Raw genomic sequence first — 72,089 nt, 5'->3', positions numbered from 1 at the left:
AGTCGGCGACGCTGCGGCTGTGGCACGGCATTCCCCCCAACAGTTCTCTCCGGCACCTTGAGCAAGACGCAAGTGAGCTGAGGGAGGAAGATGAGCAGAGCTGCCTCGTCGCTGCAGGCTGGATGGCCACGCCAACAACTCCGGTTGCGTCGACAGAGAGCAAGCTGCCAAACCTGAAGAGCGTCCCGTCCTCGAGCACATGGATGACGCCGAAGAAAGGGCGGCTGAAACTCAACTTCGACGGGTCGTCCAAGTCCAACGGATCGAGCATAGGTGGAGTCTACCGCGATCACAAGGGCAAGTTCATCCTAGGCTACGCGCAAGGGATCAGAAGGGTTACAAGCTCAGTCGCAGAGCTCGTGGCGCTCAAGCGAGGACTCCAGCTCGCGGTGAAGAAAGGGTGGACCGACATCTCCATCGAGGGTGATTTCAAGCCTGGCATCGACGCCATCGCGAGCCGTGCGCCGTTCCGGATGAAGAAGGACCTGGGGCACTATATGGAGATCGCCGCGATGCTCCCACTGCTTGGCAAGACGACCATGTCGCACGTGCTCCGGAAAGGGAACAGGGTGGCCCACTACTTCGCGGAGCTCGGGCACGAGGCAGCGCCGCTGCGGCTATGGCACCACATTCCGCCTGACAAGGTTCTTCAGCAACTTGAGGAAGACGCCCCAAAAGTATATTACCCCCGTAGGCGGACTTCTTGGCACTGTCTACGCCGCTCTTTTCCTTTGAAACTTATGCTATTGTTATTCCGAAATCGTCATGCCCCTCGGCGCCGCGCTGCCTCCACGGCTCGGAAAGGTGGATGTGTCGCACCTAGGGCAAAAAGGGAACAAGGTGGTGCATGCCTTCGCGAAGCTCAAGCACAACACGGCTCGGTGGCAGATGTGGCGTGACATACTGGTGTAATGGTTGGGTCGTTCTTTTTGACATACCATATGTATGTGATATCTAGTTCGACCAATTCATTGTCATGACTGTTATTAGGTTTGCCAAAAAAAATTGACTGCTGAACTCGCACGGGTTAGACTGGGAGCATATGTTTCAAGTTCCAAATCGTGAATACTATTTTCAAAAAATTAACCATGGAGCTAAAAATGAAGCTTCTATGGGGATACTTGATCAAGGAATTCGATTCTCTGAGGCAATGAGTCTATAGTGTCTAGACCTAGTGCGATAATGGCCTCAGCTAGCCGAGTTCATTGAAGATGAGCCCAAATCCACGAAGACAATGCTTCCATTGTTGATGTTATAGGTTATTATTTTATACTGAATAAGGCTTTTCAATTTGCTGCAAGCTCGTGTGCCCTATGCTACAAGATGAGAGATATTGACATATAATTCCAGATGTCTTCCCGAGCTGTCTTCATGCTACAAAGTTGATTTTGTGTTGTTGCATTCCTTTGTTTTCATAATTTTTAGAGGTTTTATCACTTAGCACCACTAGTTGAGGAAATTTTATCGCAAAACCACAACTCTATAAACTTTTTTCACAGAATACCAATATTTGGGGTAATTGTATCACAAAACACATAAATCTCTACTGATCCGGCTTGATAAGTAATTAGTTGACTCTAGTTATCTAGAGTGGCACCCAATTATCTGTACTCTCTCTCTCTCCTGAGCACGTTTGTGTGACAATATGATAATATTTGTTACACAATAATATTTGCTACACACCTGTTGTTGTCCGAGCCACCTCCTCATCTTCCCCTCACCTCGCCGCTGCCAGAGAGAGAGCCGCCGAGAAAGCTTGCGCGGTTCCCAAGGACGACGGTGGTGGGGATCTCTCCAGTGCTGCTCGTTTGGCGGACGGGTGGCACACCCATGTCCGAGATCTGGAGCTGCAGTCCCCAATATGGCTCCGGCTGCGGTGCTAGTCCGGTGGACCCCGGCAGTGGAGGCACCCATGGGCTTCAGCGGAAGGGATCGGGCCAGGTCTGTTGCGGCAGGAGCCTGCCAATCCAACCGACCGAACTCCCCCGCACCAACGAAACAAAGTAAAGCAGAAGCCTTTCATGGCAAGGAGGACGAAGTTGACCGAAGGACCACCAAACATGCTCAGGAGAGAGAGTACAGATAATTGGGTGTCACTCAAGATAACTACTGCCAACTAATTACTTGTCAAGCCGAACTAGTAGAGATTTATGTGTTTTGTGATATAATTACCCCAAATGTTGGTGTTTTGTGAAAAAAAATTATAGAGTTGTGGTTTTGCGATAAAATTTCCTCAACTAGTGGTGCTAAGTGATAAAACCTCTAATTTTCATCAAAGTTTTTTCTGCACTAAATTGGACATGTTGCTTTTTGCACACTTCTTATAAATATTGCAGAAACAAAGTTGCAAACTTATGTTGCATTGATTGGGGATGGTGGAGAGGAAGACTGATCGACTGAGGACAAAAACTGACTAACCCCAACATGGGCCTTTAGCCAAAAAATAGTGCAACATATCAATAGAAAAAAAAAACTTGAAGAGCAATACACGTATTTAGCTATTTCCTAAACCCTGGGTTCCATTCAGATCTCTTCCCTGGATGCTCCGCCAAGATCCAACTAAGGCCCTGCCTAAATGTTTCCTTACTCAGCCTCCATTAGCTGAACAAACTTGTTGTTTCTCGCATGGCTATGAATTTCATTAAGAAACTGGAGTACATGGTAAACAAGAAAACAGAACCTCATATCGTTGCTTCTCCCTATGGAAGATGCAACTCCAAAATACACCAGCAGACTGCTACTCAAACTACTGACAGAAAGAAAAAAAAAACTACTCCAGGTTCAGAGAGCAACTTATTAGAAGAACAACTAGACAGTATGTTGCATCTCCCAACAGAAGATACAAACTCTCGAGAAAACCAGCAGAGAGCAGATCGCTATCCAAACTACTAGAACGAGCAAAAAAAACTCCTCCCAATCATTTCTCATGGACACTTCAGAAATCGAGAGGGCCTTGGTGAAGATCTCCTTTGCCACGGTGACATCGCACCTGACGGTGAATACGTCGTCCTTCAGGTAAACCGATCCCTCCAGGTCGCTCCTCTTGATGAGTTCATAGCCCTTAGTACATTGGAAGCTGGAGAAGCGGCACAGCGGGCTGGACTTGCTGAAGGAAGGCACACAGTTCCCATGTTTGTCGAGCAAACTAATCTCGAAGGCAGCTTTGACTTCATCGACAGTAGTATCATCAAGATGCAGGAAGACGGATATCCAATCGGAAACCTCCGAGCCGTGACTGCTCGGGCGTACTCAGACACCACCTGTGACCACCGACAGAGAACATCTCAGACGGATATCCAATCCAATTGTTGATATTACATTTTTTTAAAGTTTAATAAGGTATTTCAATTTGTTCCAAACTCATGTGCCCTCTGCTACAAGATGGGACATGTCGACACATAATTCCAGCCGTCTTCCTGAAATGTTGTCTTCATCCTGCAAAGTTGATTTTGTGTTTTTGCATTCCTTGGTTTTCATATTAAATGTTGTGACCAATTTTCCTCAAACATTTTGCTGCACTAAATTGGACATGTTGCATACATTCTTTTTTTGCTACATATGAAGTTAACTTATGATGCACACGTACATATACAATGGTGTGGGGTATTGTTTGATGTTGCATTGTTTGGACGGCGGTACATATTGAATTCGTAGTAACTTTAGTTGTACCGGTAAAGAATTGTACTACTACGTGGTACGTGCTAGCCGTCACTTGCATGACAACTCCAAACAGGCCCGTCCCATCATCGGCCAAGAGGAGCCCTTTCATTCATCCCTTTAGATTATTATTATTTTTTGGACAAAGGAGCCACATGGCTCTGAATTTCATTAAGAAATTGGAGTATGTCTTACATGGTAAGAACCTCATATCATTACTTCTCCCTACAGAAGATGCAACTCCAGAAAACACCAGCAGACTGCTCCTCAAACTACAGCAAAAACTAATCCTGGTTCAGCAAGCAACTTATTAGAACCACAACTAGACAAGTACGTTGCTTCTCCGAACAGAAGATACAAACTCTAGAGAAAACCAACAGAGAGCAGACCGCTATCCAGACTACAGACAACCACCAAAAAACATCATCCCAGATATGTAGCAAGTAAACCCAAGCATTTCACTTGAACACATCAGAAATCGGTAGGGCCTTGGTGAAAATCTCCTTTGCCACCGTTACATCGCACCTGACGCTGAGTATGTCTTACATGGTAAGAACCTCATATCATTACTTCTCCCTACAGAAGATGCAACTCCAGAAAACACCAGCAGACTGCTCCTCAAACTACAGCAAAAACTAATCCTGGTTCAGCAAGCAACTTATTAGAACCACAACTAGACAGTACGTTGCTTCTCCGAACAGAAGATACAAACTCTAGAGAAAACCAACAGAGAGCAGACCGCTATCCAGCACTACAGCAACCACCAAAAAACATCATCCCAGATATGTAGCAAGTAAACCCAAGCATTTCACTTGAACACATCAGAAATCGGTAGGGCCTTGGTGAAAATCTCCTTTGCCACCGTTACATCGCACCTGACGCTGAATATGTCGTCCTTCAGGTAAACCGATTCCTCCAGGTCGCTCCTCTTGATGAGCTCATAGCCCATCGAATGTTGGCTGCGGGAGAAGCTGCACAGCGTGCTCAGCTTTCTGAATGAAGGCAAAGGGTTCCCATCTTGGTCTAGCAAACTAATCTTGAAGATGGCTTTGACTTCATGAACAGTATTGTTAGCAAGATGCAGGAAGATGGATATGCAATCGGAATCCTTGAGGCAGTGACTGTCGGGGTAGTACTTTAGACACCAAGAATGATCACCGACAGAGAACTTCTCGGATGCGATGAACTTGCCGTTGCCGAGCCCCTTGGTGCGGGAGTAGCCGTGGATGCGGAGGATGTGCGATCCAGACACGGCTGGGGCGACGATGGCTGACGCCGTCAGCTCGTCGCTTGTGGCACCCATGGAAGATGCAAACGCGTGTTGGAATCCGCCAACGGATCTATCACATCAAATTAGACAAATACACGCACACAAAGCCCTCCCCTTTCTCTTTATTTCTGAACTTGTTTTCTCGCGGTTACAACTTACGTCGCTGTGCATCTATATATCACGGACAACCCAACCTGAGAAAGACCTAGTCGTACATGACAACGAAACCAGGTCAGACTCTAACTCTAAACCTATCCTAAACAGACTAGTACTACACGGCTGATCAATTGCTACCTAGCTAGCTCATGAATCCCAACCGGACTAGTACTAGAACTCTATACATCTAGACCAATCCTTGGCCTTAGGCGAGTACAGTATAAGCTGGAGCTCGGAATAATCCAATCCTTCCAAGGAAAGTTTGCATGTAAAGTTTCTTAGAGCAAATATAATAAGTCCTAGTCAGCTAGCTGGCTATAAGTATTAAAATAATATATTCATGTTTAGTTGAAGGAGAGAGAGGAGGAGAGAGAAGAGGAGTGGGCTCTCATAGAAGAGACAGCTATAGCACGTGCTCCTAGGCACTTTGTGAGAGTGAAATGTGGGCCATTCATTGATAAAATAGTACATGATTATAGCTCACTATTATACATATTGGCTCTACGCTAGCTACAAATGACATGGCACATGGCTTATAGCCAGCAACTGGCTATACTATTAAACTTGCTCTTAATCTAGTGTCTTGTCCGTATGTTAATACTAAATAGGACGTTGGGACCTGTCCGTCTCCTAGTCCCACCAGGTTGATGTAAGCCACTAGCCAGGTCGTGTAACACGCAAATACTCGATCTTTAGAAAGAGAGAAAGTAGCCAGTGGCGGAGCCACGCCTTAGCTGTGTAGTCAATTGACTACACAGTCTTTTGGCAATATAAGCTGAAAATTGCAAAAATTAATTAAAAAATTATACAAATATGTGTATTTGACTACATAGTTTCAAGCTGACTACACATAGTTGATATGCTGGCTCCGCCAAGTAGCGTTGTACAGATCGTGAATTCATGACGGGTTGCAAACGCAAATTCGAAGCGGCCTGCCTCGTCGGTGCAGGCCCCAAGGCCATGCTGCCGGCGTCACCGGAGGCGGCGACAAAGAGCAAGCAGGGAAGCCTGAAGACCAGCTCGTCGTCCAGCATATGGACGGCCCCCAAGAAGGGGCAGCTCAAGCTCAACTTCAACGGGTTGTGCAAGTACAAATCCAAAATATCGAGCATAGGTGGAGTTTATCGTGATGACAGGGGCAAGTTCATACTAGGCGTCTAGGCTACGCGAAGGGGATCGGCCAGGCGACGAGCTACAAGGGCACAAGGCCGAGCTGATGGCGCTCAAGCACGGATTCAAGCTCGCAGTGGCGAACGGGTGGCGTGACATCTCTATCTCGGGCGACCTCAAGGGTGTCATCGACGCCATCGCTGGCCGTGTGCCATTCCGGATGAAGGAGGACAAGGATCAGTACATGGAGATCACGGCGATGCTCCCGCAGCTCGGCAAGACGACCATGGTGCACGTGCGCAGGAAAGGGAACAAGGCGGCCCGTGGCTTCGCGAAGCTCGGTCATGAGGCGGCTACGCTGCGGCTGTGGCACGGCATTCCGCCTGACAGTTCTCTCCGGCACCTTGAACAGGACGCAAGTGAGCTGAGGGAGGAAGATGAACAGAGCTGCCTCGTCGCTGCAGACTTGAATGTCACGCCCCAGAAGTATATTACCCCTGTAGAAAGAGATGCAACTTACAATGTATTTATTGGGTGCATATGGCGTTACATATATAGGCCACGTCCTCGACTATACAAGGAAGGAGGCGGGCCCAATAATCAATACAAAGATATGTATCGCTATACATAACTATAGAAGATACACATCCGGATATACAAGGGTATGTATCTCAACACCCCTCGCAGTCGAAGCGTCGCCTGGTCGAACGCATAGACTGGACTGGAACTCCTCAAATGATGCCGTAGGGAGACCCTTGATCATGATATCCGCAAATTGTTGGGAGGTGGGCACATGAAGTACTCGAATGTGTGGGCCACCTGTTCCCGAAAAAAGTGGATGTCCAGCTCAATATGCTTGGTGCGGCGATGGTAGACCGGGTTGGCGGAGAGGTAGACGGCGGAGACATTGTCGCAATAGACCACGGTGGCTTTGGCAACAGGACATGAGAGCTCAACGAGGAGTTGCCGCAGCCAAGAGACCTCGGCAACCGCTTTAGCAACAGCCCGGTACTCCGCTTCGGCGCTGGAGCGAGAGACCGTGGGTTGTCGCTTAGACAACCAGGAGATGAGCGAAGGTCCGAAGTAGACGCAGTAGCCAGATGTGGAGCGACGCGTGTCGGGGCAACCTGCCCAATCGGCATCCGAGTAGGCGACGATGTCCGTGGCGGTGGAGGCGTGGAGGGAGAGGCCGAAATCCATGGTGCCACGAATGTAGCGGAGGATCCGCTTGACCGCAGCCTGATACGTCCCAAACGTATCTATAATTTCTTATGTTCCATGCTACTTTTATGATGATACTCACATGTTTTATACACATTATATGTCATATTTATGCATTTTCCGGCACTAACCTATTGACGAGATGCCGAAGAACCAGTTGCTGTTTTCTGCTGTTTTTGGTTTCAGAAATCCTACAAAGGAAATATTCTCGGAATTGGATGAAATCAACGCCCAGGGTCTTATTTTTCCACGAAGCTTCCAGAATACCGAAATGATTACGAAGTGGGGCGACGAGGCGCCGCCACGCCAGGGCCGCGCGGCCAGGGCTGGGCCAGCACCGCCCTATTGTGTGGGGCCCTCGTGTCGCCCCTAAACCTACCCTTCCGCCTACTTAAAGCCTTCGTCGCGAAAACCCCTGTACCGAGAGCCACGATACGGAAAACCTTCCAGAGACGCCGCCGCCAATCCCATCTCGGGGGATTCAGGAGATCGCCTCCGGCACCCTGCCGGAGAGGGGAATCATCTCCCGGAGGTCTCTTCATCGCCATGATCTCCTCCGGATCGATGTGTGAGTAGTTCACCCCTGGACTACGGGTCCATAGCAGTAGCTAGATGGTCGTCTTCTCCTCATTGTGCTATCATGTTAGATCTTGTGAGCTGCCTATCATGATTAAGATCATCTATTTGTAATCCTTCATGTTGTGTTTGTTGGGATCCGATGAATATTGAATACTATGTCAAGTTGATTATCAATCTATCATATATGTTATTTATGTTCTTGCATGCTCTCCGTTGCTAGTAGAGGCTCTGGCCAAGTTGATACTTGTGACTCCAAGAGGGGGTATTTATGCTCGATAGTGGGTTCATGCCTCCATTAAATGCGGGACAGAGTGATGGAAAGTTCTAAGGTTGTGGATGTGTTGTTGCCACTAGGGATAAAACATCGATGCTTTGTCTAAGGATATTTGTGTTGATTACATTACGCACCATACTTAATGCAATTGTCTGTTGTTTACAACTTAATACTGGAGGGGGTTCGGATGATAACCTAAAGGTGGACTTTTTAGGCATAGATGCATGGATAGCGGTATATGTACTTTGTCGTAATGCCCTGATTAAATCTCATAGTACGCATCATGATATATGTATGTGCATTGTTATGCCTTCTTTATTTGTCAATTGCCCAACTGTAATTTGTTCACCCAACATCTGCTATCTTATGGGAGAGACACCACTAGTGATCTGTGGACCCCGGTCCTATTCTTTACATCTGAAATACAATCTGCTGCAATTGTTCTTTACTGTTCTTCGCAAACAACCATCATCTTCCACACTATACATCTAATCCTTTGTTTACAGCAAGCCGGTGAGATTGACAACCTCACTGTTACGTTGGGGAAAATTTCTGTGATTGTGTTGTGCAGGTTTCACGTTGGCGCCGGAATCCCTGGTGTTGCGCCGCACTACACTCCTCCGCCATCAACCTTCAACGTGCTTCTTGGCTCCTCCTGGTTCGATAATCCTTGGTTTCTTTCTGAGGAAAAACTTGCTACTGTGCGCATCACACCTTCCTCTTGGGGTTTGATACGTCCCAAACGTATCTATAATTTCTTATGTTCCATGCTACTTTTATGATGATACTTACATGTTTTATACACACTTTACATCGTTTTGATGCATTTTCCGGAACTAACCTATTGACGAGATGCCGAAGGGCCAGTTGCTGTTTTATGCTGTTTTTGGTTTCAGAAATCCTAGTAAGGAAATATTCTCGGAATTGGACGAAATCAACGCCCAGAGTCTTATAATTGTACGAAGCTTCCAGAACACCCGAGAGCCGCCAGAGGGGAGCCCTGGGGGCCCCACACGCCACCCTGGCGCGGCCAGAGGGGGGGGGGCCGCGCCCCCCTGTTGTGTCGTCGCCTCGTCAGTCCTCCGACTCCGCCTCTTCACCTATTTAAAGGTCCCTGACCTAAAACCTCGATACGAAAAAGCCACGGTACGAGAAACCTTCCAGAGCCGCCGCCATCGCGAAGCCAAGATCTGGGGGACAGGAGTCTCTGTTCCGGCACGCCGCCGGGACGGGGAAGTGCCCTCGGAAGGCTCCTCCATCGACACCACCGCCATCTTCATCAACGCTGCTGTCTCCCATGAGGAGGGAGTAGTTCTCCATCGAGGCTCGGGGCTGTACCGGTAGCTATGTGGTTAATCTCTCTCCTATGTACTTCAATACAATGATCTCATGAGCTGCCTTACATGATTGAGATTCATATGAGTTTTGTATCACTATTAGTCTATGTGCTACTCTTGTGATGTTATTAAAGTAGTCTATTCCTCCTCCACGGTGTAATGGTGACAGTGTGTGCATCGTGTAGTACTTGGCGTAGGTTATGATCATGATCTCTTGTAGGTTATGGAATTAATTATTACTATGATAGTATTGATGTGATTTATTCCCCCTTCGTAGTGTGATGGTGACAGTGTGCATGCTATGTTAGTACTCGGTTTAAATTGCAAAGATCTATTATGCTCTAAAGGTTACTTAAATATGAATATCGAATGTTGTGGAGCTTGTTAACTCCGGCATTGAGGTGCTCTCGTAGCCCTACACAACGAATGGTGTTCATTATCAAACAAGAGTATATGTAGCACAAAGGAAGAGAACTTATTTATTTATGTGATCAATGTTGAGAGTGTCCACTAGTGAAAGTATGATCCCTAGGCCTTGTTTCCAAATACCGCAATCATCGCTTGTTTACTTGTTTTACTTGCATCTTTACTTCCTGCAATATTACTACCATCAGCTGCACGCCGACAAGCACTTTTCTGGCGCCGTTACTACTGCTCATATTCATTCATACCACTTGTATTTCACTACCTCTTCGCCGAACTAGTGCACCTATACATCTGACAAGTGTATTAGGTGTGTTGGGGACACAAGAGACTTCTTGCATTGTGATCGCAGGGTTGATTGAGAGGGATATCTTTGACTTCTTCCTCCCTGAGTTCGATAAACCTTGGGTGATCCACTTAAGGGAAACTTGCTGCTGTTCTACAAACCTCTGCTCTTGGAGGCCCAACACTGTCTACAAGAATAGAAGCACCCGTAGACATCAAACACTTTTCTGGCGCCGTTGCCGGGGAGGAAAGGTAAAAGGCACTCATACTCCGGTCCCAGGTAACTAAGTACTTTTCTGTTGCTGTTGTGTGTGTGCTAGAAGCTATTTCCTTTAGATCCTGCAATTGCATCTTTTTGTTTCTTGTTAAACACTAGTAAGGCATAATGGAAAACATCTGTGGGCTTTTTGTACTATTTCCTGAGTCAAGACATGAATGGTTTAATGCGAAAATTAAAAAACCTATGGAATCTTATTTGCATGCTAGTAGCAATGATATTAGTATGAACGCTTTGAACACCATTGTTGCTAATGATATAGAAAATTCTAAGCTTGGGGAGGTCGGTTTTGATGAAAATGATCTCTTTAGCCCTCCGGGTATTGAGGAGAAAGTTTATGTTGATTATGATATGCCTCCCATATATGATGATTATAATGATAGTGGTCTTTTGGTGCCGCCTACTATGGAGGATAAAGTTTATTATGATGATATTATGCCTCCTATATTTGATGATGAGAATAATAATGATAGCTACCTTGTTGAATTTGCTCCCACTACAACTAGTAAAATTGATTATGCTTATGTGGAGAGTAATAACTTTATGCATGAGACTCATGATAAGAATGCTTTATCTGATAGTTATATTGTTGAGTTTGCTCATGATGCTACTGGATATTATTATGAGAGAGGAAAATATGGTTGTAGAAATTTTCATGTTACTAAAACACCTCTCTATATGCTGAAATTTTTGAAGTTACACTTGTTTTATCTTTCTATGCTTGTTGCATCATGCTTCATGAATTTGTTTATTTATAGGATTCCTATGCATAGGAAGCATGTTAGGCTTAAATTTGTTTTGAATTTGCTTCTTGATGCTCTCTTTTGCTTCAACTCTTATTTCTTGGGAGTGCATCATTAAAACTGCTGAGCCCATCTTAATGGCTATAAAGAAAGCACTTCTTGGGAGATAACCCATGTCTTTATTCTACAACAGCAATTTTGTTTTTTATTTGAGTTTTGGAAGTTGTTACTACTGTAGAAACCTCTCCTTATCTTTATTTTAGTGCATTGTTGTGCCAAGTAAAGTCTTTGATAGTAAGGTTGATACTAGATTTGGATTACTGCGCAGAAACAGATTTCTTGCTGTCACGAATTTCAATATGCCTCCCTGTAGGTAACTCAGAAAAATCTGCCAATTGACGTGCGTGATCCTCAGATATGTACGCAACTTTCATTCAATTTGAGCATTTTCATCTGAGCAAGTCTGGTGCCTCTTTAAAATTCGTCTTTACGGACTGTTCTGTTTTGACAGATTCTGCCTTTTATTTCGCATTGCCTCTTTTGCTGTGTTGGATGGATTTCTTTGTTCCATTAACGTCCAGTAGCTTTGTGCAATGTCCAGAAGTGTTAAGAATTATTGTGTCACCTCTGAATATGTGAATTTTTGATTATGCACTAACCCTCTAACGAGTTTGTTTTGAGTTTGGTGTGGAGGAAGTTTTCAAGGGTCAAGAGAGGAGGATGATATACTATGATCAAGAAGAGTGAACAGTCTAAGCTTGGGGATGCCCCCGTGGTTCATCCCTGCATATTTCAAGAAGACTCAAGCGTCTAAGCTTGGGGATGCCCAAGGCATCCCCTTCTTCATCGACAAATTATCAGGTTTCTTCCCTTGAAACTATATTTTTATTCGGTCACATCTTATGTACTTTACTTGGAGCGTCTGTTTGCTTTTATTTTTGTTTGTGTTTGAATAAATTCATGCTTATGTGGGAGAGAGACACGCTCCGCTTTTTCATCTGAACACATGTGTTCTTAGCTTTTAATGTTCATGGCGAAGGTTGAAACTGCTTCGTTAATTGTTATATGGTTGGAAACAGAAAATGCTGCATGTGGTAATTGGTATAATGTCTTGAATAAATTGATACTTGGCAATTGTTGTGCTCATATAGATCTTGTTTAAGCTCTTGCATCATGTACCTTGTACTCATTAATGAATAACTACATAGAGCTTGTTAAAATTTGGTATGCATGTTTGATCTCTAGAGTCTAGATATTTTCTGGTTGAGGTGTTTGAACAACAAGGAGACAATGTAAAGTCTTATAATAGTTACAATATGTTCATATGTGAGTTTTGCTGCACCTTTTATACTTGAGTTTGCTTCAAACAACCTTGCTAGCCTAGCCTTGTATTGAGAGGAATTCTTCTCGTGCATCCAAATCCTTGAGCCAATAACCATGCCATTTGTGTCCACCATACCTACCTACCAAATAGTATTTCTCCGCCATTCCAAAGTACATTACTTGAGTGCTACCTTTAAAATTCTATTCTTTGTCTTTGCAATATATAGTCTTGGGACAAATTGCTTAAAAACTATTGTGGTGAAGAATATGTACTTATGTGTCTTATTTCTTAGTAAGTTGCTTATTGAGCGGTAACCATGTTTTCTGGGGACGCCATCAACTCTTTTACCTTTGTTGAATATCATGTGAGTTGCTATGCATGTTCGTCTTGTACGGAGTAAGGGCGGTTTTCACAATCAAATGGTTTGAGTATGCATACTGTTAGAGAAGAACATTGGGCCGCTAACTAAAGCCATGATTCATGGTGGAAGTTTCAGTGTGGACAACTAATCCTCAATCTCTTATGAGAATTTTAATTGTTGAATGCTTATGCATTAAAGAGGAGTCCATTATCTGTTGTCTATGTTGTCCCGGTATGGATGTCTAAGTTGAGAATAATCAAAAGCGAGAAATCCAATGCGAACTTTCTCCTTAGACCTTTGTACAGGCGGCATAGAGGTACCCCTTTGTGATACTTGGTTGAAACATATGCTATGCAATGATAATCCGTGTTAATCCAAGCTCATTAGGACAAGGTGCGAGCACTATTAGTATACTATGCATGAGGTTTGCAACTTATAGGATGTCTTATACATAACACATATGCTTTATTACTACCGTTGACAAAATTGTTTCTTGTTTTCAAAATGAAAAGCTCTAGCACAAAAACAGTAATCAATGCTTCCCTCTGCGAAGGGCCTATCTTCTACTTTATTGTTGAGTCAGTTTACCTATTCTTTCTATCTTAGAAGCAAATACTTGTATCAACTGTGTGCATTGATTCTTACATGTTTACTTATTGCACTTGTTATATTGCTTTGTGTTGACAATTATCCATGAGATATATATGTTGAAGTTGAAAGCAACCGCTGAAACTTAATCTTCCTTTGTGTTGCTTCAATGCCTTTACTTTGAATTTATTGCTTTATGAGTAACTCTTATGCAAGTCTTATTGATGCTTGTCTTGAAAGTGTTATTCATGAAAAGTCTTTGCTATATGATTCATTTGTTTACTCATTATCTTCATCATTGCTTCGAATCGTTGCATTCATCTCATATGCTTTACAATAGTATTGATCAGATTATGATAGCATGTCACTTCAGAAATTATCTTTGTTATCGTTTACCTACTCGAGGGCGAGTAGGAACTAAGCTTGGGGATGCTTGATACGTCCCAAACGTATCTATAATTTTTTATGTTCCATGCTAGTTTTATGATGATACTTACATGTTTTATACACACTTTACATCGTTTTGATGCATTTTCCGGAACTAACCTATTGACGAGATGCCGAAGGGCCGATTCTGTTGTTTTGCTGTTTTTGGTTTCAGAAATCCTAGTAAGGAAATATTCTCGGAATTGAACGAAATCAACGCCCAGAGTCTTAGAATTGGACGAAGCTTCCAGAACACCCGAGAGCCGCCAGAGGGGAGCCCTGGGGGCCCCACACGCCACCCTGGCGCGGCCAGAGGGGGGCCGCGCCCCCCTGTTGTGCCGTCGCCTCGTCAGCCCTCCGACTCCGCCTCTTCGCCTATTTAAAGGTCCCTGACCTAAAACCTCGATACGAAAAAGCCACGGTACGAGAAACCTTCCAGAGCCGCCGCCATCGCGAAGCCAAGATCCGTGGGACGGGAGTCTGCGTTCCGGCACGCCGCCGGGACGGGGAAGTGCCCCCGGAAGGCTCCTCCATCGACACCACCGCCATCTTCATCTACGCTGCTGTCTCCCACGAGGAGGGAGTAGTTCTCCATCGAGGCTCGGGGCTGTGCCGGTAGCTATGTGGTTAATCTCTCTCCTATGTACTTCAATACAATGATCTCATGAGCTGCCTTACATGATTGAGATTCATATGAGTTTTGTATCACTATTAGTCTATGTGCTACTCTTGTGATGTTATTAAAGTAGTCTATTCCTCCTCCACGGTGTAATGGTGACAGTGTGTGCATCGTGTAGTACTTGGCATAGGTTATGATCATAATCTCTTGTAGGTTATGGAATTAATTATTACTATGATAGTATTGATGTGATTTATTCCCCCTTCGTAGTGTGATGGTGATAGTGTGCATGCTATGTTAGTACTCGGTTTAAATTGCAAAGATCTATTATGCTCTAAAGGTTACTTAAATATGAATGTCGAATGTTGTGGAGCTTGTTAACTCCGGCATTGAGGTGCTCTCGTAGCCCTACACAACGAATGGTGTTCATTATCAAACAAGAGTATATGTAGCACAAAGGAAGAGAACTTATTTATTTATGTGATCAATGTTGAGAGTGTCCACTAGTGAAAGTATGATCCCTAGGCCTTGTTTCCAAATACTGCAATCATCGCTTGTTTCTTGTTTTACTTGCATCTTTACTTCTGCAATATTACTACCATCAACTGCACGCCTGACAAGCACTTTTACGGCGCCGTTACTACTGCTCATATTCATTCATACCACTTGTATTTCACTATCTCTTCGCCGAACTAGTGCACCTATACATCTGACAAGTGTATTAGGTGTATTGGGGACACAAGAGACTTCTTGCATTGTGATCGCAGGGTTGATTGAGAGGGATATCTTTGACCTCTTCCTCCCTGAGTTCGATAAACCTTGGGTGATCCACTTAAGGGAAACTTGCTGCTGTTCTACAAACCTCTGCTCTTGGAGGCCCAACACTGTCTACAAGAATAGAAGCACCCGTAGACATCAGGGTTCCCAACGGACGTGTCAACTACACGCATCACAGCCCAATGAGGATCCCGTGGAGCATGCATGTGAAGGCACACCTGCTGGACAGCATACTGCAGCTCGGGGCGGGTCAAGGTGAGGTACTGCAGGGCACCAACAATGGAGCGATAAAATGACGCATCCGTGGCCAACGAACCATCCGTGGCGGAGAGCTTGGACTTCGTGTCGACAGGCGTGGCCGCGGGTTTGCTATTAAGCATACCGGCGCGGTCCAGGAGCTCGTGGGCGTACTTGCGCTGATGAAGGAAGAAGCCGTCAGTGTGACGTACGACCTCGATGCCGAGGAAGTAGTGCAGGGGCCCCAAGTCCTTGAGGGCAAACTCAGCGCGAAGACGGTCGGTGATCTGTCGCAGGAGGTCCGTGGAGCTGGCCGTCAAGATGATGTCGTCGACGTAGAGCAGCAGGTATGCGGTGGTGGCACCATTGTTGTACACAAACAACGAGGCATCGGAGCGGGTGGAGCGGAAGCCAAGTTGGTGAAGAAACGCTGCGATGCGCTGGTACCAGGCGCGTGGAGCCTGCTTGAGCCCGTATAATGAGCGCGAGAGCAGGCACACATGGTCGGGGTGGGCGCTGTCGATGAAACCCGTGGGCTGCTAGCAGAAGACCTGCTCCTCGAGATGGCCGTGAAGGAAGGCGTTGGAGACGTCCATCTGGTGCACGGGCCACGCACGGAAAACCGCGAGCTGAAGGACGGTGCGGATCGTCCCGGGCTTGACAACTGGGGCGAAGGTGTCGGTGAAGTCGACGCCGGCACGCTGGCGAAAGCCACGAACCACCCACCGCGCCTTGTGACGGTCGAGAGTACCGTCCGGATGGAACTTGTGCTTGAAGACCCACTTCCCGGTGATGATGTTGGCGTGAGGGGTCGGGGAACAAGCGTCCATGTCTGGTTCCGCTGCAGGGCGTCGAACTCGTCCTGCATGGCCGCAAGCCACTGCGGGTCGCGGAGAGTAGCCCGTGCAGAGGCGGGCAGGGGCGATGGCGTGGACGCTGAAGGCGCGGAAGTCGACGCGGTGTAGACGTACTCGTCCGAGGGGTACCGCGTGCTCGGGACGCGAATCCCTGCAGGGGCGCGCGTGAGGGGCCCCGTGGCCGGCGGAGGAGGCGGCGGCGGAGCCGGAGGCGAGGCGTCGCCCGGCGAGGACGGTGCGGCGCCTAAGCTGAGGCTCGAGGGCGACGCAAGCGGCGTCGAGGCGGATGAACCCGGCGAAGGGGTGTCGCCCGGCAAAGACGGCGCGGCGCCCGAGCTGAGGCTCGAGGGCGATGCAGGAGGCATCAAGGCGGGCGTCGGCGCAGGTGTCGGCGCGGGTGTCGGTGTGGGGTCACCCGAGACATGGCTCGAGGGTGACCCAGAGGGTGGCGAGGCAGCGCCCGAGCCAGAGCTCAAGGGCGCGGCGGAGAACGGCGAGGCAGTGCCCGAGTCCGAGCTCGAGGGCACTGCAGCCTGCGGACCTGCAGGAGGTCGACGCCGGGGACCATCAGTAGTCGAAGGAGGAGTGGCGACCACCTGTCTCTGTGCAAAAGGAAAGCAATGCTCATCAAAGTACACGTGCCGGGAGGTGATGACGCGGTGAGAAACCGGATCATAGCAGCGGTAGCCTTTGGTGTTAGCCGAGTAACCGAGGAAAACACACGGAACGGAACGAGGGGCGAGTTTATGAGGAGTGGTGGCGGCGATACTAGGATAACAACGACAACCGAAAATCCGAAGACCGTCGTAGGATGGAGGGGAACCGTAAAGGAGGTGATGAGGTGCATAGTTCCAGCGGGGACGACACGGACGAAGGTTGACAAGGAGGGTGGCGGTGGCTAATGCGTCAGGCCAAAAGGTGGGGGGAACATGGTTGTGGAATAGGAGTGTGCGGACGCAGTCGTTGAGGGTGCGGAGGATACGCTCGGCGCGGCCGTTTTGTTGGGACGTGTATGGACAGGTTAGACGGAAAATAGTGCCGTGAGAGGAGAGTAGGGTGCGGACGGCGACATTGTCAAACTCTTGTCCGTTGTCAGTTTGTAGGGCGTGGATGGGGCGACCGAACTGGGTGGAAACATTGGCGTAGAAGGCTGTGAGAGTGGTGGCGACATCGGACTTTTTACGGAGGGGAAACGTCCACACAAAATGAGAAAAATCATGAAGAATAACTAGGTAATAAAGAAGACCAGAATTACTCGAGATTGGAGAGGTCCATACATCACTATGAATTAACTCAAAAGGAAAAGACGCAACAGTGGAAGACTGATTAAAAGGAAGACGAACGTGTTTACCAAGACGACACGCTTCACAACTATGGGAAGACAGTTTAGTAGATGAAAACGAAAAACCCCTCATTATTTGGTGGAGCGTGTTGGCACTGGGATGTCCAAGACGAGCATGCCAAAGATCAAAGCCTGCGGAGAGAGCACGAGGTGCGGCGCCGGGGGTGGAAGGCGACATCACCGGATACAAATCGTCGGGGCTCTCACATCGATGGAGGACCATCCGGGTGCGGGCGTCCTTAACAGAAAAACCAAAAGCATCAAATTCAACAGTCACAGAGTTGTCACGAGAAAGTGTTTTAACAGAGACTAAATTCTGAATAAGCTGGGGAGACACAAGAACATTATTGAGAGACGGTGGTTTAGAAGTAGATGGAAAATTAGCAGAACCAAAGTGAGAAATAGGAAGACCGGCACCGTTACCGACAATGATGCGAGACTCGGTGGAAGTGGGAAAGGAATGGGAAAGGTTACCCGGGTGAGCGGCCATGTGAGACGAGGCGCCCGTATCCATAAACCAGTTGCCGCCACCGGCGTAAGAGCCAGGTGCGGGCACGGCGTGGTAGGCCGGGGCGTAGGACGGCGGCGTGGCGGTGAAGTGCGCCTGGTGAGTCGGCGGGCGCGGCACCGGCATGTTGTAGGCGTGGATGAGCCCCGTCCATGGGTTGTAGGTGAAGGGGTTGCTGCCGTTGGAGACCGACGACATGATGACGCGCGCGCGGGGGATGGCCACGGCGCGGGGTTGGGGAGGGAGGCGCGGTGGCGGCTGCAGGTGCGGCGGCGGCGCGGCGTGAGGAGGGGCACACGCGACGGTGGCACAAGGGCGGCGGCGCTAGGGTTGGAGGGTGGGGCGGTGCGCGCGGGGAGAGAGGGGCGCGGCGGCTAGGTTAGGAACGGTAGGTGTCTGATACCATGTAGAAAGAGATGCAACTCACAATGTATTGATTGGGTGCATATGGCGTTACATATATAGGCCACATCCTCGACTATACAAGGAAGGAGGCGGGCCCAATAATCAATACAAAGATATGTATCGCTATACGTAACTACAGAAGATACACATCCGGATATACAAGGATATGTATCTCAACAACCCCCGTAGGCTCACTTGAGGAACTTGAGGAAGACGCCCCAGAAGTATATTACCCCCGTAGGCGGACTTCTTGGCACTGTCTACGCCGCTCTTTTGCTTTGAAACTTGTGCTATTGTTATTCCGAAATCGTCATGCCCCTCGGCGCCGCGCTGCCTCCAAGGGCAAAAAGGGAACACGGTAGTGCATGGCTTCGCGAAGCTCAATCACAACACAGCTCGGTGGCAGATGTGGCGTGACATACCGCTGGAATGCTGGATGAGGTTCTCCAACACCTTGAGCGTGACACCGTACGTACATTTTCGCAATCTTGGACACACAAATGGTCGGGTTGTTCATTTTGGACATACCATATGTATGTGATTTCTCGCTCAACCAATTCGTCGGTATGACTGTTATTAGGTTTCAGAAAAAATGACTGTTGGACTCGCACGAGTTAGACTAGGAGCATATGTTTCAAGTTCCAAATCGTGAATACTATTTTCAAAAAATATCTAAAAACGAAGCTTCTTTAGGATACTTGCTTAGGGAATTCGATTCTCCTTTTTTATATTGAATAAGGCTTTTCAATTTGCTGCAAACTCATGTGCCCTATGCTACAAGATGAGACATACTGACATATAATTCCAAATGTCTTCCCAGGATGTTGTCTTCATGCTGCAAAGTTGATTTTATGTTGTTGCATTCCTTGGTTTTCATCAAAGTTTCTTCTGCACTAAATTGGACATGTTGCTTTTTGCACGCTTCTTATAAATATTGTTGCATTTTCTAAATTGTTTTGTGGACCATCGAAATAAAGTTGCAAACTTATGTAGCATTAATTGGACGGCGGAGAGGCAGACTGATCGACTCAGGACAAAAACTGACTAACGCCAACATTGGGCTTCAGCCAAATAGTGCGACATAGTCACATATCAATAGAAAAAAAAAACTTGAAGAGCAGTACACGTTCCATTCAGATCTCTTCCATTGATGCCCCGCCAAGATCCAACTAAGGCCCTGCCTAAATGTTTTCTTACTCAGCCTCCATTAGCTGAACAAACTTGTTGTTGTTTCTCGCATGGCTATGAATTTCATTAAGAAACTGGAGTACATGGTAAACAAAAAAACAGAACCTCATATCGTTGCTTCTCCCTATAGAAGATGCAACTCCAAAAAACACCAGCAGACTGCTACTGAAACTACTGACAGACAGAAAAAACTACTGCAGGTTCAGCAGGCCACTTATTAGAACAACTAGACAGTACGTTGCATCTCCCGACAGAAGATATACAAACTCTCGAGAAAACCAGCAGAGAGCAGACAGCTATCCAAACTACTAGAACCAGCAAAAAAACCTCCTCCCAATCATTTCTCCTGGAAACTTCAGAAATCCGGAGGGCCTTGGTGAAAATCTCCTTTGCCACAGTGACATCGCATCTGACGGTGAATACGTCGTCCTTCAGGTAAACCGATCCCTCTAGATCGCTCCTCTTGATGAGTTCATAGCCCTTAGTACATTGGCAGCTGGAGAAGCTGCACAGCGGGCTGGACTTGCTGAAGGAAGGCACACGGTTCCCATGTTTGTCGAGCAAACTAACCTCGAAGGTGGCTTTGACTTCATCGACAGTAGTATCATCAGGATGCAGGAAGACGGATATCCAATTGGAAACCTCCGAGCCGTGACTGTCGGGGCAGTACTTCAGACACCACCTGTGACCACCGACAGAGAACATGTCAGACGGATATCCAATCCAATTGTTCATATTACATTTTTTTAAAGTTTAATAAGGTATTTCAGTTTGTTCCAAGCTCATGTGCCCTCTGCTACAAGATGGGACATGTCGACACATAATTCCAGCCGTCTTGCTGAAATGTTGTCTTCATCCTGCAAAGTTGATTTTGTGTTTTTGCATTCCTTGGTTTTCATATTAAATGTTGTGACCAATTTTCCGCAAACATTTTGCTGCACTAAATTGGACATGTTGCATACATTCTTTTTTTGCTACATATGAATTTAACTTATGATGCACACATACATATAAAATGGTGTGGGATATTGTTTGATGTTGCATTGTTTGGACAGCGGTACATATTGAATTCGTAGTGACTTTAGTTGTACCGGTAAAGAATTGTACTACTACATGGTACGTGCTAGCCGTCACTTGCATGACAACTTCAAACAGGCCCGTCCCATCATCGGCCAAGAGGAGCCCTTTCATTCATCCCTTTAGATTATTACTCCCTTCGTCCCAAAATATAAGGCGTCTAAGGACTGGTCAAAAGTCAAACTTTACTAACTTTGACCAAATAATTAGAAAAATATATTTACATCTACAATATCAAATAGACATATTAAGAAAATATATTTTATGGTGAATCTATTCATGTTGATTCAGAACTGTAAATGTTTATATTTTTGTGTATAAACTTGGTCAAACTTTAAAAACATTGACTTTTGACTAATCCTTAGACGCCTTATATTTTGGGACGGAGGGAGTATTATTTTTTGGACAAAGGAGCCACATGGCTCTGAATTTCATTAAGAAATTAAGAAATTGGAGTATGTCTTACATGGTACAGAACCTCATACCGTTACTTCTCCCTACAGAAGATGCAACTCCAGAAAACACCAGCAGACTGCTCCTCAAACTACAGCAAAAACTAATCCTGGTTCAGCAAGCAACTTATTAGAACCACAACTAGACAGTACGTTGCTTCTCCGAACAGAAGATACAAACTCTAGAGAAAACCAACAGAGAGCAGACCGCTATCCAGACTACAGCAACCACCAAAAAACATCATCCCAGATATGTAGCAAGTAAACCCAAGCATTTCACTTGAACACATCAGAAATCGGTAGGGCCTTGGTGAAAATCTCCTTTGCCACCGTTACATCGCACCTGACGCTGAATATGTCATCCTTCAGGTAAACCGATTCCTCCAGGTCGCTCCTCTTGATGAGCTCATAGCCCATCGAATGTTGACTGCGGGAGAAGCTGCACAGCGTGCTCAGCTTTCTGAATGAAGGCAAAGGGTTCCCATCTTGGTCTAGCAAACTAATCTTGAAGATGGCTTTGACTTCATGAACAGTATTGTTAGCAAGATGCTGGAAGATGGATATGCAATCGGAATCCTTGAGGCAGTGACTGTCGGGGTAGTACTTTAGACACCAAGAATGATCACCGACGAGAGAACTTCTCGGATGCGATGAACTTGCCGTTGCCGAGCCCCTTGGTGCGGGAGTAGCCGTGGATGCGGAGGATGTGCGATCCAGACACGGCTGGGGCGACGATGGCTGACGCCGTCAGCTCGTCGCTTGTGGCACCCATGGAAGATGCAAACGCGTGTTGGAATCCGCCAACGGATCTATCACATCAAATTAGACAAATACACGCACACAAAGCCCTCCCCTTTCTCTTTATTTCTGAACTTGTTTTCTCGCGGTTACAACTTACGTCGCTGTGCATCTATATATGACGGACAACCCGACCTGAGAAAGACCTAGTCGTACATGACAACGGAACCAGGTCAGACTCTAACTCTAAACCTATCCTAAACAGACTAGTACTACACGGCTGATCAATTGCTACCTAGCTAGCTCATGAATCCCAACCGGACTAGTACTAGAACTCTATACATCTAGACCAATCCTTGGCCTTGGCGAGTACAGTATAAGCTGGAGCTCGGAATAATCCAATCCTTCCAAGGAAAGTTTGCCTCTAAAGTTTCTTAGAGCAAGTGTAATAAGTCCTAGTCAGCTGGCTATAAGGATTAAAATAATATATTCATGCTTAGGAGGACGTGGGCATAGCCCAGTAGTTGGGGTCGCAGTGGCGCACCCCAACGACCAGAGTTCAAATCCTGTCAGGAAGGAATTTCTGGAATTCTCACGCCGAGGTCCCGCTTTTACTATATCATTTAGTGTCTAGTTCCTCCTAGCACTAATTCATTATATATATATATATATATATATATATATATATATCGACGCGGATTTTCTACCTAGGGTGATAGCTATGCATAGGTTAGCAGCTGTTGGATAGTGGGGATACAACTCTCTCCAGGTGCAGATCAAAAAAAGAGCATGTCATCTCATGTAACACCGTTACAGAATTTGGTGTGTGAGTTGTCGTTTGAAAAAAACAGCCGTGACCGATGCTTGGTTGTCGTTTTGGTATCAAAGTTTGACCGTGAATATGGTTCTGGTTTTGGTAGAAGAAAATTTGAAAAAATACAACCGTGACCGATGCTTGGTTGTCGTTTTGGTATCAAAGTTTGACCGTGAATATGGTCCTCGTTTTGGTAGACGAAAGTTTGAAAAAAGAACAACCGTGACCGATGCTTGGTTGTCGTTTTGGTATCGAAGTTTGGTTGTCGTTTTGGTATCAAAGTTTGGTTGTCGTTTTGATACCAAATCGACAAACTAGTGTCGGCACGGTACATAGCTATAGGCCATGCCGAAGTCAGTTACTCTTTTTGGATTTGTTTTGACGTTTTTTGGTAGGCACGGTGAGGACAAACCATGTAACAACTATTTGTGTTTACGGCTAAAATAATGTAGCATCTTAATTGATCACGGCTTGGATGGATGAATGTGTAGCAAAACTCTGTAGCATTTTTGTACTTTCAAAATCCACGGTCACCATGCTATGATAATCAATCCAGTATCAATGTTTTTAGGTCATTCAGCAAAACTATGGAGCATCTTTTAATTTTAAAAGCCACCATCACCATGCTATGACAGTCATTTCAGTATCAATTTTTTTTTAGCTCATTGAACAAAACTATGGAGAAAAAGACACTGCCACCGTGCTATGACTACGCAAGCCAGCGCCGTGGAGGCTGTCCATCAACCGAGTCTAACACCGAGTGTAGACTGTCATTTTAATATTGTTCGACAAACAATTATCAGTGTAAACAAGAAAACTCAAAATCGTTGGATAGTGGGGCTCCAACTCTTCCCAGGTGCAGATAAAAAGGAATCGGCCGTCCATAGTGTTCCATGCCTGTTTTATAATTTTTTCCAGCGTAAAACATACCGTTGAGTCTAAAACTAGCCAAAAAAAAATAGCCTAGTGGTGCCTAACCGATGTTTGATTGTCGTTTTGGGATTGAAACGACGTTTTCTCACCTTGACGGTAGGCATTTGTAGATGTACTTTCAGAATCTTTCTTTCCAGTGTTTGGTTGTTATTTTTGTACCAAAATGACAATCTACATGCGGTATGGACGCCCCCAATAAGTAAACTTTTCCTGTTTTCCCCAAACATTGCATATGGTATGGAAAATTTTACTACATTAAAAATACGTCCGATCATATGGCGCGTGATGCCAAATTTGTTTTTGTCCGCCTTGGAAAAAAAAGCCATCCGCTACGGAATTGACAATTATTCATGAGAGAGGCACCGTGCCGTCACTATGTTGTTGTTTTGGTAGAAAAAACGACAATTTTGTCTTCACGGTCATCCATACCGAGAGTTGTTTGTTGTTTTGGTTGTGTTTTGACAAGTATTCGTGGGTACGGCTAGCTTTTCAAACGTGGTGAGCAGTCAAATGTGCTTGACCGGTGCCGGGTGTTAATATATGAATAAATCCATAAGACCAGCAAGATGGAAAGAAGTGTCTTGTTTTGTCATCAATGCTATGAACATTAACTGAAAAATGAGAAATGGAATCTCCTAACAAAACATTGATGTGTGTGTTGGGTACGTAGATGGGAGAAACTAAGTTATTTTCAAAACTTATATGAGATAGCGCGGGTGATTCTTGCTGATAGGAAGGACTGTATATTTTTTAAGGCATAACAGTCGTGAGAGAGAATACTTTTGGAATTGTAACCAGGCAAGTAGCATAATGTTTTTAATCCGAACATAACCGGTCAATATCTTAAGGGGTGCATAACTTGGGAAAAAATAACAAGTAGAAATAACAACCACGTTTCACACGGACACATTATACATATTGGGCCAGGAAAAAAAGGAATGAAATGAAAATCATGGTGCCGGGCCGTTAAGGTTCTTCTCTTCGTCGATGAATTGGATGAATTGAGCTGGTAAATTGCTGGAGTTGTTTTTTAGATGCAACAAGTCAAAAAGCAGCTCTGCTGGTGTTGCACGATCCTCCTGCGGCTGTTAAAAAAAACAAGGTTATCAGTTAGATTGTGCACCCCAAACAAAGCTCTACTTCATATTTGAAATTGACCTAGGAAGAAATGAAAATTATTAGGTGGACTCGAATTGTGATTCCTTGCAGTAGGTCGGAGATAATACCGATGTATCTGTAGAAACCTCTAGAAACCTCTTGCACCTGTAGTATGTAGTGTATGGTTAGACAAAAAAATATGCTCGTTGGTGGGGAGGAGATGAAGAAACTATCATTGACTTACACCATGGTAGCGGAAAGAAATCTGCCGGAGAGCTCGCGGAAGCTGCTACGGTCCCAAAAGATACAATATCATCCGGCATGTTGTCGAAGCTAGCGTCTGCATCCGCGCAGATGCTCATTGAGCTCATGCTATAAAATGAAAAGAGAAGCAAAAATGGGTATACCGACTTTGCTTGTTCACCAGTGAGTAAATAGACAACCGTACCGTGTCAAGATTGTTGTTTTGGTTCGGACCGTGACCGTGACTAGTTTGTCGTTTTAGCACGGACCGTGACCGTGGCTAAGTTGTCGTTTTGTTTCGGACCGTGACCGTGCCTAGGTTGTTGTTTTAGCACGGACCGTGATCGTAAGCAGTTGTCATTTTGGTTCATAATTTTCATGGGGTTATTCTCAAATAAAAAATGAAAAATGGATTGATACCGGTTGAGTTATATTACTATACTAAACTTCAACAACTTCGATTTTTCTCAGAATTTTGGATTTACTTTTATGTACCTGTCCTGTTGACACGTGTTCTTTTACGTGCTGTTATTTTTTTGTGTGCAGTTTTGATGGCGTTTTGCAGTTTCGTCGGATTTATTTCTGGGTGGTTGCTCGCATGGTGGTGGTTTCTATTTCAAGCCTGGGTGAGTGTAGCACATTCTTCTTTCTGTGCCGCTGTTGCTCAACGTGGTGGGGTCATGAGCATGCGTGTGGTGGGGAGGTCGTGACACGATTACCTGATTTACTGCCATATTGTCCAGTGGGTTCCCTTTTTGTCTTCATTCTTACTTTTCTTCCTCTCACCGTCTGGGTTGCAGGCGAGGTCGTGAGGTCCTCGGGGCTAGCGGGCGGGTGACTGGCGGCCGGTGGCGGGCGGGAGGCGACGGCGGGAGTGAGGCGACCACGGCGGAGATATCCTCCGTGGTGCGGCGCTCGAGCGTGCAAGATCGGCATCTATGGCATTTCTGTCCCTCCACCCCCACCGTTCTGCCCCATGTCCAAGCCTCCTCCCCTTGATGCGGTGGTTGAGTGGAGACGGCGAACGGCGGGAGCCCTCGCCAACCTCTTTGATGCTGCTGCTGTGGTGTCTGCGGCAGGTGGCCGGCGATGTCCCGTCGAAGAGGTCGAACAAACTGTTGCCATGGCGCAACGCAACGGCAAGCCGTGCCAGCCACGTCGTGGCCCTGAGCGGCCGCTGAAGCCGGCGGAGGACCCGACGGTGCCCGCCGACAGAGATCATCTCGAATTGCTGGCGATCTAGGGGAAGCCGTCAAGATGAACCGTGAGTCCGTGACACCACGCTCTTCTCCATCTGTATCCGCCGTGTCTCCGCCCATGTCCTCACCTCTGACTGCTCCCCTGCTCTCCCCCACGCCCCCTCCTCTTGGTGACAAGTTGTGCCGCTCCTCGACGGCTCAGTTAGCAAGCCCATCAAAGCCGTCGACAAGGGCCTAGCCGCCGACAAGGGCCTAGCCGCCGACAAGGGGAGGTCCTGACTCCTGAGCATCGGGAGCACCTGCGCGGGGGTGCAGTTCGTAGGCGGCAACGTCGAGCTGCGTGGTGGCTCCTTAGTCGCCGTGGGGATGCGCCGCGACGCGCGGCCACGCTGCCGAGATGGAGGCCTCGTGCGCCGCCGTGCCGGTGCGGATGCTCGCGACTGGACCGGATCAGGGTCAACTTCAACGCTGCTGAGCTCCGGCTGCCGGTGCACCCACGTCTCTCCGGATTACTGTGCTCGCTCGCTCGAACAGTCTTGGCACGACCAGATGCACTCAGGCACACACAGCGGTGCGGTAGCCCTAGCGATTGCGGCGGTGACTGGCCGGAAGAGGAACAGTGACCAGCAAAAATTGCGGCTGCTACCAGCAGGAAGCTGAGCACATGAGCAGCGGCCAGCGTCGGCAGAGCAGGCTGCAGCCTGCAGGCGACCGCGACGGTAATCAGCCGCATAGCAATTAACAGATTAGCATGTACTTTTCACTTCTTCACTTTTCAGGTCATATATTGCATTGGGATTTTTTTTACAATGAGTACCTAGCATCCAGTACCCGGTGCCGCCATTGCTGGGGTCGATGGGAATTTGATGTGGAAATTATTGACTACTTGTGCGTGGTCGATTCTCCGCAGAAAAAACCAAATCATAACTAATTCGTCGTTTAATCTTGCCTCTGACAGTCTGACTAGGTAGTCTGGCAACATATTTTGTTGCGTCAGTTTGGAGTCGTCGGTATAATCTGGCGCTGATGGTTCCATCATTGAAGAATTTGGGCAGCTAGCCATAATTGTGGCATACTCTCTGTAGTTGGTGGATTTTGCCTTAATCAATAGCCATTTTTCATGCTATGGATCAGTAGCCAGTTTGTGGTTTCACGACCTTATGGTTGACACTTGACAATTGATTGAAATAATGTGGTAAATAGGATTTGCGTACTGTTGGGGAAACAAATAGGCAATCTAGCACATCTTATATCGCAATAACATGCCAAGTTCACCTTTTGATCATACAGTAATTCAGGTAGTTAGTTCATTGTTTATGGTTGTCCATGGGGTAGAATTTCAGACTATCTTCTTGAACTGAATTGTGCACAACGTCCATTATAGTAACTATGCGTCAGATGGCACACTTCCAATATTCACAAGTGATCACGTGTAATTTTTCCAATCAATTTAACTAGGTATTTATGTACTGCAGGTTCTTGTGCATTTTTTTAACCGCGTCGGGCATATTTCAACAGAGAGTTATTAACCTGAAATGGCAGGCTATAATGGACATGGAGAACAAAAGAGAAGAAGCCATGTTGATTGTGTGCCCACTCTGATTATATGTATATCCATTCTCTGTCCATTCTGTGTGCCCCTTTATATTTGAACTTTGATAAATCTTTGCACCTACATCTGTATAACAACCCATTGATAATTGCTTTCAACCATATTCATACACCTAGCTTCCTTCAGGCATTTCTTTATGTACACTACTCTCACATCTAAGTATTTTGTTGACGCCGTGCAATCTAATGGATATTTGCTACGGCAAACAAATTTAAAAAGCGGAAGCCATCGAGAAAATGAAGTGCCAACTAGACCTCCTCATAAGTTGTTTAATTGATTATCTAAACCTTATTTACTAATTCTGGATAGATAAGTTAGCTATATGAAATGTGCTTCTAGATCCTCCATGTTCCAGTAATGGCACAAATTCATTTATATTATACCTAATGTGACTTTTTTGTTTGCGATGAAAACTACAGAGAGATGATAGGTAGAACCACCTCTATTCACCTTTGCACTTTCTTGAAAAGAAGGTAAGAATATCTCTTTTGTGAGGAACACTTTCAAAATTCTCCTTTTTATGCTACATAATTGCAGTGGTCAATTCACAGCTGATTGTCCGTATAAATGACTTTGTGTCTTATCCAAATCAACTTTGATTAGAAAGATATTGTCAGCATGCCTGCCTAGGATCTATCCATGTTTTGTATTTTATTTCAGTCTTTGCTACAATTAACAATAGGAAAAGGAAAGGAAAACGCATGAGAAAATCTCATTATTTTTCCTCATCTGTTCATATTCTTTGATTATTTTCTAAATTATTTTTTCACTCTGCTACAATTAATCGATATATTCTGCTTTTTCTAGCAATTCAAACAGTCCTGCTCAAAGATGTGTCAGACCATCTGGGAAACACACATATCGAGAGACTACATAAATTATATAAGAAAGTTAGGTTCCTAATGGTATGCCACCAGGTATATATCACATACAACATCTTTAGTTCAGTTTCCCTTTTTTTAAATGACCACTATTCAATCATCTCACTATTACAGGGAGGAATCATGGAAGGCTATGTGTACCTAAACAAGTGCATAGAACAATTTAGGGAACTAAAGGAAGGTCTATCTACCCATTCAAATAGTTCGTCTTCTCTGCGTGACCAACCTTCATGTAGGCATGGTCGAATCTTAGGTTCTGCAGGTGAATCTGTTGACGGTAATCTATTCTGTATTGTGATACATCGACGCAACATATGCAGTGTATACTTGCCACATTACAATCTTAGAGAACGACTTGCTGCTTTACAGTAGACTTGCCGCTTTCCTAGCATCTAAAAGGACTTATTCGGTATCTTACTCTTTTTTTTTTGCGAGAACGGTATCTTACTCTTATGATCATAGGGTCCAATCACTAAGGCGCATGATGCTCTGAGACATAGCAAACCTAAAGATTTAAGAGGTTAGCTTTCTTTTGTTCCCATGTCTTGGCATTATTTTAATAAATTATGTATAATATGAAGATTTTTATTATCTTACTCTGATATATCTTAGAAGTTAGAACACCAAAACCTTGCGGATTCAGGAAAATGACCAGATGGTTGTCAAAACAAAGAGTATCCAAAGAGCTGAAAACAAAATGAAATGAGTTAGCAGCTGTATCTTGGTGAAATAAATGCAAAGCCAAACAAATATGAATGTTGTTGTTAAAGACGATATGTGATTGTCCAGAGCGGCGCAACCAGTGTCGTACTCAATGTTTTATCTAGCTCGCCAATGCGCAGGGTTCTGATGTCATTGATTTTATTATAATGGAAACATACAGTCCATTTTGCGAACATAATAAATCGATAATAGCATTGTCAAATAATAATGATAATTTTCCTAATATGGTGTTCTATATTCAAATCACCTATTGTCTCATTTCAATTACTTTGTTCAGTTATCTTTAGTCTAATTATTGTAGGCCTGGGTTGGAAGAAGCAAAAGAAAGCTAGCTAGATATAAAGAATGCCAAGAGATTGCTGGCACTCCTACATAAACTGCATCTCTCACCCTGTCGTCCTTGGAAATTATTTTGTTGTCTTATTAATCCATCCATAACATGTGTTTGTATGGTATTTAGAATTCTTTGTTTCCAACAAATTAATTCCAAAGTGTTCTCCTGACTTATGGTAAATAGAATCTGTTGCTACATGTGACTATATGAGTTATCAGTTTGAACCAAACTGGGTGTAAAAACAATTTGTTGGAAAGAAAAACATATAGACGTATACAAGTAGGCGGATATCTGGCGAGTTTTGTTTGGTCATGTATTATTCTTACTGTTCAAAATAGCTATACAACACCTGATTACTATTGAGAGTGGAAAGTGTAGTCCAGGGCTGGAAATGTATTTGGTTTTCTTATCTTTTTTTATTAGGTCTTCTTTTCTAATGGAACAAGCTATACTTTTCTTTGTAATACTTAAAATTTCATGTGCCTTAGCCCGTTATGAAAGATTGCTCTATGTTCAACAAGTACCATTATTTTGCTAATCATACGATTCATATCTTGGTCATGTACAGGTAATTCATTTATTGAAGCGATAGTTTGGTGTCCGGACCTGAAGGACATTCTACAAACATGCATATGTAATTTTTTTCACCAAGATGATGTCTCTTATCAAATTCCATGTTGGTGTTCTCTGGGGACAATAGTGAGTCTAAACATGTGAGTTCCTTGAAAACATGTGAGTTCCTTGAAAGCACTACGTTCATATCTTGGTCATGTACAGGTAGTTCATTTATTGAAGCGATAGTTTGGTGTCAGGACCTGAAGGACATTCTACAAACATGCATATGTAATTTTTCCGCCAAGATGATGTCTCTTACCAAATTCCATGTTGGTGTTCTCCAGGGACAATATTGAGTCTAAACATGTGAGTTCCTTGAAAGCACTACGTTACTCTGAAGCTGAAAGTGTTGTGATATCTGCCTATGCTGATATAGAATTAATTGCCGCTTGATTTCTGTAGTATTCACCATGCATGGCTTGGTCGTTTTGTTTGAAACCTTGGAGTGACCTGATATTTACAATTTATGGTCCATCAGTTTAGGAATTAGTAATTGTTAACATTGTGTGTTCATATAAAAACATATATAAGTAGGCAGATTTGTGGAGAGATCATGGCTGCAATAGCATTTTGTTATTCTATATATGTTCCTATGGTTTAATATGTCTCCATATCTGGGCATCATGTTTGCTTTATCTAATACGGAAATAATCAAAATGCTTGAAAATGGAGATACATGTATTGCATATAGGGCTGACTTCATACTGTGCGGGATAGAGTAGTTTACCAGTAACATTGTTCCACACTGCATAGCTAAATTTGCATTTGGTCATCCTATCCTTTTTTTTTTTGAGAATTTGGTCATCCTATCCTAATATAGAAAAATTGCCCCATTGATCTGACAGTTGCATCACTGACCAGCTAATCTGGTTAGACTGCTACAATTTCCAGTTCGAATTACATGTGGACATTTGCAAGATGCATGAATGTTTTCATGTAAAATGAATTGCCACACAAGCCAAAATTTTATGCCATTAATTAAGTACATTCATTTTCCATTTTAAGTAGCAATCGTATGATGTGACCATAAAAGAAGAGCTAATGGAGAATATTGGGATGTAGGAGCAACCCAGAAAACACCACGCCTTGATACGATCGGCAATTATGCTTGCTCTCATAAGAACCTTTTTTTAGATGCACGTTTTTATGTCAAGTAGGATTATGTCAGCCAACCACGGTCCACACTATTGTAGGCAACCTCATGGAAATGAATGTACAAATCTATGTAAATCTACTCAATGGATGATATACTAAGAAAAGTTTGAATTATAAATCTGGTTAATTTCATTATCAAATTTACTCGCAACACAGCCTCCCAGACAACTCACCTTAATATTCAGACAAATAAAGACACAACATTCCTTTTCTCTATGCGGCATGCCACCGTGTATACACCTATTTGTACAGAAACTACCTATACTGGAGGGTTGCTTCACAATAGATTCCTCTCAGGGGAAATGCAAGTATGATAGAGATAACTTGATGGCTATGCCTCTTATAGTTCGTGAAAAGATAAACCATGAACAACTTGCTATTTATGACCAGATAATATCGGCGGTAGTTAATCAAGTTGGGGTTGTATACTTTATGTCCGATCATGTGTATGCAGACAACTGATGCTTTTGTTTTTTCTTTGTTTCAAGGGTGCATTTCAGCAAGACATTGCATGGGTTGTGCCATCCTTTCCTTACGCCAGCTTCGGAGCAGCTGGAGAATGTGGACTCTGCAATGAAGTTTCCAACGGTTATCTGTAGTGTCTGGCTGGCCATTGTGTTTGACCTAAATTTCATTGAAAGAATCAAGGCATGTATACATACTTGCTAATTTTCTGTTGATTTTTTTAGCAATCGGTGGTGGTTTTATTTCTGTTGTTTCATTTATGTTGCTTGCTAATTTACTGATGAAAATCTGGAACAACGAAACGAACCTTACTAGATGGTAACCTTTTCTTCGGATTTTGTGGCCAAACAACAAATTACTTTTCACCTTACCTGTTCATTTTGCATTGGGCCTACATGAAAGCAAATTCTTGGTCATTCATTCTTTAGATGCTACTATTCTATTCATCTGATGTAAACTGAACTGGTCATCTGCTTTGTATGGTACAACCGTGTGTGTTTTTACGTGCAATTACCATACAGGTTTAGCGGTATCAGTATACGCATCTTCTTTAAGCTACGACCACCAAAGATGATTTCTGTACTCCTAGACTAGATGTGTGTACTTTATGCCAGCATACCCCTTAAACTATCTAGCTGAATCTGAATAACACAAGTATCGCTGACTTATACCCCACTACTGAAATAAAATCAAATGATATCATTATTTGCCACACATTACTTCTACTTTTTTTCCTTCCACTACACTACCCACACTACCAAAAATTACCATCAGTCCTCACCATATGGCGCGGCGTGCCGCCGCGCCAATCATTGCTAGTTGTCTCTAAGATATTATCGTATATGACCGTTGTTTCAGCTTGTAAATAACAACCAAAACAACAATTGGTTACGGTTATGGGTCTCCTTCCAGCAGGCTGTTTTGATTCAAAAGTTGAAAAGAATATATATTAGTTGGCTGCCTTTACGAACGTTGACCAGTAGTACAACCCGTGACCATGTGTAGTTGTGGTTTTGGTATCAAAAAGCTGAAGGAAATGGCGCCGGTTGTGCATGCAAGCGGTGCCTAACGGAAGTGCATGTCATGGATGGAAAAATGGGCTAACACCGTGTGCTCCCTTTGTGCTCCCTATAGACGATCTAATGGTTGGATGTGGGTGCATAGCTACACACCATGGTAGCCCACTATTTCCCATATATATATATATATATATATATATATATATATATATATATATATTCATGCTTAGTTGGAGGAGAGAGAGTAGGAGAGAGACACTACTAGGAAAAGGGCAATCAGTGGCGCACCACTTTTACCCATCAGTGGCGCACTAGTGGTGCGCCACTGCTATCACGCCACTGCTAACTTTTAGTAGTGGCGCACTAGTGGTGCGCCATTGACACTACTAGCTTCATGGTGCGCCACTACTAAACGTCTGAGGTGCGCCACTGGATAGAAAAAAGATGCGCCACTACTAAAATTTGAAATTTCTAGATCTGGATCTGGATCTGGATCGGGATCTGGATCTGGATCGGGATCTGGATCTGGATCTGGCACATTTTGTTTCGAATTTTTTTGGCTCGTTATTTTTCTCGTTCTTGTTGCTAGAATTATTTGTGCAATGTTCATTCTCATTTTTCTTAGCCTAGCCGCCGGTGATGATGGATGAGGGACGTAGGAGAGGTGAAGAAAGGTGAGGAGATGTAGGAGAGGATGAACAAGATGACGAAGGCCAGAGGTAATGGACGCTAGAGGGTCGCCGGAGGGTCGTCGGAGAGTAAGGTCACCGGAGGTCACCATAGTGGAGGAGCTCGCCGGAAAGTAAGGTCACCGGAGCTCGACATAGTGGAGGAGGTCGCCGGAGTGAAAGGAGGAGAGGAGAGGAGGAGGTCGCCGGAGTGAAAGTAGGAGAGGAGAGGAGGAGGTCGCCGGAGTGAAAGGAGGAGAGGAGAGGAGGAGGTCGCCGGAGTGAAAGGAGGAGAGGAGAGGAGGAGAGCAGGAGGAGGAGGAGGAGAGGAGAATGAAAGCAGGAGAATGTGTGGAGGAGGAGGGAGGAGGGGGTTAAGTGGCCGGCTCCTCCCATGCATTTTGAAATTCGTGGGCGGGAAGCTAGCAGGTGGCGCACCAAGGCATGGGTGCGCCACCGCTATTTTTTTTCTATTTTTTGCCCAAAATCTAAAACCTGAAAAAAGTTCTGCTTCTGTTTTGAATTTGACGAATCCATTTTTTCTCCAAACGGCCGTAGGCGGTTGAATTCGAATAGGAAATTTCGCGTAGATCGATTTTGATATAAAAAAGTTTTTCATCGGAGGTCGTATGCAATCAGAAAACCCGTTTTACCGAAAGATGACGCCATTTTGCATAATATATAAAAATTCATTTTTTTCAATTTTCACTAAACCTAGATGACATATTACATGGGCATTTCAAAGGATTTAATTTTTTGAATTTTCTATCTATTTCTTTTATTTTTTCCAAACTCGAAAAGGCGATCCGGGGGGGTGTGGAAATGTTTGGGCATCACATAGTAGGTGCGCCACTGCTACAAAAAATAGCTGTGGCGCACCTCTGCACGGTGCGCCATTGCTATGTATAAGGCTGGCTCAAACCCATGGTCAAACTTAGTGGTGGCGCACCGCACCGCAGGAGAGGTGCGCTACTACTACATTTTTAATAGTGGTCCACCACTTTCCGGTGCGCCACTGCTAAGTAGTAGTGGCGCACTGCCCTTCAGGTGCGCCACTAACACCCATCTTACGGCTAGGCCTTTTCCTAGTAGTGAGAAGAGGAGTGGGCTCTCATGCAAGAGCCAGCTCTAGCACGTGCTCCTAGGCACTTTGTGAGAGTGAAATATGAGCCATCCATGGATAAAGTAGTACATGATTATAGCTCACTATTATACATATTGGCTCTATACTAGCTACAAATGACATGGCACATGTAGGGCCCTAGGCACATGGCTTATAGCCAGCAGCTGGCTATACTATTAAACTTGCTCTTAATTTGGTGTCTTCTCTCTTTCTAAAGATTGAGTATTTGCGTGTTACACGACCTGGCTAGTGGCTTACATCAACCTGGTGGGACTAGGAGACGGACAGGTCCCAACGTCCTATTAAGTATTAACATACGGACAAGACACCAGATTAAGAGCAAGTTTAATAGTATAGCCAGCTGTTGGCTATAAGCCATGTGCCATGGGAAAAATTGGATCCATACCACTAAAAGATTAGATCTTTAGAAAAACTAGCACAGTGGCCCTCACAAATGCGAGGGCATTTTTCTTAATGTGCAAAATATATTCAACACATATATCGTTGGTACTTTTTTATTAAGATATAAAATTGTAAGTCTCTACATCCACTATAACGAAAAGGGCATGCTGAAAACTCCCACAAGGTATTTCGAGGAATATGTTTTCTTTCTATTTTTACACAAGGAGGTTGATTTAAACCTAGCACCTCCTGGACTCAAGTGAAGATACTCTACATAGACTATAAATATTATGCTAAAATCCTACTTGTTCAATAGAACTAATCGCCTTTAATTTCTGGATACATGATTAGCATCTCTCTTATAAAACACTATACCGACGAATATATATGTAGTTTGTATAGGAGATTAGATCGCCATGTTGGCAGTAGTATTTATGTGATGTTACATCCTCATGCAAGGTTAAAGTTTGGATATTCCATTGTTTTGCCTTGCATATGAATGGAAAGTATTTTTTTAGAATCATATGGATGTAAAGTTACTGGTGCACTATTGTTAGACCATGTTTAAATGCGCCATATACAAAACTATTGATACGGGTGCACTAAAAATAAGGTACACATGATTAATACAACTACGAAGATCAATTGATTAATACAACCGAGTCTTGGGCACACACCAGGCTAGATTACCCGTGAACCCTGAAGTAACGTGGAAGTATACCAAAAGAAATTCCTAGCAAAAGTGTGGTGGAAGTAACCAAAAATTAAAGAAATTCCTAGCAAAAGTGTGGTGGGCAATCTATTCGATCAAAACTATCTTCCCTATGTAGCATGTACTCTTCTTACGATATATTTCTAATTAAATCCAGCAAAAAATTCTTAGCACACTTTAAATAATTTGGAGACTCCCCATGGTTCAAAACAAAACTATGACACGTTTCCTTTACATATAAATAGTGAAAAAGGGACCTACACAGTTATAGTTACGTAATTAATATTTTTTCATCAAATAATATCTAACTGCTAAATTAATTTAGGTGACGTAGATTAACGTGGTGGTTCTATTAAACATCCATATATTGTTCATTTGTTTATATAGTATATAAGAGTACGTCATTGATTAATATCTGAGATCACATGGTTTGCTTGACCAAGCGAAAAAATTGATGGACCAATAAATAATGTCATTTTCCGCTGCGGGTTGTTGATGTTTGATTTTGGCGAAAGAACTCAAATACGGCAATGGCTGGAGCTAGCAAGAAGAAAAGAAATTATTGAATAGAGCTAGAGAGTCCTAAAAATGCACGTTTAGATAGGCTCATTGTTTTAGTTCACGAGTCCTTTTTCTTTTTTACGTCTTCTACATGGTACGCTGACCTGAGTTACCCTCCATATTTGATACATATGTTTTTTTATGAAACGTGTCAAATCTAATTACACAGTTACGTGAATATTAGTTGTTTATTAAATCATAGCCGTAAATTTTAGATCTAACAGTTAAAATAATTCTGATGATGTGGATTAACGTAGTGTCTCTATTTAAACCTCCGTATTGTGCTTTTAGTATATAATAGATACCACCGAAAGTTTTGGACTTAGAAAAATACCACCCAAAGGCTGTTCCGTTGCTTACCATCACCGTCAACTCACCGTTTCCTTGCTCAAAATAACGTTTGAAGATATATAAAATCACCATTTCAGCATCCGTTCATCTCCAGTTTCAGCAGCTTAACGCCTGTATTACATCCTAATTTCCAGCAACATTTCAACACCAAAATTTAGCAGCACTACAGTCAAATATAACAAGACATATGAACACAACTTTTAGCACCACATTCGGATATATACGAGCATCTCCACCGGGGGAGCCCAATAGCGCCCCCAATAGCAATTTGAGGGCCGGTGGCAAAATTGAGCTCACACCGGCGCATCAAATAAAGCGTCGGCCTTGCTTTTGAGCCCAATAAACCGCCGGCAACCCCGTGTCGGCCTCATCACGCGGGGTGCCGAACGGGCGCACGCGCCGGCACCTCGCGCCACGTCGGACTTCGTTCGCGGACATGGTGGTACGGCCGCGACATTGATGGGATGCTCGCCGCGTGCAGCCATGGCGTCGACCCGCCTCGCTGGCCGCTCTTCTTCATGCAGGTGCAGTGCATGGCGGCGTCGCATGCGCGCGCACCGACACGGGCGTTGTCAAGAGCTTCTCGATTTGGTTCGTCCGGGTCCGGCGGCCGGCAGCGCTCTGCGCCATACGCGAGGCCGTCTAGTGGCATCGTCATCCGCGACAGCCCCCGAGGCTGCTCCTCCGCACCGACGAGAAGGACGGCGCCAGTGAAGGAGGCGCCTGGCTCGCTTCCACGCGGGCACCTCAAGGAGGAAGCCGTGCACCCGCCGCTGGCGGCGTCGAAGAAGTGGTGGGAAATGGAGCTTGAGGCGCAGGCAGCCTACCGCCGTCCCGATGACCCGGAGGACGCACCGGGCAACACCTTCTCGTTGGCCGCTCCGTCGACGAGGACTAGTGGACTATCGGCAGGTGACCTAGAGGGCCGGGAGGCGGAGATGTGGTCCACCAAGGACTCCGGCAACTTCGTCGACCTCGCCGACGATGGCAGCAACGGCCTTCAACCGCTAGTTTATTTTTTGCATTCTCCGTCTTAGACTTGCCAGAAAACGAATGAAATCCTTTGACTTTTTCGTTTTTTAATTTTTAATTTTTATTGCGATCTCCGTTTCGGTGTGGAGAAACCCTCCCCAAATGGAGAAAGGCCTGCCAGTGGCCCCGATAGAGCACTGCCGGCGCCACTATCGGCGCCTATTTGGGGGCGCCGGCGGAGAAGTTCTAACAACACCAAATTAGCAGCCCGGCAGCTAGATATATAACACATCTTGGACACAAAGTTCAGCAAAAGTAACAGCTAATTGTTCGCAATTTGTCCACGGCATGGCGGTTCCATCCTTAATGATCTACTCAGCAAAACTAACAGCAGAAGACCGCAGTTCATAGAAAAGTACAGTACTATCCAATCATCTGCCGTTGATTCCTCCAGGTGAGAAGCGTTCAGAGGAGCCGCCGCCAGGGAGGTACGCCGCGGCGGATACGCGTCGCCTGGTGGTCTCTGTAAATCCTGGGCAGGGTGAGTTATGTGCGTGTGGGCTGCGTGTGTGTTGTCTGTTGTGTGCTGGGATGGATTTAGTCTTTTTTTTCCTCTATGTAACTTGATCGGTTTGTTTCAGTTGACGTGCAGCTGACGGTGGTGGTAGAAAGTAGTAACGGGGCTAGATTTGAATGGTAGTTTTCTAAGTTCAAAACTTTCAGTGATATTTTTCTAAAGATCCGATCTTTTAATGGTATAAATCTAATTTTCCCAAGAGAGAAAGTAGCGTTGTACAGATCGTGAATTCATGATGGGTTGCAAACGCAAATTCGAAGCGGCCTGCCTCGTCGGTGCAGGCCCCAAGGCCATGCTGCCGGCGTCACTGGAGGCGGCGACAAAGAGCAAGCAGGGAAGCCTGAAGACCAGCTCGTCGTCCAGCATATGGACGGCCCCCAAGAAGGGGCAGCTCAAGCTCAACTTCAACGGGTTGTGCAAGTACAAATCCAAAATATCGAGCATAGGTGGAGACTGGAGTTTATCGTGATGACAGGGGCAAGTTCATACTAGGCGTCTAGGCTACGCGAAGGGGATCGGCCAGGCGACGAGCTACAGGGCCGAGCTGATGGCGCTCAAGCACGGATTCGAGCTCGCAGTGGCGAACGGGTGGCGTGACATCTCTATCTCGGGCGACCTCAAGGGTGTCATCGACGCCATCGCTGGCCGTGTGCCATTCCGGATGAAGGAGGACAAGGATCAGTACATGGAGATCACGGCGATGCTCCCGCAGCTCGGCAAGACGACCATGGTGCACGTGCGCAGGAAAGGGAACAAGGCGGCCCGTGGCTTCGCGAAGCTCGGTCATGAGGCGGCTACGCTGCGGCTGTGGCACGGCATTCCGCCTGACAGTTCTCTCCGGCACCTTGAGCAGGACGCAAGTGAGCTGAGGGAGGAAGATGAGCAGAGCTGCCTCGTCGCTGCAGACTTGAATGCCACGCGAAGAACTCCGCCAAACCTGAAGAGCGTCCCGTCCTCGAGCACATGGACGACGCCGAAAAAAGGGCGGCTGAAGCTCAACTTCGACGGGTCGTCCAAGTCCAAAGGATCGAGCATAGGTGGAGTCTACCGCGATCACAAGGGCAAGTTCATCCTAGGTTACGCGGAAGGGATCAGTAGGGTTACAAGCTCAGTCGCAGAGCTCATGGCGCTCAAGCGAGGGCTCCAGCTTGCGGTGAAGAACGGGTGGAGCGACATCTCCATCGAGGGGGACTTCAAGTCTGGCATCGACATCATCGCTAGCCGTGCGCCGTTCCGGGCGAAGGACCTGGGGCAGTATATGGAGATGGCTGTCTCCCGCTGCTTGGCAAGACGACCATGTCGCACGTGCTCCGGAAAGGGAACAGGGTGGCCCACTACTTCGCGGAGCTCGGGCACGAGGCAGCGCCTCTGCGGCTGTGGCACCACATTCCGCCCGACGAGGTTCTGCAGCGTCTTGAGGAAGAGGCCCCAAAAGAATATTACCCCCGTAGGCGGACATATTGGCACTATCTACGCCGCTCTTTTGCTTTGAGACGTATGCTATTGTTATTCCGAAATCGTCATGCCCCTCGGCGCCGCGCTTCCTCCACGGCTCGGCAAGGTGGATGTGTCGCACCTAGGGTAAAAAGGGAAGAAGGTGGTGCATGCCTTCGCGAAGCTCAAGCACAACACGGCTCGGTGGCAGATGTGGCGTGACATACTGGTGTAATGGTTGGGTAGTTCTTTTTGACATACCATATGTATGTGATATCTAGTTCGACCAATTCATTGGCATGACTGTCATTAGGTTTGCAAAAAAAATTGACTGCTGGACTCGCACGGGTTAGACTAGGAGCATATGTTTCAAGTTCCAAATTATGAATACTATTTTCAAAAAAATAACCATGGAGCAAAAAACGAGCTTCTTTGGGGATACTTGCTTAGGGAATTCGATTCTCTGAGGCAACGAGTCTATAGTGTCTAGACATAGTGCGAGAATGGCCTCAGCTAGCCGAGTTCACTGAAGGTGAGCCCAAATCCACGAAGACAATGCCTCCGTTGTTGATGTTATAGGTTATTTTTTTATATTGAATAAGGCTTTTCAATTTGCTGCAAGCTCGTGTGCCCTATGCTACAAGATGAGACATATTGACATATAATTACAGACGTCTTCCCAAGATGTTGTCTTCATGCTGCAAAGTTGATTTTGTGTTGTTGCATTTCTTGGTTTTCATGATTTTCATCAAAGTTTTTTCTGCACTAAATTGGACATGTTGATTTTTCCACGCTTCTTATAAATATTGCAGAAACAAAAATGCAAACTTATGTTGCATTGATTGGACGGCGGAGAGGCAGACTGGTCGACTGATAGTGCAACATATCAATAGAAAAAAAAAAACTTGTTTTCTACAACCTGGGTTCCATTCAGATCTCTTCCCTGGATGCTCCGCCAAGATCCAACTAAGGCCCTGCCTAAATATTTTCTTACTCGGCCTCAATTAGCTGAACAAACTTGTTGTTTCTCGCATGGCTATGAATTTCATTAAGAAACTGGAGTACATGGTAAACAAGAAAACAGAACCTCAAATCGTCGCTTCTCCCTATAGAAGATGCAACTCCAAAAAACACCAGCAGACTGGTACTCAAACTACTGACAGACACAGAAAAAACTACCAGGTTCAGCAAGCAACTTATTACAACAACAACTAGACAGTACGTTGCATCTCCCAAGAGAACATACAAACTCTCGAGAAAACCAGCAGAGAGCAGACTGCTATCCAAACTACTAGAACCAGCAAAAAATACTCCTCCCAAGCGTTTCTCCTGGACACTTCAGAAATCGGGAGGGCCTTGGTGAAAATCTCCTTTGCCACAGTGACATCGCACCTGACGGTGAATACGTCGTCCTTCAGGTAAACCGATCCCTCTAGATCGCTCCTCTTGATGAGTTCATAGCCCTTAGTACATTGGCAGCTGGAGAAGCTGCACAGCGGGCTGGACTTGCTGAAGGAAGGCACACGGTTCCCATCTTTGTCGAGCAAACTAATCTCGAAGGCGGCTTTGACTTCATCGACAGTAGTGTCATCAAGATGCAGGAAGACGGATATCCAATCGGAATCCTCCGAGCCGTGACTGTCGGGGCAGTACTTCAGACACCACCTGTGACCACCGACAGAGAACGTCTCGGACGAGATGAACTTGGCGTTGCCGAGCCCCTTGGTGCGGGAGTAGCCGTCGATGCGGAGGATGTGCGATCCAGACATGGCTGGGGCGACGATGGCTGACGCCGTTAGCGACGGCTCGGCATCGCTTGTGGCACTCATGGAAAATGTAAACGCGTTGGCCACGGCGAGGAATAGTAGGATAGTGGAGTTACAGGAGCAACGGGAGATGAGGAATGGCTGATAAGAGGCAGATCGAGAGCTGCTTATATATACTGCCGTGTTGCTGGGCTTTCGCATTACTCAGGCGCATCACACGAGCAGTCGGGTGGCTCGCATCCGCCTATCGAGGAGACGCGCACACGCTAGCCATGGTTTGAAAGCGTTCTGAATGACAGATTCTGGCTCCTCGACTTCGTCGTAATTTTACACGTTCCCGACCCTAATTTTTGTACGTACGAGTCCAAGCAAAAGAAATACTCCACTGGCGGTCGCATCGCAGACGTGCAAAAATGTTTGTGCGCACGTTGATCTGTAACACTAGTAGGTTTCATCAAAAAAAAAAATTGCTTGATAGAGACCAGTTCCAATGTGCGTTGCGTTGGAGCAACGAAGGACGTGGTGGTTGTTTTTCTCCTCCTGAACAGAATGTGCAATATCTGGAGGTGCAGAATTTTCCTCAGCCGCCGTAATTGAGGCTAGCTGGTGCCCAGGCGGCAACAGCAGTTGTGGCTGCTCTCACGATCGATGGCCTCCGGCGGCGAAGGTCTCAGAAGCAATGAACTTGTGCGACCCGGTGTTGCCGTCCGGCCGGTGCGACGATTGCCGGCGCGGACAGCGCCCGCTGGTGGCACCGAGGGAAGATGCAATATTGTTGACCATGGAAGTGTACTCGCTCTTTCCCATTTTATGTTGTGCAGAATTTTTCGTGTAAGTTTAACTGTCTGAATTTTGATAAAAAATATAGATAATAATACAAAGATCTACTACGATAAATACATAAAATATGAAAATATATTTCATGATATTTCTAAAAATATTATTCTTTTGTTGTAAATTTTTATCAATATATATGATAAAACTTTATGAAGTTTGACTTTGACCAAATCTTATATGCAACATATTTTGGACAGGAGGGAATATATGCTAGAGTTCGGAATAATCCAGCCCTTCCAAAACTAGTTTGCATCTAAAGTTTCATAATTTGGTCAGTCTTATGTCCGTGTTTTTGCGTGTTACACGACCTGGCTTATATCAACTATAAAGGGATTAGGACTAGGAGACTGGAGATGTCCCTACTCCATCTCCTAGTGTAATAAAGGGTGAAGAATTTTTTTTAGACCGCAACATTAGATGGTAATGTTGGTGATGTGTAATAATGTAATAAATTTTGTATGTAAATGTGTTTTGGGAATTTTGATAAATAAAAGACTTAATTAAAACTTATTATTTATTTAGAAATTTACTAATTATTGAATATTCTTGGAAATTTGGATAAGTAAAAGACTTAATTAAGACTTAATAATATTTTTATTGGATAGAGATTATTTTTATGAACATTATGATTTATTATTTGTATTTTCTGACTTGAAATGAATTTTCTATGAATTTATAAAGTTTACCACATTTTACGGAATTTGAAATGAATTTTCTATGAAATTTTCCAAAAGCACATTTAGTTCCCGTTGGTACCCTAAACCGGGACTAAAGGTCGACCTCGCGCGTGCATTTTGGCAGGCTGGCGAAATATCTTTAATCCCGGTCGCAGCCACGAACCGAGACTAAATGCCACACCTTTACTCTCGGTTGCAGCCACCAACCGGGACTAAAGGTGTCTCGCCGTATAATCCAGGGCCACTCCCCTCCCCCGATCGACATCGCCACCTCTCCCTCCCTCTCTGCCCGTACCCGATGACCAAACCCTAGCTCCAGTGCCCCACCGCCCCAGGCCACCCCTAGCTCGGTGCGATTCCTAGAAGCTACACCTTGCCGCCCCGAGCCTCCTCGATGACTCGCGCTTTTTGAGAAGGCCCCCAGTCGACAGAATATGATGTTCTTCCCCGCGATTCCTAGAAGCTCCGCCGACCGGCACACCGTCATCTGACCTCCCCGCGGCTCTCCGAGAAATCCTTCGCATTCAGGGTGAGCTCATCGTCCATCCGCCCTATCGGCGCTCTCTCCCTCTCTCGTAGCGCTAGGCTGATGAGTAACTGCTGCAACTCTCGACATGATTTTCGATAAGGAAACAATAGAACAATATGAGAGCATTGCTAGAAATCTTGGTATGATTGATTCTCAATTCCTAGGCATGGAAGATATCCCCAAGACTGATGTAACATGGAGATTTGCCATCGAGGAGCCTCTGGTCAGACCTAAGAAGGTCCCGCATCTACCAACAAAACTCTGAAGATTGCATGACTGGTACATGGATATCTCAAAGGAAGGGCGAATCATGCTCATGGTGCAAGTAAAGAAAGAGCAATTAGTTATGTGACAACCAGATATGTATTATGCTTGAAGATCTTTTTCAGTTATACAATCAAGACGTTCTCGACAAATCTCTCGTCAGTTGCTATTGTCTGTAATGATTTATTTATGTAATTAAATCTCTAGCTCAGCTCGTTCATTGCATGTAATTATCCGGTTCTCACTATATTTTTTGTAAGCTATTATGCAGAATGAAGATTCTCGAATGCAAAAGATGGTGAATCTATGTCATTGGGTTCATTAACCCATATAGCGTTCATTTTGTTACGGTACAACAACACGCCAAGCACATAGAGGCTAACTTGCTAAGGTTTTTACTTGAATAAAATGAAAGAGTGGAAATACTATTTTCTTACAACTTCAAGTGAGTATTTTTGTTTTGTAGACATTCTATTTTGTTTACTCAATATTTAGTGTAATTGATGAGTTATGCATGCCTGCGTATTAAAACGTGTGGAGCTTTCATTGGATTTTGTTAATCATTCAAGTTGACGATGGAAAAGTTGATGTCATGGATCCATTAAAAAAAGACCCTAAGGAGTACGAGAACATCATGTTTATGCTTCATAGGTAATTTCAATGGTTATCGCATTATATCGGCCTCTTTTGTTCATTTTATGATATCAAGTAATTAATAACTTCTTTATTTATTTTCTTTGTCGGGCAGGGTTTGAAAACGGTTCATCAAGGCGGTTACCTGTGACTGGAAACCGAAGCTACATTTTCGATGGATCCAGGTAAGTAGTACTAGGTTTGCGCATATCTTTAATTCTAATTTCAATACCATTATCATGCTTGACTATTATTTGATTGAATAATATTTTTGTAAAGTGGTTGAGGCAGGAAAATGCAACTAATTTATGTGCATTCTGCGCTTGCGAGTTCATTCACATTACGACCAGTGAGCGGTGTAGAGTTGTTTTTATTCAAGTACATAAACAATGTTCACAATTTTATTTCATTACCATAATTGTGTTGATTTTCATTCATAATTTCTTTTATGATGATGTGATATATATATATATATACGAAAACTCATATATTCATATTGATCTCCTTCTTTTAAAGAATGAAAAGATGCGGGAGCAGCTCCTACCAAAGGACCGCGTGCAAGCAATTCAAGAGGAATTGGCGGGATTTTTTTGCTTACGGAGGTCACATCTGCACACGGAGAATACCATGTCACTAATGGCTCCATGTAATTTAGTGATCTCCACATAATTAGATAGATAATATGCTAAATCTTTTATCTCTCAACATGCAGCCATGCCACCTCATCATTTCTATCTTAACAATTTTCTCTTCTTATTTAGCAACATATAATCTATTTTGATGCTCAATGAAACTACCTGCTCGAGATGAGAGCTTCTATTTCGGGCTCCCGTCCATCCATCACTCTGCCTCCTGATCTATACTTCTTATAAAGTAAAACCCCACTAACTGCAATTAATGTTAGTCTATCTCTACATGCAAGCCATCCACATCATATATTCCATTAGCCAATCAAATATCGATGTCATCCCCACTAACATTCATTATTGATGTATCCTTGCATGCAAACTATCTATGTCACCATTTTTTGATTAAAATGTCATAATAGCTAATTTATAGCCATCAAATATAAAAAATAATGTGAATTAAGTTTAGCATCTCAACTATTTTGGCCAATTGAATATTCCATACTTCTACAGATAATTCATATTACATATGTATTATACCATTTTATTTAGACAATATAATTTTTTTAGAAGATTCCCACTGCAACGCGCGGGGCATCCTTCTAGTTTGTCTTAATATTCTACTCCTTCGCCTCCTCCACGATCTCATGCACCATAATTAATTGAACAAGAAACGGTTGTAAGTAATTATTGGAAAAAACTGATGGAGGGCAGGCGCTGCAGCCTTTTAAATACCTAGATTCTGGCATGAGTAGATCCATTCACATGCAACATCCTCTGTTCGTAAAGTCAAACGTGCTTTCAAATTTGAAAACTGGTGGCTCAAAGAAGAAGACTTTCAAATCTGTGCTAAAAATGATTGGATGTCAACTGTAAATAAGCCTTTCTCGGCTAGGACTAAACATCTTGCAGGAACCCTGAAAATCTGGTGCAAAAAGAAGAAACCTCTAAACCAGGAGCTGAATAACATACAGGAACAGCTTAAGCAGATCCAAATGCAACCGTTGGCTCAACAGGACCAAGCGCTCGAGATGTCTTTGGCAACTAGGTATGAACAATCCTTAACCAAACTCACTGATTTCTATATGCAAAGAGCTGAAAAACATTGGATTAAAGATGGTGACAGGAACACCTCCTTTTTCCATCATGTTGTTGTTAAAAGAAAAAAAAGGAATACAATTGCTTCAGTCAAGGATGAAAATAATATCATGTATTATATGCCAGACAAAATAAGCAACACCTTTGTGAACTATTTTAGATCAATCTTTGCATCTGCGCACACTAACAATGGCAGGCCTTATATTGCTACAAGTTTACCCCTAGACTACACATACAGTATCCCGGACGAACAGGAAATCATCGACACACTAAAGGACATGAAAAGAAACGCTTCACCGGGGCCAGATGGTTTCAACGCGGAATTCTACATCGCAACATGGGAGTGGATAAGGAATGATGTTGTTCAACTTGTAAGAGATTTCTTTCAAACAGGTATTATGCCAGCTCACATTAATGAAACTCACATTGCTCTCATCCCGAAAAAGCTTGTTCCTTTGGTTCCGGCAGACTATAGGCCTATTAGTCTTTGTAATGTCATCCACAAAATTATTGCAAAATGTTTAGCTAATAGACTTAAGCCTCACTTGCCGGATTATGTGCATCCCTCGCAACAAGCTTTCATAGAAGGTAGACGGATCAGTAATAACATCATTATTGCTCAGGAAATTACTCACTCCTTTGCTTTAAGCACTTGGAAAAGTAAATCTTTCATGCTGAAAATTGATCTTGCGAAAGCTTTCGATAGGCTTGAGTGGGATTTCATTGTAGCGGCGCTTGAGCGTAAAGGCCTACATGGTCATTTCATTAATTTAATCCACTCGTGTGTTTCTTCGCCGACTTTCTCTGTAGTCATTAATGGCCAACCTTTTCAGAAGTTTCGAGGCAGCAGAGGTGTCAGACAGGGATGCCCTTTATCCCCATATTTGTTTGTTCTTGCAATTAATGAATTATCTATATCATTGCAACATGCCATGTCTCAAAGCTGTCTTGCAGGTATAAAGCTTGGACAAAATTGCCCTTCGATCCATTCTCTACTTTTTGCTGACGATCTTCTAGTCTGCGGACAGGCTACGATACAAGAAGCTATGAAAATGAAAGATATTTTGCAGGACTTTTGCCAACGCTCAGGTCAGACTCCAAATTGGGACAAGTCGGGAATTATTTTTAGCAAGCATGTCAGTCCAGACATTTCTCAAGCCATAACCCAAATCTTCCCGGTGATGCCTATTGACAACAATTTTGTTCATCTTGGCCACCCACTCATCCTGCCAGCAAAAGAAAGAACTTCGGCTTACAATTTTGTCTTAGACAAATTTAAATCCAAACTAAGCACCTATAAAGCGGACAAGCTTTCTCATGCAGCCAGACTTGAACTCATCAAATCCGTCTTCTCTTCCATTCCGGTTTATTATATGTCCAATATTCTTTTTTCCAAAAAATTCATTGCCAAGCTCATTGCCATTATTAGAAAATTTTGGTGGACTGGTGTCAGAGAAGAAACAAACTCTAAAGCCCTCTGTCTTAAAGCTTGGAAGGATATTTGCACTCCAAAAAATGAAGGTGGGCTCGGCATTAGAAACTTGCAGGCGATGAATCAGGCCCTCATTCTCATGTCAGCTTGGAGAATTGCTGATCAGCCCGGTGATTTTCTACACGATGTTCTCAAATCCAAATATTTCCCAGACTCTTCAATTTGGTGCCCAAATTCAAGTGCTCCCAAATCAGCCTTTTGGGCTTCCATTCTAAAAATTCTTCCTATCCTTAAAGCACACTCTTTCTATCAAATCACTAAAGGCGACATTTCCATTTGGAGCACGCCATGGTGCAACAACTGGGCTGGTATATATGATGCTCTGATCATCCAACCTCCTGGGTTTTCATATCCGGCCCAAGTTAAGGACTTATGGCTTCCAAACCAGCAACAATGGAATACAAATCTCATTGATAATCTTTTCCAGAATCCCTTGGCCACTTCAATAAAAAATACTTCTCTTATCCCATCACAAGATGAGGACATGCTTTGTTGGAAACTCACTCCCACAGGAAAATGCAACACTAAAAGTGCTTACAAGGCATGTCTTCAAAATTTGCAAGAAAATGGAGAACCAAGGCCAAGTGAGGTAAACCCTGACACAGTGTGTTTATTAAAACAGATTTGGAACAATAAGCAGCTCATTCCAAGAGTTCAGGCTTTTGGATGGAGAATACTCAGGAAAGCTATTCCAACTGGAGCTAGAGCAGGTAAGTATTCCAAACATATTAGTAAGCTTTGTTGCAGGTGTGGTATGGAAGAAACAGATTGTCATCTTTTTTTTCACTTGCAATTTTGCTAGAGCAGCTTGGTTTAATCATCCCTGGTACATTAGAACTGATTCTCTTATTCTAAACACCAACTCCATCACTGATATTCTTTCAAAGCTGCTCAACATGAATCATCCGAATGCCACTCTAGAAAATGTTTTAACTTTCATGTGGTGCATGTGGAAATCTAGGAATGATGCTCTCTTCAATAGAAAGCAAGGACACCCGACTCAAATCCATTTCATGGCTAATACTCTAAACCATAGTTTGGAGATGCTTGATGTTTTGCAGGACAAAAGCATCAAGAAGCAGGTACAAAGTAGAGACTTATTTTCACAGGGGCGAAAAGAAAAGAAAGCTCAGATGCAAAAACAAGGTAGTACTATCAATTCAGTACTGCACATAGCAGGATCAAAGATATTCACTGATGCAGCTTGCAAAACAAGAAAAGGGCCAGGCTTAGCTTCAGGAGTGCCTACTGGAGTGGGAGTCTACTGCCAAATTCAGGAGGAAGGCACAAATGCTGAAATCATGATACAAGCTTCCATCCCCACTACTACTTCTGTTCTTCAAGCAGAATCAGAAGCTCTTCTTGTTGCTGCCAGAATAGCTTCGGCGCTTAACCTACGACACCTCTCTTTCCTGACGGACAATAGTACTCTAGCCTCTGCAGCAGCTTCACAGGAGACAACCATTCAACATATTCCGTGGGAGATTAGAAGACACATAGCTGATTACAGATCTTTGACATCATCTACTGATGTAGCAATTTACCATATAAGAAGGAATCTCAACGAAGTAGCCCACAAGTGCGCTCATCAGGCTCTTAGACATTATATGTCTAAGCCTATTCTCAGTTGCACTTCTTCAGCTCATAGATATGAGAATTGTCCTTTACTTTCTGCAGTTTCTCAGATACAATCAACATGTCTTGTACTAATTGTTGTAAACTGCCTATGAGTTGAATGTTTTCGGCGCCTCCGGCGCCTCAACTTGTTCAAAAAAAAAAATCCTCCACGCAGACAATACGGCACCGTCCTTTATTACACAGCGGGATTCCTAGCCTGAGGATAAATGACTTATCCATTGACTCTTTCTAACCTTCTGCTTACTTTGATCCTACTTTTCTCAGATTCCACACTCAAGGCTTCAGGCTCTTTAATCATCAAGCTAATGTTTCTTGCGAGTTTGTATTTAGATAAATCATGGTTGATAATTATTTGGTAGTTAACGTTCTTTGCTGTTTAAATTATTGCTTCCGCTCGAAATTTGGTATGCTTTCTCTCTCCTCTCTCCCGGTTGAATCACGGTCTTTTACCTACAGATTTTAGTTTGTCTTCCCCTAAGAACCTCCATATGATGTTGGGATATAAAGTATTGAGGCATTAGATTTCAAGGTCGTGGGACTAGCTAGCGGCTAATATATATTCTTTTCATTTTAACTCTTGAGTTCTGATTTGTGATAGTGACCAGGCTGGAAAAACACTGGTAGATTTACATTCTGCATTTCATATTTTCTCGAGAAACCATTGATGGAGCATTGGGGTTTTTAGGTCAGATACAATTATTACACTATGTATGGACGCCAAGCATGAGCCATAGTTTGTGGATGTATGCATGCTTAATTTAATTATTTTATTTTAATTGTGTGCATGGCAAAAAACATTTTGTGCTTCAAATCAACTGTCCACACTCCTTTTAGTCCATTTGCTAAGAATTTACCCTTTCGTTTGCAGAACATATAAGTTGGGACTACTTACGTTTTTGGTAGGTTTATTTCAAATTTGAACCAAAACCACAATTCTTATTATGGTTCGAAGGGAGTAGCAGAAATTGCAAATTGAGAGACAGTTGTATTTGCGTAGAAATTATAATGAATTATTATTTTAACTCGCTTTCCTCCTGCAAGTTCGTTGGGTAGTGTTTCATTTACATATATGAAATTATGTCGGCACGAACAATTTGTTTATTATAGCGCATATCCTTTGTTAGACGTTCTGTTTTTATATTATGTGCCTATATATATTTAAAACGTATATGTAATCAACATGTCTGCAGCAACGTGCGGGGTATCATCTAGTTGTATATATATGTATGCTCGATCATAAGAGAAATTATATTATATATGTATCAAGTGTACAATATGTTGTAGCGTAGAATATGTATCTGAATACTTGTTTGAAATGAAAAGGAACTTAGACACAAAATGAAAATGAAAATGAATTGAATGGAAAATATAAAATAAAGGTGCCAAATCCTAAACCCTAGAGGGTCTTACCAACCTGGGCTAAAGGTCCTCTAATGCCTGCAGCTCACGTAGAGAGTCTTTAGTTCCGGTTTGTAGGCAACCGGGACTAAAGAGACATACCTTTAGTCCCAATTCTGTAGTCCAGATTGAAAAATAGGAACTAGAGTCCGTTTCCAACCGAAACTATAGCCTCTTTTTTCTGCTAGTGTTCTCATACACTTTGCCATGCGCCTTGGGGGCTGCTGTACACCAACCTGGTCGGCATGTACGGGGCGCCGCTCACCCCAGCGACCAGGTAGGTGGGTTGGGCCGCGGCCCATTAAGAGTAGGTACGTTTTTTCTTCTTCTTTTTTGCCGTTTCTTTTCTATTAATATTTTTATTTTTTAATATCTAACTTTTAAAAAATATATTTTTGGAGAACAAAATTTCAAAATCTATTCAGATTCGAAATTTTTGAAATTTTAAAAATATTCAGATTTTGATTTAATTTTTTTTTCGAAATTTGAACATTTTCGGATATGGAAATAATTTAAATTTGGACATTTTTTTAAATTTGTAAAATTTATTTTTCCAAAAACTAACATTTTTAGTTATGAACATTTTTCGAATTTGAACATTTTTCCAAATTTGAACGCTTTATATATTTAAACGGATTTCAAATTTGAACGCTTTTATAATTTGAACATTTTTTGTATTTGAGCAGTTTTCAAATTCGAACGGATTTCAAATTTGAAAGTTTTCAAAATTTGAACATTTTTTGAATTTTAAACAATTTTCAATTTTGAAAATTTTCTGAATTTAAATCACTTTCAAATTTGAACATAAATAAAAATAAACAGAAAAGAAAAAAAACAAAAAATAAAAAGAAACAGAAAGTAAAAAAATAAAAAAAATGAAAAGGAAAGAAAAAGAAAAAGAAAAAGAAACAACAAAACAGAAAACAGAAAACAGAAAAAATAAACGAACTGGGCCGACCAGGCCGGCCCATACCGCGCGCAGGGGGTGTGCGGCGTGCGGTAGCGGCCGACCTGGTCGGTGTATAGGATTTGCCCTGCGCCTTGGTGCGCGGCAACCCAGTCTCTTCGTCTGGGCCCTCCCGGGCGACGATGGCCCGCTTGTGGCACAGGATGACAGGAAAGATGCACAAGCCTTGCCGTGGCCAGTGTATGATGAAGAAATCGATAAATCCAATTCTTCCAATTTCAGTTTGCATCTCTAATCTAAAGTTTCTTAATTTATTTAGTCCACGTGTAAGTTTCTCCGTCTCCTAATCTAAAAGGGCACTAGCTAGGACCTTTTCCGTCTCCTACTCGTGTACCAGGTAGAAGCAGGTAGAGGCTCTGTCTACATAAAGAGCTGAAGATAACTCGTTGTATTGATCTGAATTCATGATGGAGAGCAAAAGCCAGCACAAATCGGCCTGCCTCGTCGGTGCAAGTTGCAAGGCCACGCCGCCAGTACCACCGGAGACGACGATGGAGAGCAAGCGAGATAACAATACCGGCTTGTCCACAAGCATATGGAAGGCTCCAAAGAAGGGGAGACTGAAGCTCAACTTCAATGGGTCGTCCAAGTCAAAGTCACGTTGTCCAGATCATGAATTCCTAATGGGGCGCAAATGCAAACGAAAATCGGCCTGCCTCGTTGGTGCAAGCTGCGCGGCCTCGTCGACAACTCCGCTGTCGGCAACGGAGAGCGAGCCGCAAAACTTGAAGAGCAGCTCGTCCTCCAGCATATGGACACCACCGAAGAAGGGGCTGCTTAAGCTCAACTTCAATGGGACGTCCAAGTCCAGAAGATCGAGCATAGGCGGAGTTTACCGCGATCACAATGGAAAGTTCGTCCTAGGCTACACACAACAGATTGGCAGGGCCACGATCTGCATGACCGAGCTCGTGGCACTCAAGCGCGGGCTCGAGCTCGCAGTGGACAACGGGTGGCGCGACATCTCCATCGAGGGCGACTTCAAGGGTGCCATCGACGCCATGGCAGGGGACTGCGCCAAGGCGAGCGGCGCGATGGTCTGGTCGAAGAAGGACATGGACCAGTACACGGAGATTGCCACGATGGTCTCACAGCTTGGCAAGACGTCCGTTTCACACGTGCTCCGGGAAGGGAACATGGTGGCAAACGGCTTCGCGAAGCTCGGGCACAAGGCGGTAACGCTGCAACTAAGGCTGGACGTTCGGGCCGAGCTTTTGGCTCGGCCCGAGCTTTTCCCGGCTCGGCTCGTTTTGGGCTCGGCCCGTGTAAGAGAGAGACCGAGTTGGGCCTGTTTTTCTGGCCCATGGCGGGCTGAAAGCTCGGCTGGCTCGGCCCGAAAAACAGAGGGAAGCAGTTTGGGCTGGTTTCTGGCCCAAAAAACGTGATGGGGAATGATCAGGTCACAGCATTCAAAAAAAAAAGCAGCCACAGCACGCACCCAGCTCGAATTCGTCTCGTCTCTGGTTCTTCTCCCTCGCGCACGCACGGCCGCCGCCGCCGCCCGTGATGTCGCGCACGGCCGCGTCCTAGCCCCTCCCCCCTCGCGCCCCACCGTCCCATCTCGTCCCAGCAGCTGGCGTCCCTCTCCGCCGACGACGGTGCCACGCTCGCGCCGATGCCGCCGTCCCTCTCCATCGCCTCCGGCGTCGTGCCGGCGCCGCGTCCGCCGTTCGTCCCTGTCGTGCCGGCGCCGCGTCCGGCCGTCCGCCGGCCGTCCCCGTCGTGCCGGCGCCGCGTCTGGCCGTCTGCCGTCCGTCCCCGTCGTGCCGGTGCCGCGTCCGGCGTCCGTCCCCGTCGATCGATCCGCGCCGCTAGAGCTGCTGGGTTTCCTGCAGACAAGAAGGAACAGAGTTGTGGGGCCCACATGGCAGTGACTATAGACGTCCAGCTCGCGAGCCAGCCCGAGCCAGCCCGAGTTTCCGTCGAGCTCGAGCCGAGCCCATTTTTCGAGCTCGTGGAACAAACGAGCCAGCCCGAGCCGAGCCCATTTAGAGCGAGCTAAAAGCAGGCTCGGACCGAGCCCAGCCCGAGCTGGCTCGTGTCCACCCTTAGCTGCAACTGTGGCGTGACATTCCGCCCGAGGAGATTCTGGAGCACCTTGAGAAAGACGCAACAGAACTGAGGGAGCAGGATGATGAGCAGAGATGCCTCGTCGGTGCAAGCTGCCGATGAATTCGGTGGCGGCGACAGAGAGCAAGCCGCAAGACCTGAAGATCGGCTCGTCCTCTAGCATATGGACGGCACCAAATGAGGGGAGGCTCAAACTAAACTTCGATGGGTCGTCCAAGGGGAAGTCTAGGTCCAAACGATCAAGCATAGGTGGAGTCTACCGCGATCACAATGGAAAGTTCATCCTAGGCTACGCGGAGGGGATCGGCAGGACAACAAGCTCCGTTGCAGAGTTTGTGGCCCTAAAGCGTGGGCTCGAGCTCGCTGTGAAAAACGGATGGCGCGACATCTCCATCGAGGGCGACTTCAAATCTGTCATCGACACCATCGCGAGCCACGCGCCGCTCTGGGCGAAGAAGGACCTGGAACAGTACATGGAGATCGCCACGATGCTCCCGCTGCTTGGCAATACGACCGTGTCGCACGTGCTCCGGAAAGGTAACAGGGTGGCCAATGGCTTCGCGGAGCTCGGGCACGAGGCAGATACTTTGCGGCTGTGGCACCATATTCCGCCCAACAAGGTTCTGAAGCACCTTGAGGAAGATGCCCAAAAGTACATTACCCCCCTAGGTTGAGCGTCACAAGGTTCCCGGCGAGGTTCTCCAACACCTTGAACATGACACTGACGTACTTCAATTTGCAGTCTTTTTTTTTTTTTTATGGAAATACTTGTATTCACCCAACAGTAGCAAGGATACAAGATCTGAACGCGTACAAATACAAGCAAAACAGAAGCGGATACAGTGAGCAGGAACCGCCGAGGATCTTCATCTTCATCATCCACAAGCCATCGAGGCGATCCTCCACCAGCGGACACCCGCGAAGCAACCGCCGTCGACGACCATCCAAGGAGCCGGAGGCACCCCCAGCCGAAGGCGTTGAAGAGCCGCAGTGACCACCAGCCCCGGAGAGCCGGATCTTCATCGCAAAGGAGCAGCCGGCCGGCGACACGCGCCGAGCACCAACCGCTCCGGATCCGACACGGACATGCCGCGATCCCACCACCGCCAACCACTCCCCATCCTCAACAGCCGCACCACCCCCATCCGGGCTCGCCGGCCGCAGCAGAACCACCGCAGCAGGCCACCCGCTCCTGAAGCGGACCCCGGAGACCCCACCACCAGCGCCGGAGCAAGCACCAGCAGAGCAGGGAAGAGGACCCGGGACAAAAGGCCCTAGCTTGACCGCCGCCACCGCCTCGCCGGTCAAGCACAGGCACCAAAGAGCCTCCACCACCTCTCCGACACAAGCGCCGGAACGGGGAAAAGAGGGGGAGGACGAACACCACCACACCGACGCCATCGCCACCGTCTCGATCACGCCGGGAGGACACACACACACCTAGAAGCAACCCCTAACTATACACGACGAGGACCGGAGCTCCCCCCCCCCCCTCCCCCCACCTCACGGTGCCGGAACGGCGACCGGAGGTGAAGGGGAGCGGCGGACTCGCCGGCGAGAACCAGGGAACTGCGGGTCGCCTCTCTCGGTTACTGTAGAAAGAGATAGGGACGGGGAGGGAGAAAGGTTCAATTTGCAGTCTTGGACACACACAAATGTTTCGGTCTAGGTTGGAATGTATCCAGCTCTCCTGCACATGGGACCGGCAATTAGAAACGTTCGATCAGCCGTCTACCTATTGTCTGAACTGGCTTGAACGTTGGATTGAAACGTTCTACCTTTAAAACATAACCCCAACCGCGCATACCTCTGCATAATTGTTTTTCTCATTGTGTGTCAGAACTCAAAATCTGAAGAACAAAACCTTGTAGCATTCCAAAAATGACAGTACAGCATAGTTTTAGTGTACGCATTAATCACCATTGCTTGCAGCAAATCATCAAGAAAAATGGTCGCACTTGGGCATCAAATGAATTTAATGGTTGCAGAAAAATCAAACATGACAGTACAACATAGTTTTAGTGTATACGCAACAAATCACCATTGCTTTCAGCAAATCATCTAGAAAAATGGTCGCACTTAGGCATCATACGAATTTAATGCTTGCAGAAAAAATCACTGGCCCGCATGAACACAACATTTGCAACAAACATAAGACTAGTCATAGTGGGGAGTAACATGGAGTAGTAACATGGTATATATTACTACCCTATGTTACTACCTTTATAGTGGGTAGTTACATATATGTGGTGTCATGCATGCCATATTTATTAGATTGTAGACTCATCTTGTCTTGAGAAGTGTGATGTTATGGTAACATAGCTAGTTACCACCCCACTCTCTTTCTTCATTTATTGACATGCCATGTCACCAAAATGCTTTGGGGTGTGTGATGTTACTGCCTATGTTACTCCCACTATGAGCAGCCTAAGGGGTGAGCATAGCATGTCAGGTGAGTGTTTCTGGCTGACAGTAGGAGCATCACTTCATGACGCCTAAGTGTTCGCAATAAATAAAAATAAGGTTCTAACATGTCAAAATGTATGCTCCATCAAGAACCCACCTACTCCTAACCTTCATTTTGGAGCCTTAACCTCGCTGCCTCGAGCTCGCCGAAGCACGGCCACCGCCAGATCTAGTTTGTGAACCAATATGCCACTGAACACCATATTTCACGTTTCAGTTTTCCATTTGGGCTTGTAAGTGAGGGCATCCATTCATCCCACCCAGAATTATGGACGATCAATTGAGGGTTGCCGAAAATTAGACGGAAAAGGAGCACTAGGCGAGGACAAGGGTAGGAGGAAGCACGTGTGACACGGTTGGTCGTCTTGCCGACCTGCGCTGCCATGGAGTCACACCTGCACCAGGAGCTCTCCCCAAATCGTGAGCGCAATGTCACCGCCGCACTGGCCGCCGCTTGACCCAATTCACAAGCTAGCGTGCAGCCGCCACGGAGTCGCCACCGCACCAGGAGTATACAAGGGATGAGAGTTGTAAAACTTTACTCGGTGGTGTTGAGTCCAACTCCAAGGGATCCAAGACTTATAGTTTTTTGAAAATCAAACCAAGTAAAGTTTGACCAATCTTTTAGAAAAATTTATCAATAAATATAATATTTTGTAGATACAATACAAAAATATATTCATTATCAATCTAATGATATTGATTTTGTATTTTGCACGTTAATGATCTTTATTAAAAACTTAGTCAAACTTGACATAATCTAACTTTCTAAAAATAATATAAGCCTTAAGTTTTGAGATGGAGGTAGTACCTGTTAGGGCCACGCCAAATGTGGAGCAATTTCAGCCATCACATGCATCATCAATGTGCGCTCTCCTTACCTAAGTTGGTTGTTCCTATAAGAGCTTTGATCAATGTCCAAAAGGGATGATTCAACAATAAAATCAAATGAAGGTCTACCCGCAAAAACAAGGGTCAAATATACAATAAAACTTGGTAAATGAATAGGGACTACTACACTTGCAATGTAAGGCAAAAAAAAACACATGCAGTAGTTGGCATTTGGCAGTGCACAAATACACTGAATGAATCTATAACAGGGAAAGATTACAAAAAAAGGGCCCTAGAGCTTATCACTGGCACGGATCAGATGGCACAGATCAGCGAGCCCAAGATTTGTCCGACTTCATACGCCATTGCCGACAGGAGGAGACGTTGCTTCTTTCTGTTCCTGCTCCACGACACCTTCTTTCTGTTCCTGTTCGACGACACCACTACGGCCAACTCCGGGTGCCGGGATTGCCTTGGTGAAGATCTCCTTCGCCACGGTGACGTCGCACCTGACGCTGAAGGCGTCGTCCTTGAGGTACGCCGCCGATCCCTCCAGCTCGCTCCTCTTGATCAGATCATAGCCCATCGTGCCCTGTCTGCCGGCGGAGAAGCTGTAGTACAGCATGCTGCTCTTGCTGTACGACGGCACCTTGTTACCATTCTGGTCGAGCAAACTAATCGTGAATATGGCCCTGACTTCCTTGCGATCAGCCGCGTGATCGAGGTGCAGGAAGATGGATATCACATCGGAGTCTTTTGAGTCGCGGCTGTCCGGGTAGTACTTGAGATGCCAGCGGTGGCCTCCGATGGAGAAAGTCTCGGACGTGATGAACTTGCCGTTGCCGAGGCCCTTGGTGCGGGAGTAGCCCTCGATGCGGAGGATGTGCGACCCGGACACGGCCGGGGCGACGATGGCCGACGCCGTCAGCGACGGCGCGTCTTCGCTCGTGGCACCCATGGAAATAGCAGAACCGTTGGACATGTGGAGTTGAAATAGTCTGGATTTTCAGGGATTCTGAGTTATCAGGTTGTTTTTGTTGTGTGTTATCAAGTTCTTTTTTCGGGGATTCTGCGTTATCTGGATATTTTAGGGACAGACGGAACAACGCCGCATCTTGCGGGTGGAAGCAGGCCAACCATTTGCCTTTTCGATCTTGCTAAATCTTAGGGCTAAGTTGTTCTTAACTCTAATTCATTTCAGAAATATACAACCGCAGTTTAGTTGCACTTTTCTAGAATAGTTTACGCTGGGTTGGAGAAATTCAGTTTACGCTGGGTAAAAAGGAGAGATAAAACGGAGGGCCCTAGATCAGTTAGAGAATTTCACTTGGAAGATTTAGTGTGATAAGTTTCGTAAACAATTTTATAAGGGACAATATAAACTGCTTTACTGACAAGCTTTTAAGCTAGAACAAACTGGGACTGTAACTAAGCACATTCATCACATGATAGCTTATAAAACCGATTAAATCCCATTTTCTTCACTACAAGATGCGTAGAGGGGATAGATTGTGATATAAGAGCAGTTGTTATGATTCAAAGACCAGATGGCCTCGAAACTACTGTTTCTATGGCATGACGAAATCGTAGAAGAAAATCCAAAAATGCAATTCAAGCATGGCATACCGCGCAGCTTCTCGCGGCCATATTCCCCTTCTGTACCAGCCAAACCTGTCTTTCTACCTGATGATAAATCCACTTAAGTAGAACCAAATTGACTATATTGAAGAATTGTAAGAAAACTATGCTTCTCGTGTGGGGAGAAATGGTGTCCAGTACACAAATGCAGCTGCAGAGTTCAATTACATGTCGTGGATGAACTCTGGGCCATGCTTCACAATACTGATTCGGATAGTGATCCTGCCAGTCCCGACAAAGAGTTGTTTGAAGATGTAATGACTGATACTCAGGAGGTGTTCATGTCTATCAGTAAGGAAGCTCTGAATTGACCAGAGAACACGTATTCCATGAGACTGTTGGGGCAGATTCAAGGCCATGATGTCTTGATTCTGGTTCCTCTAACAACTTCATTGGGGCGGATTTGGTATCTCACTTATCTTGTGTGCAACCTCTAGCAACCATGTTCATGTGAAAGTGGCAGGGGGTGGTGTGATGGCCGGTGATTTTGAAATCTCTCATTGTGCTTGGTCGTGTCAAGGACACTCCTTTCAAACTACCCTGAACATTCTACCGCTGAAGTGATGTGATATGATCTCAGGAATGCAATGGCTGGAGCAGTTTGGGTTGACGCTAACCCATTGGGCACAAAAATGGTTACGGTTTGGCTGAGAAGGCAAGAGGTGTAGATTGCAGGGGCTGCAAGTGGACACTAATCTCTATGATTTCATTTTAGTTGTTGAATTGCAAAAGATGCACCACCAGGACTCTATCTACTATCTTGTGCAGTTGTATTTCACTATAGATGAGAAAGCGCAACTTAATGTACCTCACATTATTGGCATTGTTCTGGAGACTCATCTTGCTGTTTTTGAGGAGCCAAAAGGGTTGCACCCGCATTGAAAGTATGGTCATACTATTCGATTGCTTCCTGGAACTACACCAGTCCAATGCAAAACAATGAGATCGATAAGCACATGAAAGAGTTAATGTCTCTGGGGGTTATTCGCCCTTGATCCAGTCCATTTTCCTCTCCGGCTCTTTTGGTGGACAAGAAGGAACTGTCATGGTGCAAGTGTGCGGATTTAGAACACCTAAACGCAGTGACTGTGAAGAACAAGTACCTTTTACCAGTTATCGATGAATTGTTGGACGAGTTAGCGGGTGGCAAATGGTTTACCAGCCTGTATCTATGGGTTGGTATCAGCAAGTTTAGATGGTAGAGGGTGATGAGTACACAATTGTGTTCCAAATGCACCATGAGCACTTCGAGTACGGAGTACTGCCTATGGGGCAGGTGGGTCGACAACATTCAAAGGGTCATGAATGATACTCTGGTGCAACTCCTGCGAAAAATGTGGTCTAGTTTTTGAGGACTTTTACAGTACCCCGAAATTCATATAGACCATCCATTTTCCTTAATCCAATGGCCAATATGATTTGGTACTCCGCCGCTAGACCCACAGAGTACTTACTCGAAAAGTTAGGGAGTACTTCAATCTGAGGGGCAAAATGGTAGTCACAGCAATCTTGTTAGTATTATTTATGGTAACTCCACTTTTTTTTTAATCTTCATTAATTCTGCCAAAAACCATTGGACGTCGTTTAACTGAGCTGGTGGCCGCAGGTTAGATTCTCCACCGTGTCCCCATGGGCCACGACCAGTCCCCATGGTAGTAGACGGCAGGGACACGGGGGGGGGGGGGGATCCTCGCCAAGAGAGATCTTTTTTCGATAAAGGGCGCTTTATTACTCAAGTTTAAGCAATACATCCGGCCTCTCGCATAACTAAGATGCACACACCCGTTCAAGTTCGCACACAATGATAAAAGAAAATTAGAAAAAGTATTTGATCTGGAACGAAAACAAAATCCTAGACGTTTGGAGGTAGGATTCTTCGATTATGCAGCCACCCATGTTGGGTAGTAAAATCCTTGGCCGTTTCCTCCAACCGTGTAGACACATCCGTAAAGAGGTCGCGGTCCTCCAGGAGCTAAAGTGACGACCATAAACGGAGCAAAGCTGTAGACCTGTAGATGACCTGCATAAGAGACGAATTTTTGTTATCAAAAACCTTGTCATTTCTACATAGCCAAAGCGACCATATAATGGCAATCGCTCCCACTCTGATAAAAACTTTAAACCTAGGATCCACTCCATTAAGCCAATTGCCAAAAATATTTGCAATGCTTTTTGGTGGGTATAGGGTAGAGCCTATCTGAATGATGGACCATATAGATCTCGCAAACCGGCAATTGAAAAAAGGTGTTTTATCGTCTCCTCTTCGTGACTGAAAACACACTTCGTACAACGATGCCAATTCCGCTTTACAAGGTTATCCTTAGTAAGAATCACACCCCGCCGAAGGTACCAAGCAAAAACCTTGGTTTTCAGGGGAATCTTCATCTTCCAAATTGATTTGTTATTTACAACCGGCTGAATAGGTTCAACTAATTAAAGCCTTATACATTGACCCAACCGTGAATACTCCGTTTTTGGTTAGGCTCCACCGGAACTTCGTCTGAACCTTGTAATAACTGGACTGAAGCTAATCTTTGTATTAGCTCATTCGAAGCAACCAAACGAGGTCCAACGTGGTCACGCCTGAACGTCATATTCGGAGATGATGTTTCCATCACCTTTTGTAAGGTATCATATTTATGACGCACTATATTGTACAAAGCAGGATATTATTCCCGGAGGCTGCCAGGCACTTCCTCCTGAACAACGAATACGAGAGGAACGCGTAAGAATCTCTTGCTTCAAGGTCGAGGGCACGGGGGACGCCGGAGTGACAGGTAGTAGGCGGGCGACGCCCGGAACCTGCTCCACGCCCGTAAAGGGACCGAGATACGATGTGGCGCCGGCTGCTTGCACTCTGCTTGGGCTGATCCTTATCTTAACTGGCTTCTGCCGAGTATAATTCATGTATTCATCGCTAGTTTGCAATGGAGCTCACAAGGTTCTCCGATGAACAAGAACCTAACTAGACATTGTTAAACATAATCTTATTTGAACGTTGCACTTCATCTGTGCATAGATCTGACATAAATCAACACAGCAAAAGAACCTAGCGAACCACAACCATGTCCAAAAGAACTGCAGCTTGATTGTTGTATTGGGCGCCCCTGCGATGGGCCGATGGGCAAGAACAAATCAATAGTTCGATACTGCGATCAATGGAAGATGGCTGACGGGAGAGAAAGGGGTAGGGATGTTTGATTGCAACCATAAGGCGTCCCGGCGTCTGAGAAGGGAGGCGGCTGCGCCAGATCGCTATTTCAGATCGGCGGTGGAGGTCAAAGTCGAAATTACCACCCATTAATTAGCTAAACGAAAAGTCTAATTGCCCTTGTAAATTGACGGTTAGATTTCGTTGGTACTCCCAACACCATTTGGAGAGTACCAGGGTACCGTAAATTTCCTCTAGTTTTGTGGATGATATTTTTTTAAACTGAAGGCACGAAGCCCTGCTTTAAATTAATAAAGCCGTGCGGCCGATAGATACAAGAATGCTGAGACAGCTTACAACACAACACCCAACTCAAACACACAAAGATGAACTAGAAACGCAGCTTGAGCTGGCGATGACCTCCTCGCATGAGCGCCAGGACAGCAGCAGAAGCAGCACCAGGTAGGCAATGGCATTGAGGGTAGCACACAGTGATCACCACCGTTGTCAACGAAGGAGCAACTTCCTCCTCCATCACCGAAGAGAGTCCCTACCCTCTCGTCCTGGATCGCAGGACGCCGTACCGTCGGCAGATGGAGATGTTCACCCTAGAAACAAGGAGAGTTACCTTCCAGGAGACCAACCGGAGACAACACAGACCACCTCGCGTCCAGGCACACCGGTGCGACGACGAACTTCCGCGAGGACACCCAGGAGATGGGAAAGCTTGGTAAACAGCCTACGAACTCGAAGACACAACGGAGCCAAGCAACAGCCCCGCCGCCAACAGGACCACACCAACCATAGCAGCGCTCGCCACTACACCACCGGTCCCCAGACGGCACCTCCAAGGAGGGAACGACGCCAATGCGCCGCTGCCGACCAATCCAACGGATTTTGGGCTTTCACCCGGAGCGGGGGTAGGAGGTGTGGGGGGGGGGGGGAATGGGACCTCAGTGGCGCCTCACCAGGTCACGGCGCCCCAAAGGCGTCGCCGCCACTGCGGTCAAAGACCGAGGATTTCTCCTGGCCCCAGCCCGCCACACCTACTCCCCAGCCATCAGACACCGACATGAAGCGGACATCGCAGATCTGTGGGGAGGGAGAGAGGCCAGGGGGAAGGAGCAGATCTGACCTTCGGGCTCCGGCGAGCAGACAGCGCCGCCCACCCTTGAGCTGCACCCGTCGTCGCCCCGCCGTCCACACGGACCAGGGCGCCGGTCACCGAGCATCCACGAACGCCGCCGGCCGCGCGGACAGCGCCGTCTCACCAACCGAGGCCGCCGCCACGATTCCGGAGCCCCCACCGAGGAAGCCGCCGGGGAGGACACCCTCGCCTACGGCCCAGCCAGGGGCGGGCCATCAGAGGATGGGGCCCGTCGAGCAGCCGCCAAGATCAAGGCGATCCCGGCGCGGAGATCCTCCATCTAGAACCGCACGGGGGGCCAAGGGCTCAGATCCCCGCCGCCCCCTTCACCGGCGTCGCGGGCTTAGCCCGCCGGCGTCTCTGGGGGCGACGAGGAGGGCAGGAGGGGGAGGAGGAGACGGAGGCGGCGCGGCTAGGGTTTCGCCCCCTCGGTCGCCTGGAGGGGGCGACCCGAGGAGAGCGAAGCGGTGATTCGTGGATGATATCCTTATCTACATCCAAACTCTCAATGAACATGCTAAACATTTGGAGACATGGCGGAGATTCTATTGCACCATGTACTAAAGGTGAAAAAGTCCAAATTCACCTATGCAAAGCAACAACTTTTATATGTGGGGCATGTGATTAGTGTTGAATGGGTTTCTATGGATATGTCCAAAATTGCACTCATCCTTAAATGACAGCAACAGCATTGTGATAAGGAGTTGTGGAGTTTCTTGGATTACGGCAAATTCATCAAAGGTATGGAGTAACATAGAAAACTTTTACAGAGTTGATGAAAAAAGGGGCTCCCTATGTGTGGACTTCTAGGACAGAAGTTGCATTCCAGGTGTTGAAGCAAGGTCTCGTTTCAACCATAGTTTTGGCATTACCTGAGTTCTCTCAAACATTCATAATTGAAACTGTTGCTTGTAGAAAATGTGGGAGATCAGGAGATGCGTTGTTATAGGACAACCACCTTGTGGCTTTTATCACCAAGGCTCTTGGGCCAAGTCACATGGGTTTCTCCTCCTCGAAATAGGCTTTCGCTCCGTTTTATAAATAAAACCACACGCGGCCAAACCAAACAAGGTAGAGGAGGAGATCTCTTACAAAGCAGATCAAAGATAAAAACAGAGAATAGAAAGGAGACGTCACACCCTCCAAGGTACAACCGACACTACTAACTAAAGATGCACCCCGCCTCCTTGTGAAACCACCGGACAACGTCGTCTCGTACCCACCAAGTTATTTGCCGGGAAGGGCCACCTGCCCTCCCGCTCCGGGCCGTGGAGCGTCGATCCTGCCCGCAGACAACAAGTACCAGTGCACTAAGACCCCAATGTCACGTGTAAAAGATAGGAAGCCGCCAAGTCCACCCTACGCCGGGATCGAAGCACCGAGAGAGGATATGAGCATGCTCGCCGATGACAACGAGAACCGCCCACGGGAATCCAAGCTCCACGACGACGCCCCCAAGAGGGTGACGACACAAGGTGCCGCCGTCGCCGAGACCGAGAACGGTCAGAGGTTTTCACCCGGAGCTCAAGCACAGGGGAGTGACCACAACGGTGCCCACAAGAGGGACACGACACCCGCGGGCGCCGTCACCGTTGGCGCCAAAGCGCTGGGCTTTCGCCCGAAATCGACTCCCGCCACACGAAGGACCGATGTGGAGCCCGCCGTCATCAAACAGAGCCTCCGAGACCAGATCTGGGAGCCGCCACTGTCGAACCACCACCGACGCCAGGAATCCCCGCTGCCCACTCCACGCCATCTCCATGTCCCAGGAGATAAGCCACCACCACCGCAACGTCGCCCGCCGTAGAGCCAATCGTGCAGCTTCCAGGGCCGCCGCCTCGGCATCCACGCCCAACCCATCAGCAGGCAGCCACCACCATACAGACCAGCGGCAGGGGCAAGGGCGTGAGAGGTCGAACCGAGCGGACACCGATCTGGCACGCGGTGGCTGCCAACCGAAGGCCCGCCTGGCCCCGGAATGGTCGCGGCCAACGTACGCAGAGAGGCCCACCAGGCCCAGATCGGGCTCAGATCTCGCCCGCCTGGCCCGGATCGGGCCCAGATCTCGCCGGCGCCGCCCACCTGCCGCGCTGCACCGCCAGCCGTGCCGCCAATGGTTGCCGCCGTCGTCCTCAGCCAGATCCTCGCGCCACAGCCGCTGCCGTTGTACCGCAGGTCCCCGCTGCCAGAGATGGAGTCGAGCCCGCGCCGCCCGAGACCAGCCGCCGCCGCCGCCGCCGCAGCAGCAGCTGCACGCCGCCCCGAGCACGCCGACAGCACAACGAGGTCACCACGCCGCCGGAGGACCGACCGCACCGCTGCACCCCTCGCCAAGTACGCGCCCTCGACGGCCACCGCGGCCCACGCAGTTTCTCCGTGCGAGGGGGAAGGAGGGCCCCGCCGCCGCCAGCGCCCAGGCTTTGCCCGGTGACGTCGTCCGGCGGCGGCGAGGATGGGAGGAGGATAGGTAGGGGGCGGAGAAGGAGGCGGCTAGGGTTCCCTCCCCGTCGCCCACGGGAGCGACGAGACAGGGCACGGGGGAGGACATGGGTTTCTCCACTTATGAGAAATAGTGCTTATCCATCTTAAAGGCAATAAATAAGTAGATGTCATACCTTCAATATGGAGAATTCATCATATGCATAGATCAACGCAGTTTGACACACCTAGATGATAAACGGATAGCAACCTCTGATAGCACAAAGCTCTAACAGAACTGCTCGGCCTCACTTGCAAAATTTTCTATAAAAAGGAGTGGACAATCGAGTTGCAGATGCTCTGTCCAGACACATCCATGCAAACACTGAAGAATTGGTTGCTACTACCTCCATCACATGGGTTAAGGCCTATATTTTTTTTCAAAAAGTCAATCAAAGTAAAGTTTGACCAAATTTTTAGAAGAATTTATGAACAAATATGATATTTTGTAGATACCATATGAAAATATATTTCATTATCTATCTATTGATATTGATTTTGTACTTTTCATGTTAATGATTTTTGATAAAAACTTAGTCAAACTTAACATAGTTTGACTTTCTGAAAAAATATAGGCCTTAAGCCTTGGGATGGAGGTATTATACGGAAATTCAATTCGACTCCCGGGTGCGTATTCTCCCTCCCGGGCGCTCATCAGCCCACCGCTGCTCCATCTCCACCGTCCGACGCCGTCGCGCCTCTTCTCCCGTCGAGGCGTCGAACGCCGCAACGGTGTCACACTGCTGCTCGTGCCACGCTGTTGCCGCCGCGGCCTCGTCAGCAGTGGGGCCATGGGCGCAGAACGTCGCTAGATCCACCGCCTGCGCCGCCTCACGCTGCTGGCGGGCCTGCTGCTCGAGTGCCTCCCGCCGCTGCTGATGGTGTGCACGCCAGTTCTGCATCCCTCGCCGCCGCCGCTCTTCCCGGGCCGCGGGGTCGGTGTCGACCAGCGATTCCGGGACTGGAAGTGAAGGAGACGGCGGTGGAGGGAAGTGGCCAGCGCCGGGGCGGTTCGCCATTGCCACTGGTGGTGGAGGAGACGGCGGTGGAGCGACGAGGGCTGTGTTTGTTGCTGGCGGGTGTGGTGGCTACCATTGAGTCGGGAGACCTTTTATAGACGCCGCCGTCGGGAAGAAAGCGCGGGAACAGGCGAGAAGAGGCGGGAAGATCGCGCGGGAACGGGCGGTGGCGTGCGAACACCGGCTACGCGTGGAGGCTGCGCAGCACCGACTAGACGTCTCGCCTACTCCTCCGTCGCCATTAAGGCAAAGATGCCGCCGTGTGTCACTGCGCGCGAATAACTTCCGTCGCGAGGTAGGCGACGGTTAGGTTAAAATTACTGTGCCCTAAGAGCATCTCCTCCAGATAGCAATTTGGGGGCCGGGAGCGAAAATAGGCTCGCACCAGCGCGTCCCAAATGGCGCCGGCCAATTTTGGAGCCCAATAGAATCGCCGGTAACCCCGTGTCGGCCCCTTCGCCAAGGGCGCGAATCGGGTGCGCCGGCGCCTCGCGGAACGACGTCTTTCGCAGGTGGGGGCGCCTTGTCAGCGAGGGGACGTGGCGGTTCGCATCGGAAAGGACGCGGGGAGGTTGGTCATCGGCGTTGAAAGAGCAAAGTCTAAACCCCGGGTTTTGTGTGTTTGATGACAACACTTGAACAATCTCACCGTGTGCTATGAGTATCCTTGTTAGATTTGCAAGTGCACGGTGACCTCGTGGGATACGTCAAGATCGGAGGACTGAAGCGTAGTTTATAGGTTTTCTGGTTTTGTGTGTGTATCGCGAGGTGACATGGTTGGAGAGGAAAAGAGGAGAAAACAATTTTTGTTAGGCCGGTACTACCGGTACCAGTAGCGGTAGTACCGCTACCCCTACTGGTATCGCCCCACGGTACCGCTCTGGTGTTCTATGATGGTATTGACCCACAGAACAAGTTACGGTACCTTTACGGTACCTTGAGCGGTAGTACCGCTTGAGAGCGGTAGTACCGCCCGAGGTACCGCTTAAGTACCGTAACGGAAGTTACGGCCGTACCGCTGCAGTGCGCTTCGGTACCGCTTGGGATCCAGTAAGCTCTGGTGACCATTGCGGTACCTCGAGCGGTACCGCGAGCGGTAGTACCGCTATGTGTCCACGTGGATAAGTTCTGTAGGATTTCGAATGTAGAGCGGTAGTACTGCCCAAAGCGGTAGTACCGATTAGGCAAAAACTGGAGATAACTGTTGGATTCGGGAGGGCCTATTTAAAGGGCCATTCTTCCCCAACACGATTTTATCTCTCCCCTCTCTCTCCTCCATTGTTGCTGAGCTTAAACCTTGAGGATCTCCCCAACCATCCAACCAATTTTGCCCCAATTTTGAGGAGTGGTGGAGGAGGCCCCGATCTATAGTTCTACCAAGAGAGATTTCACCAATTCGTTCTAGTCCTTAGTGGATCTCGGAGTTTGGGTCCCTATGGTGGGATCTTGGAAGAAGTGCACCTATGGAGGTGATACGTCTCCGACGTATCGATAATTTCTTATGTTCCATGCCACATTATTGATGATATCTACATGTTTTATGCACACTTTATGTCATATTCGTGCATTTTCTGGAACTAACCTATTAACAAGATGCCGAAGTGCCAGTTCCTGTTTTCTGCTGTTTTTGGTTTCAGAAATCCTAGTAACGAAATATTCTCGGAATTGGATGAAATCAACGCCCAGGTTCCTATTTTCACCGGAAGCATCCAGAACACCCGAGAGCCGCCAGAGGGGGGCCACAGGGCCCCCAGATGATAGGGTGGCGCGGCCCAGGCCCTGGCCGCGCCGCCCTATGGTGTCGTCGCCCCTTCGACCTTCTGACGCCGCCTCTTCGCCTATATAAAGGTCCCAGACCTAAAACCTCGATACGGAAAAGCCACGGTACGAGAAACCTTCCAGAGCCGCCGCCATCGCGAAGCCAAGATCTGGGGGACAGGAGTCTCTGTTCCGGCACGCCGCCGGGACGGGGAAGTGCCCCCGGAAGGCTCCTCCATCAACACCACCGCCATCTCCATCAACGCTGCTGTCTCCCATGAGGAGGGAGTAGTTCTCCATCGAGGCTCGGGGCTGTACCGGTAGCTATGTGGTTAATCTCTCTCCTATGTACTTCAATACAATGATCTCATGAGCTGCTTTACATGATTGAGATCCATATGATGAGCTTTGTATCGCTACTAGTTGTGTGCTACTCATGTGATGTTATTAAAGTAGTCTATTCCTCCTGCATGGTGTAAAGGTGACTAGTGTGTGCACCGTGTGGTTCTTGTCGTAGGCTATGATCATGATCTCTTGTAGATTGTGGAGTTAATTATCATTATGATAGTATTGATGTGATCTATTCCTCCTTCATAGTGTAATGTGGACGGTGTGTGCGCTATGTTAGTTCTTGGTTTATTTTGCAATGATCTATTATGCTCTAAGGTTATTTAAATATGAACATCGAATGTTGTGGAGCTTGTTAACTCCGGTATTGAGGTGCTCTTGTAGCCCTACACAACGACTGGTGTTTGTCATCCAACAAAAGAGTGTATGTAGCACATATGAGAAAGAGTTATTTATTATGCGATCAATGTTGAGAGTGTCCACTAGTGAAAGTGTAATCCCTAGGCCTTGTTCCAAATATCGCTATCGCTGCTTGTTTACTCGTTTTACTATGTTTCTACTGCCTGCAATATTACCACCATCAACTACACGCCGGCAAGCACTTTTCACGGTGCCGTTGCTACCGCTTATTTATACCACCCGTATTTCACTATCTCTTCGCCGAACTAGTGCACCTATTAGGTGTGTTGGGGACACAAGAGACTTCTTGCTTTGTGGTTGCAGGGTTGCATGAGAGGGATATCTTTGACCTCTTCCTCCCCTGAGTTCGATAAACCTTGGGTGATCCACTTAAGGGAAACTTGTTGCTGTTCTACAAACCTCTGCTCTTGGAGGCCCAACACTCTCTACAAGAATAGAAGCACCCGTAGACATCAAGCTATTTTCTGGCGCCGTTTCCGGGGACGAAAGGTAAAAGGTACTCACACTCCGGATCTCGGCTACTAAGCTATTTTCGCCGTTGTAAGTACTCGAAGCTATTTCCTTTAGATCCTGCAATTGCATCTTTTTGTTTCTTGTTTACACTAGTTTGGCATAATGGACAAGAATGAGCTTCTTATTCTATTTCCTGATTTAAAACATGGATTGTTTGATGCGAAAATTAAAAAACCTATGAAATCTTATTTGCATGCTGGTAGTAATATTAGTATGAACGCTTTGAACACCATTGTTGCTAATGATATGGAAAATTCTAAGCTTGGGGAAGCTGGCTTTGATGAGCATGATATTTTTAGTCCCCCAAGCATTGAGGAGAAAATTTTCTTTGATGATACTTTGCCTCCCATATATGATGATTATAATGATAGTGGTCTTTTGGTGCCGCCTACTATGGAGGATAAATTTTATTATGATTATACTATGCCTCCTATATTTGATGATAAGAATAATAATGATAGCTACTTTGTTGAATTTGCTCCCACTACTACTAATAAAATTGATTATGCCTATGTGGAGAGTAATAATTTTATGCATGAGACTCATGATAAGAAAGCTTTATGTGATAGTTATATTGTTGAGTTTTCTCATGATGCTACTGAAAGTTATTATGAGAGAGGAAAATATGGTTGTATAAATTTTCATGTTACTAAAACACCTCTCTTTTTGCTGAAAATCTTGAAGCTGCACTTGTTTTATCTTTCTATGCTTGTTGCATCATGCTTCATGAACTTGTTTATTTACAAGATTCCTATGCATAGGAAGCATGTTAGACTTAAATTTGTTTTGAATTTGCCTCTTGATGCTCTCTTTTGCTTCAACTACTATTTCTTGCGAGTGCATCATTAAAACTGCCGAGCCCATCTTAATGGCTATAAAGAAAGAACTTCTTGGGAGATAACCCATGTGTTTATTTTGCTACAGTATTTTTATTTTGTATTTGAGTCTTGGAAGTTGTTTACTACTGTAGCAACCTCTCCTTATCTTAGTTTTATGCATTGTTGTGCCAAGTAAAGTCTTTGATAGTAAGGTTCATACTAGATTTGGATTACTGCGCGAAACAGATTTTTTGCTGTCACGAATCTAGGCCTAATTCTCTGTAGGTAACTCAGAAAATTATGCCAATTTACGTGAGTGATCCTCAGATATGTACGCAACTTTCATTAAATTTGGGAATTTTCATTTGAGCAAGTCTGGTGCCTTGATAAAATCCATCTTTACGGACTGTTCTGTTTTGACAGATTCTGCCTTTTATTTCGCATTGCCTCTTTTGCTACGTTGGATGAATTTCTTTGCTTCATTAATGTCCAGTAGCTTTATGCAATGTCCAGAAGTGTTAAGAATGATTGTGTCACCTCTGAACATGTTAATTTTTATTGTGCACTAACCCTCTAATGAGTTGTTTCGAGTTTGGTGTGGAGGAAGTTTTCAAGGGTCAAGAGAGGAGGATGATATACTATGATCAAGAAGAGTGAAAGCTCTAAGCTTGGGGATGCCCCGGTGGTTCACCCCTGCATATTTCAAGAAGACTCAAGCATCTAAGCTTGGGGATGCCCAAGGCATCCCCTTCTTCATCGACAAATTATCGTGTTCCTTCTCTTGAAACTATATTTTTATTCGGTCACATCTTATGTACTTTACTTGGAGCGTCTGTATGTTTCTTGTTTTTGTTTTTGTTTGAATAAATGCTTGTGTGGGAGAGAGACACGATCCGCTGGTTCATATGAACACATGTGTTCTTAGCTTTTAATGTTCATGGCGAAGGTTGAAACTGCTTCGTTCATTGTTATATGGTTGGAAACGGAAAATGCTACATGTAGTAATTCTAAAATGTCTTGGATAATGTGATACTTGGAAATTGTTGTGCTCATGTTTAAGCTCTTGCATCATATACTTTGCACCCATTAATGAAGAAATACATAGAGCTTGCTAATTTGGTTTGCATATTTGGTCTCTCTAAAGTCTAGATAATATCTAGTATTGAGTTTTGAACAACAAGGAAGACGGTGTAGAGTCTTATAATGTTTACAATATGTCTTTTATGTGAGTTCTGCTGCACCGGTTCATCCTTGTGTTTGTTTCAAATAACCTTGCTAGCCTAAACCTTGTATCGAGAGGGAATACTTCTCATGCATCCAAAATCCTTGAGCCAACCACTATGCCATTGTGTCCACCATACCTACCTACTACATGGTATTTCTCC

The 72,089-nt window shown here is 45.8% G+C and overlaps 1 protein-coding gene and 2 long non-coding RNA genes across 4 annotated transcripts; all 3 read left to right on the top strand.

Moving 5' to 3' along the window:
- The first annotated feature begins 27,194 nt into the window (after nt 1-27,194).
- LOC124684207 lies at nt 27,195-29,004 on the top strand. The gene is made up of 3 exons (XR_006996945.1): nt 27,195-27,237; nt 27,994-28,603; nt 28,938-29,004. It is a non-coding gene; the product is annotated as an uncharacterized LOC124684207 (long non-coding RNA).
- Nucleotides 29,005-29,413: 409 nt separating this feature from the next.
- Nucleotides 29,414-32,528, top strand: LOC124684206. 2 transcript variants are annotated; one of them, XR_006996944.1, is made up of 4 exons: nt 29,414-29,531; nt 30,637-30,781; nt 30,881-30,989; nt 32,327-32,528. It is a non-coding gene; the product is annotated as an uncharacterized LOC124684206 (long non-coding RNA). The 2 variants fall into 2 exon arrangements; XR_006996943.1 differs by having other exon boundaries at nt 30,637-30,800.
- Nucleotides 32,529-54,191: 21,663 nt separating this feature from the next.
- LOC124661690 lies at nt 54,192-54,791 on the top strand. The gene has a single exon (XM_047199570.1). The coding sequence runs from the start codon at nt 54,192-54,194 to the stop codon at nt 54,789-54,791; it is 600 nt and encodes a 199-aa protein (XP_047055526.1).
- The last annotated feature ends 17,298 nt before the right edge of the window (nt 54,792-72,089 follow it).

Source organism: Lolium rigidum, chromosome 1 (assembly GCF_022539505.1).
Source record: "Lolium rigidum isolate FL_2022 chromosome 1, APGP_CSIRO_Lrig_0.1, whole genome shotgun sequence".
Lineage (NCBI taxonomy): Eukaryota > Viridiplantae > Streptophyta > Magnoliopsida > Poales > Poaceae > Lolium > Lolium rigidum.
Note: the sequence above shows the minus strand (reverse complement) of the source record. Positions and strands in the feature narration are given on the sequence as shown.

Excerpts from the sequence above, each read along its gene's own strand:
- LOC124661690 (XM_047199570.1), top strand. The coding sequence starts at position 54,192 with ATGCCTCGTCGGTGCAAGCTGCCGATGAATTCGGTGGCGGCGACAGAG.